This window comes from Herpailurus yagouaroundi, unplaced genomic scaffold, assembly GCF_014898765.1.
Source record: "Herpailurus yagouaroundi ecotype Mexico unplaced genomic scaffold, PumYag 77, whole genome shotgun sequence".
Lineage (NCBI taxonomy): Eukaryota > Metazoa > Chordata > Mammalia > Carnivora > Felidae > Herpailurus > Herpailurus yagouaroundi.
The window spans coordinates 96,510,325-96,582,413 of record NW_024412388.1 but is presented as its reverse complement, the minus strand read 5'-3'; the positions used below and the strand labels follow the sequence as shown (position 1 = coordinate 96,582,413).

Sequence of the window (72,089 nt, the reverse complement as noted above, 5' to 3'; positions counted from 1 at the left end):
AAGAACCATCCTACTAACTCAGAAAATTATGAGAAATAATACATTGCTATAGTTTTAAGTCGCTACTTTGGGAGTGGTTTGTTATGCAGAAATAGATATCTGATTCATGAAAATGTGGTCACCAGCTCATTCTGTGACCTTGTGTATCAATCCCATTTTTTTTTTTATTTCAAGTAAAGCAAAATCAGCTTTTGCTAATTTGATCTGTATAATAATTTATCTAAAAGATATAGGGCCATCAGGAGGGCTGAAGTACCATGATCAAAGCTACTCATCCAGAAACATACTCTTATATTTGTCTCCACTAGGATCCCTCCAATGGCTGTGCCAGGAATTCAGTTGTACTAGAATTGCCAATGATGCCAGAAAGAACATCCCTTACTACCTGCTGGTTTCTTTGCATCACTAGCTCCTGATTCGAAGTCTAGAGTGGGTGCTTCTGATTGATCAACTCGAGATCATACGTGTACATCCTGGTTTCGGGGAGTCTGGGAAACTAAGTATCTGTCATTTTAGCTGTTATAATGGGAGACAGTTTTACAAGATGGTGGATTTTTCCAAATGTAGGAAGTGGTACAAAAAGAATGACCAACGTCCTTTATAGTTCACCCCTTTTCCAGATCAACATCAATGTATACTCTTTCCATATTTGCACTTCTAAAAGAAAAAGTCCCTAATGTAATTCAGCTATTTATTAATCCCAAACAACTTATTTCCTTCCCAGATTCTCATCAGACATTATATCCAGCTTCAAGCTAAGGATCTGTGGTTGGTATCTATTGTTCCTCTAGCTCTAGCTCGTGAATTTGCATTAATATTATCTAATTTACAAAATAAATTGTGAACCTGATCACAACAAATATACTCTATATGAAACAGTGAGGGACAGGGAGAAGAATGGAAAGTCACATTTGTTAAAATATATAAATATGTGCATAATACAACATGGAAGATGATTCACATAGGTACTTCTATCCTTGTTTGCACTATAGTTGACATTTAGTTTCTTTATGGATGGTATTAAATTTTCCTCCTCCATTAACTTGCCTGTGTTTCTTTTTGTTTTCATTCAGTACTCAGTCCAGGTTTTAAAACATTGGTGACAGATCCTAACATTCATTTTTGAGGGATTTTATCCTTAAGTAGTTTTTAAAAATTTTTTTAATGTTTATTTACTTTGGACAGAGAGAGAGACAGAGCATGAGCAGGGGAAGGGCAGAGAGAGAGGGAGACACAGAATCTGAAGCAGGCTCCAGGCTCTGAGCTTTCAGCACAGAGCCCGATGTGGGGCTCAAACCCACGGACCACGAGATCATGACCTGAGCCGAAGTCAGACGCTCGACTGACTGAGCCACCCAGGCGCCCCTATCCTTAAGTAGTTTTATCTGCATAGACTTGCAATGGTTTCCCCTCAATCTATATTACTATTGGAAATAGAAATACCATAAATCGCCTTATGGTATCCCTTGTGCTCAATTCATACTCCTTCCAGAATCAGTGTGTTGAAGCAGTATTATTTCTCTCTGATGATCTAGAGCAAGTGCTGTAAGCAACGTAGTAATCCCATTTTTTAGCCTGTTCATTCAGAGGAATAGGAACCACAGATGGCTAAGTTAGAGCCTCAACTTTCAATTCAACAAGCTAATTGTAGTGTTTTCTGGTAGGCACATTCTTCCTGGGATGTTAAAATTTCTAAGTCTGCAATGCCCAGAGTCATAAAGATTGGAAGCACAAATTTTGCTAACATATTTAGTCAACAGTGACAAATGCCATCCCCATGTCTACTCCTTGTCTTCTAGACTCATGATTTCTAGCTATGTAAAAAGTATGTATACTTGGGGCGCCTGGGTGGCTCAGTCGGTTAAGCATCAGCCTTCGGCTCAGGTCATCATCTCACGGTTTGTGAGTTCAAGCCCCATGTCGGACTCTGTGCTGACAGCTTGGAGCCTGGAGCCTGCTTTGGATTCTGTGTCTCATTCTCTCTCCACCCCTCTCCGTCTTGTGCTCTGTCTCTCAAAAATAAATAAATGTAAATAAATAAATTTAAAAAAAGTATGTATACTTCATCCTGATACTTCATGACACCTCAGCTGTGCAATGAGCTGAACTAGGAGTAGCTACACCTTAGGAATGAGCATACTGGGAATATAACTTCATGCAACTCACTTGTACCATTAAGACTTTCTTGAGCTTGGTCCTGCTTGTATCACTTCCATAGATAATGGTGCGTTGCTGGGTCTGCCTGATTTATATAGTTAGATGGATTAGATAACATCTAGTTCAGGGTAGGTAGCCCAGGTTGCATGATTATCTGGTATCCAATGGCCATGCATTCAACAAAGTCCTAGTAGCAAGCTAAGAGCTGTTTCTTAAAAGGGTGACAGTAACTTCCTGAAGAGAACCTGGCTTTCTCCAAAACCTTAAGGACCTGTTCTACAATTCTATCCAACCTTGCTTCAAACTCCATACAACGTCCTGATCTGCCAAAGACACCTCAAGTAGCATTAAATCTTGTGGATCATTAGGACCAACTGAGGACATGCGTACATTACAGCCTAAACTAGTTAGAAGGCTAGTTCATTTTCTTCCTCTGAACTCTACTAGAAGTTGGCAGTCTTCTTGGTCTCCTGGAAAATGGACTGGAACAGTAACCAAAATGTAGTATATGTTGCTTCTAAAATCCACAAAAAACCCTTGAAATGTTATGTCAGTTTTCTCCATTATAAGGGGTACAAGGGAGAGAAAATTGTCTTTTATTTTAGAGGAAATGACTAGACATAGTCCACCTTTGGCTTGCTCCCACTGTACTGCACCTGTATTTTCATGTTTTTCCCCCCTCACATTTCTAGTGTATATATGTATTGCATTAAGGTGTATAGTGAACAACTACTTCTTGCTGTTCACATCTTATCATGTCAGCATCCCTGTAAACCAGCATATTCTTAGTGAAGGTAAGATGATGAAGGTCTTAGAAAACTAATTTGTGGTACATAGCTGAGGGTAGACATACCCCCACACCCAGACAGTGTTAAGGTACTCTTGTCCCCACCAGGTGAAATCTTCAGGTGTTCCCTATTTAGGAAGAGAGGAAAAGTATTTGCAGGAGAACTACATTCCAGGTGCTAGGGAATATGTTGATTTGTTCCAGTAGAAAGGCCACACCTGAGGCTATGATTATCACTGGAATTACCATTTGATTATATTTATAATTATTCATGGCCAGTGCCTTCAGAAGTGGTCAAACTGGCCTGTTAAATTGGAATATAAGAGAGATCAATATCTCTGCATCTTTCAGGTATTTAGGGGTGATACTAAATCTCTGAATTTTTATGGAGACAAGTTTGCATTTTATTTGCCATTTTGGTAATGAGAGGGAACTCCAGGTGATTCTGCTTGACTCTTCTTACCTAGGAGCCTTTATTCCCTTGCTCTCTAGTAAAGATCCCGTGTGAGGATGCTGCTGATTACTAAATATGTCTATTCCAGCCATATGCTCAGGAACTGGGTAAATGACCAAAAGTTTGGGCCCTACTGAGCCTACCATGAGGTAGACTTAGGTAAAACTCCATTAATTGCCTACCACCCATTAGTACCTTCTCTGACACCACAATAGTGTTCTGGATCTTCAGATTTTCCTATTATCTTAGAGCCAAGCCAGTGTCTAGTAATCTTGAGAGGGACTCTAGGGATTTCCTTTTCCCTAATACACAGATCCTCTGGTAAATTGTTGCAGGGCAGTTTGGGGACTTCCGGAGAAAAGATTCAGGGTTACCATGTAACTACAGGTTTCTTATGCAAGGGTACTCATCTTCCCTTTCATACAAGTCAAACTCAGTCTGTGAACTGACTTAGGTAGGAGGATTGAGTGAGGGACCATGTAGCATTAGGATATTTTAGGCTTCAGTTTCAGAAAATCTTGGCTGGCTTAAACAATAGGAAAATGTGTCTCAAGTAACGAGACGTCTGAAGGCAGGGTTGGTTAATTCAACAGCCCAAAATGTCATTAAGGACCTGGACTTTTTACCTTGCTTTGCTCTGCCCTTCTCAGCATGCTCCAACCTCTCCATGGTTGCAAGTTGGCTGCCATAACCACATACATCAGGTAATAGCTAACAGAAGAGGGACTCTTCCTTCCTTAGAGTTGTCTTTTGAGTAGGGAATCTGCTCCCAGAAATATCATTGGACTTCTGTTAGAAAGAAGAAAGCCGGCAGGTGGGGAGGTAGGGAACGGAGATGATTCATGAATGATTGTTAGGTGGGAAATGAACAAGGTCTGCTATGGACTTAAACTCTCAATCATGATGGCATAAGTCACTAAGTCTGTCAAATCAACAGAGACCTTATTGGTGTGTCCATCTCTGTTTCTTTTGGGCTACCATGAGCTGACATATCATTGAGCTCTATGGGTCAGATCATCCTCATTATTGGGCTGGCCAGCTGCCCAATTGTGATAGCCAAGCTCGCTATGCCCAGCAATTAGTGCCCTTCCAAAGCCTGTATTGCTTATGACATCCAATCCAAATGAAACTGGGCATCTCATTTCCAACGACAGCTTTTCTCCACCAGCATTCTTAGCTGACAGATAACAACCACTCTGGCTTTTCATAAAGATGTTGGCCCTCCCTTAACAATGTATTTACCATTGTCTGGGACAAAGAAGTGTATTTTTGGTCCTCTTGGGAGACATAGTTAGGAGATGCGTAAGCAGTCCTGATAAATCCACTCCAACATTCTTATCTCCCTTGGTCTTCGAATTTATTTCCTCTAAATTATACCTTGTAGCTTCTGGCATCTCAGCTACATTTAGTATGGAACACAAATGAGTCCAGTTTTCTGTCAACCTACCCAGAAAACAATTAAAATGACTCCTAGATGCTCAAGCTAGTAAATCAAATGCAGAGTCACTGGCTAATGCCACCATATCAGTATACTCCGCGGACCTAAAATTATGGTTGTCTCTTGTTGGCCTAGCACTTTTAGAATCTACTCCCCAGGTCTCTGCTCATATCATTGATCACAGTCACACACTTTTGTCTATGTTTTTCTTTCAGATATTGGATATGGACTTCGCCCCCTCCCCATGCCTTCTCCCCTACCCTCTCACAGGGACATGTTGAGATATAACTCTAGTTGTAGGTGGGGAGACAATAAGGGGAAGAGGAGGTTGATGATAAAGAGAACTGGTTTTCCCTTGCAAAGTAACACCCTCAGCTTAGATCACTGGGATTTTTAAGTAAGGTGGGAATAGACACATGAGAAGAAAAGGAGGGGCTGCTTTGGCTGACAAGAGAGATAGGAATCAATGAAGTTCAGAAATTCAATGCTTTCTGAATTATCTGAATCTTCCCATAAATCTGTTTCAGTTCCCCGGTCTACCTGTTTCCTGATCAATGCTCTAATTTTCACCTAAGCAATAGTGCAAGGCTGAAAATTCAATTAATCTTGTAATTCAGCAACCTGCAGGCTAAAACTTTGAGCTTGACTTTTATCTATTTCAGTATTGTGGTTATAGACAAAAGAGATTCTTCTAGTGCAGTCACAGGAAATTCTTGGCTTTCATTTTTTTTCTTGAGTTGAGAACTTAGGTATTTGTGGTTTTTTTATTCTTTCTTTTAAAAAATCCACCTAACACTATTAGAAGCAAGCATTTTATCTTCAGACCTTGAATTTCTCATGTCCTTTACATTGTTCTTTTTATATCCTCAACCTTGACTTCAACAAAGATAGGTGACTACAGGTAAAAACTTAATGGTTTTCGCTGTTGTTTACCATGTTTTAGAAGAGTCACATTTCTTAATCATGGCTAAATTTTCACTGCAGTGAACCTTGATCATGCCCCAGACTGTCTTTGATTCTTGCCAATTTCTGGAAGATACGTTTCTGCCCAACTCTTGGTACCATTTTTGGCATTAGCCAAGCTTTTAATTTGCAAACAACAGAAAGAGACCATGGCTAAGTCAGGGAGGAAGAAAAAGGTTGATGAAAAGGATATGGGGTAGTTCATTGAATCAGGAGTTTTATAGGCAGGAACAATATCCCAAATCACAGCTTCCAAAGTAAAATTTCCCTCTATCCCCTTTCCAATGAATCACTACCTCCCAATCAGAGCAGGAGGCTCTGATTAGCAAAGGATGAGGTCAGGTGCCTATGTCCTGGCTACAAAAGAAGCACAGGAAGTAATTAACTGGCATTTTAAGCTTCTATAGTGGGAGGTGGGTTCCAATTCCGTGCCTGGACTCTGAAGGTCAGAGATTCTCCCAAGAAAAGAAGGCGCTGAATTGCTAAACAGCCAAAGCAAAGGGCAGATGTCCATTAGCTCCCAGAGAAGTCACTCCTTTCTGTGTTTCTCAGTTTCCTCATCTGTAGAAAGAAGAGTTTGGAGTAGATGGTCACAAAGGTTACTCCCAGATCTATCACTCTGAGGCTTTGTCACTCCCCTTTGTCCTCTGCAGAGGAGGTAATCCCAGCTCACATTGTTCTGGCCAAAGGCACTGAGTCCTTGCACTGGTCCTAGCCACAGGTGGGGGCGAGGGGGGGCGGACATAGGGGAGTTAGTTACAGACTGGCTATCCGAGGGGATGAAGGCCACCCCCCTGGCTCCTGGCTGCTATTAGGCTGAGCCCTGTGCAGCTGTTTTTGCAGCAGGCTTACACTGATGCAGAAAATAGAAGCAGTGTCAGGCCAGCGCCATGAGTGATCCAGAGAACAAAGTCATTTTTCAAGACACTGCCCTGTTTGAACACCGGGTGTCGAGGTGACAGATTTTGTAGACACGTTATGGGAAAAAATCTACCACCTTGAGTGATTTTGAAGCCTTTAGAAATATTTGGCAAGTGTGAACAGTTGGTTCCCCGCATTTTCTCTTTAATCAATTGCTTCTTTAAGAAGTGGCTGTGTGAAGGGAGAGAGTTGGGTATCTCTTCCCCCCCTCCCTCCAGCTCCCTTTCCAGTGCACTGGTTTTTCAATACGAAGAGGCAAAACTTTCTCCACAATCCCCGAAATGGTGCCTGCATATTAAAAATACACCAGCTTTCTTTGCTGTTTGCCTGCGGATTTGTTTCATTTCATACCTCACTGAAGCCTCCTCTCTGTTCAGAACGCATTGTACCCAGTTGTGAGGAGAGACGGGGCGGGGGGGGGGGCGGGAACTTGAGAGAGCATCACTTGTTTTCTTAGCAAACTCTGGGAAATATTGAAATAGAAGTTTGAGCTTTAAATGAATAGAAACCTGAGGACTTTAGGAGGAATTTTATTATTTTTTCAAATATTTTTTTAAATATAATTTATTCTCAAGTTAGCTAACATACAGTGTATACAGTGTGCTCTTGGCTTTGGGAGTAGATTCCCATGATTCATTGCTTACATACAACACCCAGTGCTCCTCCCAACAAGTGCCTCCTCAATGCCCATCACTCATTTTCCCCTCACCCCCAACCCCCATCAACCCTCAGTTTGTTCTCTGTATTTAAGAGTCTCTTATGGTTTGCCTCCCTCTCTGTTGGTAACTATTTTTTCACCTTCCCTTCCCCCATGGTCTTCTGTTAAGTTTCTCAACGTCCACATATGAGTGAAAACATATGATATCTGTCTTTCTCTGACTTATTTCACTTAGCAAAATACCCTTCAGTTCCATCCACATCATTGCAAATGGCAAGATTTCATTCTTTCTCATTGCTGATTAGTATTGCATTGTATATATAAACCATATCTTCTTTATCCATTTGTCAGTTGATGGATACTTGGGTTCTTTCCATAACTTGGCTCTTGTTGAAAGCGCTGCTATAAACATTGGGGTACAAGTGCTCCTATGCATCAGCACTCCTGTATCCTTTGGATAAATTCTCAGTAGTGCTATTGCTGAGTCGTAGGGTAGTTCTATCTTTAATTTTTTGAGGAAACTCCACACTGTTTTCCAGAGCAGCTACACCAGCTTGCATTCCCACCAGCAGTGCAAGAGGGTTCCTGTATCTTCACATCCTCGCCAACATCTGTTGTTTCCTGAGCTGTTAATTTTAGCCATTCTGACTGGTGAGGTGGTATCTCAGTGTGTGTGTGTGTGTGTGTGTGTGTGTGTGTGTGTGTGGTTTTTTTTTTCAATGTGGTTTTGATTTATATTTCCTTGATGATGAGTGATGTTGAGCATCTTTTAATGTGTGTGTTTGCCATCTGGATATAGTCTTTGGAAAAGTGTCTATTCATGTCTTCTGCCCATTTCTTCACTGGATTATTTGGGTTTTTTTGGTGTTGAGTTTGGATACTAACCCTTTATCCAATATGTCATTAGCAAATATCTTCTAGGAGGAATTTTAATTCCCTGGCTTGCCTGGAGCTTGGATCCTGGCCTTGTCCACATCTGAGGGTGGGATCCACAAGTCACTTCCCAAAAGGTGGGCACTGGGATACAGGGTCTGAAACAGCACCACCTTTTTGCCACGGCCAGCTGGGATGCAGAATCACCTCTGTGTCCCTAAATGGGTGGGGCAAAGATTGGCATAATGGAATATGAGACTCCATGTCAGAAACCAAACCATTTTCCCTTACATCTGTTTACCACCTATATAGTAAGTTAAATTGTGTCCACCCCCCCACCCCACAACTCATATTTGCCCAGAACCTCATAATGTGAACTTATTTGGAAGTGGATTCTTTGCAGATGTAATTAAGGATTAAGGATTTAATGATCATTTCAGATGAAATCATGCTGGAGTTAGGGTGGGCACGAAATCCAGTGACTGGTGTCCTTACAAGAAGAGGGGGGACACAGAGAGACAGAAAAAAGCTATGTGAAGACAGAAGCAGAGATTGTAGTGATGAGTCTGTAAGTAAGTAAAGGGATGTCAGGGATTGCTAGCAGCTATTGGTATCTCAGAGGCAGGCATGGGACCATTCTCCTAGAGCCTCCAGAAGGAACCAACCTTGTCAGCATCTTGATTTTGGACTTCAGGCTTCCCGAACTATGAGTAAAGACATTTCTGTTGTTTTCAGCCCCCAGGTTGGAGATGATTTGTTATGGTAGCCTAGGAAGCTAATATATCACCTACTGAATGTCCCTTTGCCATCTTGCCCTCGGCCCATAATGTCCTGCAAAACTTTCTCCTCCCTCAGTTTCAGCTCAAATGTCACATCCTTAGTGAACTTCCCTGAGTCTTCATTAAAAATTAACCATCTCCTTCTGTGCTCCCACAGCTTCGGCACTGACTTAGTTCCCTCTGTGTTCAGTGAGTTATACTAGTGTGTTCATTCCTCCTAGACTGTGGGCCTCCGAGAGCAGGGCAGATCTCCTCATCTGTATCTTTACTTTCTGATAAAGTGCCTGACGCATTGTAGACACTAGTCACCGGGTGTGGAGAATGGATGGAACGGGACAATGGTGTCCTCCAGGTGCCGCTGAACATTCTGGAGAGGGGCAGGTTGGCCCTGTGATCTTTCTCTGTCTCAACCTGCATGCTTTTCTGCCCTTCTGATGTCATTTCTGTTCTCTGCACTTAGCTGCCTACTGTGAACACATCTCTACCTACGTGTTAATGGTTAATCTTGCTGTCGGCTGTTCCCAGTTTAAGGCAAGGCTCTTTCTGGGGCCATCCATATTCATAAGGTAGAAAAGCCTCACACTTAAGGACATCTGGTGTGTGTGTGTGTGTGTGTGTGTGTGTGTGTGTGTGTGTGGTGGGGGCAGGAGGATGACCCACTGGCTCAGCTGAGGATAGAGAGATGGAAGGTAGGAAGAAGCAATGGCTGCTCCGGAAACACTGGCCACCCTTGGGGGAGATGGTCTATGCTGGCTCTCTCTCTCTCTGAACTGTGTCCACTGCTGTTCCCCCCACCTGCCTCCCCCATTCCCGCCAACCACCAAATGATCCGGATCATTGAGTGTAAGGAAAACTCTTTGTCCTCATTGAGCTAGCTTGTATTTTGTTGTTGTTGTCACTGCAAGACAAAACCCCAGGAACCTGACAGAATTAAACTATTTTATCTTCTTTAAATTTTTAAACAAAAGAAAGAGGAGAGATTGTGTTCAGACAATGTCTTGGGCACAGGCACACAACAAAGTGAGGTGGTGAGAGCGGCGGGGCCTGCGTGAGCTGAGCTGATGCCGTGTGCCCTCCCTTCAGTGTGGACCCGAGGCCTCCGGTGGGCCCACGAGGGGTTTGGCCAGTGTGGCTGGGCACGTGATGGGGCCTGGGAGAAGGCAGCTAGGGAGAGTCGGTATCCCTCTCCAGTGCTAGAGACTGTGTCCCCACAGAGCCTCCCACAGGCTGTGCACTGCTCCCCACCAGCACGCCCCAGGGTACCCTCACCCCCCTCAGATGCTTGGGGAAGTGGCTGAGTGTGGCAGGGATCTGGGGGGACCACAGTGGATTCCAGTTCAGAGGCCACATAGTCTGAGGCTGAGGATGATTTATGAGGAAGGCTTGGTTTCCCTGACTTCAGCTCCCTCTGGACTCTCTGGAAGGTTCTGGTCATTTTATTTCATTTCTAAATCACCAGACTGTCCTTCACCCTGAGCAAATGGTCCTGGGACTTAAAGGGAGCCACTTTGGTGGAGCCATTAATCACAGAAGCCTGGCAGGGTCCTGAGGGGAACTCTCCTCACCTTTTCTGCTCCACTTCTGTGGCAGGTTCTGTGTCCTTGAACCGTCCTCTTCCCATGACTCGGGTTTCCCTCTGACAGGGGACTAGGCCTTGTGCGGAGGAGAGAGAGAATGAGAGAAAGACTGGCCCAATCACTCCTTCACTCATTTATTCATTCATTCTGTATCGAGTGCTTACCTCATGCCAGGCTCTAACTGTCTGGGAATATAGACATGAAACAAACACACAAAAATCTACCCTCAAGGAGCCTACGTTCTCGTTCCAGCCAGACTTAAATGGTGCTTGTGCTGTTTCTCACTGCTGAACAGATGCAGAGAGTGAGACAGAGGGATGCAAGCCAGGGATCCACATGTAGGAGTCTTTCATCGGACACCCCTATTTCTCAAAGGGGTGGCCTGGGGCTTGGGGGATGTTGCTAAACATCCATCACTTTATCGAAGAGGTTACTTTGTCCTCTACTCAAAGTCGGCTGGGAGAGGGTGAGGCCGGAAGGCAGCATGACCAGCGACACCCGCCTCTGCAGGCGGGTCACAGGGGAAGCCACATATCCTGGAAGGGGACCCGGGGCCAGAGGGAAGTGTGTGTTTATGTGTGTTTTGTTTATGTAACAGGGACAGATCGCTCAGAGCAACATCTAGCTTTTTATTTTAGCACTTGTTTCCTCTGGTCTGAGCCTCCCACTAGATGTGGAAGGTTCTGGAGGGGTGGTATCCTCTACCCAGTGAGTTCTGAGACTAAGTTTCTAGATAAGGATGCCTGTGTTTGCCTTATCTGTTAGAGAGTCAACGACCGGTATCACACCAGCCTCTAGGGGGCGGTCCAGGAGAGCTGCCGGAAACAGGGAGAAGAAAGGAGGTCAGGAGGGCGGACCTGGCTGCAGTGGGTCCTCCCATCCCAGGGCCTGAGGAGTCCGATGGAGCCACAGAGAGTCAGGGCTCAGACCAGTTAGAAAGGAGATACTCCTGAGTGAGCTTACAGAGCATGGCTCTCCCTTCTCTACTTTTGCAAGGGAGCCAGTGTGCCCAGATTCCCACAATCAAGCAGCAGCCTGATGGAGGCGTCGTCGGGGCTTCAGAGGAGTCTCGGGCAGAGTGGGCAAAGCTGAGAGCCTGTAGGCTGCAGGCCGGAGGGGCTGCCCCAGAGTGCCCACCAGAGGGAGAAGGCTGCAGGTAGTGGGTCCTCAGGGAGAGAACATTCCTGGCCTGTGCCCCAGGGACCTCTCTGCCTGACAGTCTGGCAGCCGCCTCAGCTCTGGGCAGGAGCGTGACTTGGAACAGGCTCCTGGGTCTCCTTGTCTCCAAAAATAGGGCTGGGATTTGATCTGTGATTTGCAGCAACCCCCCCGCCCCCCCCCCTTTTTTTTTTTTTTTTTTTTTTTTTTTAATAGGAGACCTTTTTAAACAAAATTTCACAAGGAATCTGTCTTAAAAAACAACTTTAAGAAGCAGAACTGTTTTGGTTGAAGCAGAGCAGGGACTGGAGTCTGACCCGCTCGGCCTCTCTCCTCCCCTTGCCTGTGGCCCCTGAAGGACTCACGGCTGCCGGGTTCCTCAGTGCCGAGTTCGAGAACCTCTGGACACACTCTGTGTAAGCCCTCTTTCACCTGTGACATTTCAGACAGGCAAACAAAGGCCCCACGGAGCTGAGGGCATGCATTTCTGGCACCTTCCAGTGGGGTCTGGTCATAACGTGACCCTTCCTTCACACCTTCTGTTTCGTTTTAGTTGATTTCTCCTGTTTCTTTTTTTTTTTTATTTTTTTTTTTAACGTTTATTTATTTTTGGGACAGAGAGAGACAGAGCATGAACGGGGGAGGGGCAGAGAGAGAGGGAGACACAGAATCGGAAGCAGGCTCCAGGCTCCGAGCCATCAGCCCAGAGCCCGACGCGGGGCTCGAACTCACGGACCGCGAGATCGTGACCTGGCTGAAGTCGGACGCTTAACCGACTGCGCCATCCAGGCGCCCCTCTCCTGTTTCTTTTAATCTCTATTTTTCACTTCAGAGGCTGTTGTCAGATGCCTGGAAATGTTGGGGAAGCAGGTATCCGGTCTCCTTCTTTGGGGAAGAAGAACGGCCCTCACTGGCACCTGGAAGCCCTGGGTCCCGTGATGCAGCATGGGGGTGGGGGCTGCCCAGATGCCCCAAAGGGGAGGGGCTCCAGAAGCTTCTACTTCTTAACAGTGTTCTTCCTCTTCTTATTTTAGCCACCCCTAAACCGCCACCACCTCCACCTCCAGAAATCCCTGGTGCTGCCGATTCTGGGGCATTTTGAGGGTTCTGTGTTGTAAATCAGGTTGATTTCCAGCTTTCCTCACTACCAGCAGTGACTTCGATGTCTTGAGTCTGTCAAGTTCATTATCCTTTGCCCATCCACTTTGCAGCTTCCAAAATTGTATTGCTGTTTTCTCCTTTCCCATTCTGCCTTGTCCTTGTGGGTTTATGCCTTTGTAAACAATCCCTTTGCTGTACTTTTAGTGAGGTTTGGGGAGAGAGCAAAATTAGATGTGTGTGTTCAGTTCACCACTTTTACCAGGAAGTCCGGCCATTTACTTTTATTATTTAAAGAAAGACCTTTCCAGTTTCCTGCTGTGGCAAGGCCCCGGATACCTGGTCAGCGGGCTGTGTGCGTTAGCAGAGAAAGGCTGCCATTTTTCCTGTCTTGATGGTCCATTGGTCACTGTTCCAGGCTCAACATCTCCCTGTCCTGAATCTACCCCTGTCAATCATGCTCCTTCCACTTGTCGTACTTCATCATCTTCCCTATTCCTGTGCCCCTGTCCCTCTTTCCACTTAGATGCCCTTGGGTCCTTGTCAAGATATCCAATCCATCAAGAAAAAAGAAAAAAAAAAATCAATGTATTTTTTTTGTTTTTAATTGAGCACCTAGGTAGGCTCTATGGGTATGGGAATCAGATTTTCTGAGTCCAAATTGGAACTTTTGTTATTAAAGAAAACAAAAACCACCACGTTAAAAAGGTTGTTGGGCAGATGCACTTTAAACACGAAAATTTTCACAATTCAGGGAGCACCAGGAACAAATATCTGAGATCTGACCTGTCCCAGACAATCTGGGATGTTGTCATTGTGTAGGGGAGAAGTGAGAAAAACCTTTTTTCCTCCAGGATCATATGGTCCAGTTGGGTTGGGAAAATGGAAACCCTTCCAAAGATAATACCAGGTATTCTGACCACTGCCAAGTAAGTAACAGGAAGTGCCCCAGGGACTTTGAGAAAGGGCGATCCTGGATGTGAGGGGGCTGGTCAAAAAAGGGAAGACTTCCTGAAGACAGGTTTTAAGGATGGGCCTGGAAAACTGCCCATAGATGTCCAGGGCCAGTTCTATGGTGAAGAAGTTGCGAGCTGGCTTGAGGAAAGTACTGCTCTTGTTGTCCTATTGTCAACTCTTTATCACCTTTCACCTCCACCAGTCACCTCTGCCATCTGACCGTATGGACATAATGGGAATTCCTCCTCAACTTTAAAACTTTGTCTCTTTTGGGATTAGGTTCAGCTATAAGTAGCAGACGTTCAAAATAACTGTGACTTAAACATGAGGGTTATTTCTCTCTCAGCAAAAGGCCATAAGGATATAGTTTGGGACTGGTAGGGAGATTCTATTCTGTGAAGTCCTCAGCGATGCAGCTTCTTTCCAGCTCACTGTGATTCTCATCCTGGTGGACCAAGATGGAGATTAGAGCTTCAGCCATCACATCCCCATTCCAGGCAGCAGTAAGGATAGAAGAAAGAAGAAAGAGGAACAAAGGAGGATGGATCTTGTAAGGACCTCCCTTACAAGATGGGAGATTCCCAGAAGCTGCTATACGTCACTTTTGTTTCTGTCTGATAGGCCAGAACTTAGTCAAGTACAAAGTACATTGGGATCTATAGCTTTTATTCTGTGTGGTCAGTTGTTACTATGGAAGAGGGGATACTGTGACAACTAGAGATCGTGGCTACACTGTCACCATGCATTGCTCTCAGTCCACATTTGGTCACTTGATCTATCTGTCCTTCTGTCATTGGTACATTCTCCGTCTATTCATCTTTTTCTACGTGGCCATCGTCACTCAGAATTGATGAAGGCAAGAAAACTAAAAGTCTGGTCTTCTTCTTGTGCAGTTGAAGAAGTGAAGGTATGAGAAGGGACAGGACGGGACTTGTCTAAGGTCAGTCACACTGTGGAATAACTACAGAATCGTTATCAGATCACCAGGTCAAACATTTGTCCAAATTGAGTACCTAAGTGCTGATGGAGCAAGACAGAAACCAAGTGCCCCAAGCCAGTTAGCTAGGGATGTCTTCCAGGTGAGGTGAGGACCAGAATGAGTTTGGGGAAAGGGAAAGTCATCTAGAAGGGAGGAGAACGTTTAGGACAGCAAATGGCTTATTTAGAGCCACAGAGTCGAGTTAGAGCATTTTGTTAGAGCCTGTGAGTTTGAACAAAATGGACGACATGTCAGCTACCACGAAAAATTAAACAGTGACTTGAGGTACAGGATGGCTGAGCATTGGCTGACTGGGGTTTGAACTGTACTCAGAGCCTGGAATCAATAAAGAAATATGGCCATTTCAGGCATTTTAGGTTTAGCAGAACCTGGAATCTCTATCTGTGTCTGCCTCTCTACCCTTTATTTTTGTCTCTGACTCTGTCTCAGTTTCCATCTCCCTGTTTCTGTGTCTTGTTTGTTTCCTCTCTAGCCTCTGGCAACAGCTTTAATGCCTAGAAAATATTTCCTGTAATCCCCTTAATAACCATTGATGGGTTTCTCTGAACCCGAACAGATCTCCAATCTCCACACTTCTGAGGTTGGTGCTCCCTTAGCCTCTCTCCTATACTTTATGAAAAGAGTCCAGGCTGGTTTTTCCCTGGCCTGGGCGCCCAGAATGGTGGCAGACATGGAAAAAACTGGATTGTTGTCCCCCTCCTCCACAATGGGGCTTGGGAGACATGCTCATTCCATAGCTCCTATAGACTAAGAGCCTCTACTGCTCCCTTGAAATGTACCAGCTCCGAAATTTATGGTGAATTCCCTGTCCCTACTCCCAGAGGTAGCTGCCAAGGAGACAGGTTAAAAGCCTGTATTTATGGCAAGTGACACTTTCTGAACAAGATGTTGATTAAGGAGCATGTTGGGTTCTTCCTGTTCCGCAAGCTCCAGAGGCTGAGCAGTGAGTGTGAAGATTGCTCGTGGGTTGGGGCACTACCACCTGCCTAAGCCTGGAGGCCCTCAGGGGCAGCTGGGATGAGGGGAACCTTTACAGTGCTGTGCTGGAGTTCACTCACACTGGCTGACTGTTAAGTGTTCAGGAATGTTACAAGCCAGTGGTTACATGGTTGGTGTCTTGAAACTGGCCATGGTGGGAATATTTACACCACAGAAATGGGCAAATGCCATGAGTCAGGGTTGGTTTTTCTCCCCTGCTGGAAAACTGGTTTACCAACACTCCGCTGGGTTACCCTCACGTCGGGCACTTTGTGGGGACGATGGCAGCTGGGTGAGATCCTGGAGACTTTGCCAGGGTTCTGGCCAGACTGGAGGGATTTCTGATCTGGTTGGGGAGAACTGCTCCATCTGGGGGCGGGAGGCTGGTATTGGAAGAGGAGCCGAAAAGTAAATGAAAATAAACCTCAATGTGCCCAAGTGAGGCAGAGCTGTGGCCACGTGTTCTGATCTGCTCCAGAACCCAGGACAGTGGGCAAATGCATCACGATGACTCTGTTTCTTTACAGTGAAAAAAGTTACCTTGGACATACTTTGTAGTCAGCATATCCTTCTCTTGTTATCTCATCTACTACGTCTTTGCTTCCTTAATGCTCATTTTCTTTGCAAAGGGGAAAAGTAGCTTTGTAATCACAAACCCCAATATATGGACGCCCAAACATGTGTTGACTAACATTTAATAGCAGGCTGACAGCCGTATAGCTACTGCCAACGTGCACAGTACCGCAAAGGGCGGACTCGTGTCCAGTTGTCAGCGTGAACCGGAATAAGAAAATACCTCACTTGTGAAGCAAATACTCACATTGCGTCTGGTTAACTAGGGCCTTTTGCAGGCTGAGGCCCCTGCCTGTGAGCATGAAGTGAAAGTCACTTCTGCACCCTCAACTGAATGTCTTGGCTTTAATTGAACATTAAGTCATAGGGGGCCTCTTGAGTTAACACTGGGCATTAAGATCAAGCACTGCAGACTATTTTCGATGTATAGCTATTACAGTGCACACTCAAACACACACAGAGAACATAGATCCTCACGGACGCATAGAGGGAAGCCTTGGAGAGTCAGTATAGGAGAGAGCCACCCAGAGCTACGAGTCTAACTACTGAAAACAGACCCAAGGAAAGTAATGTAATTGCCATTAACCAGAGCGAATGGCCTGGCTGATGGATGCCAGCAACGTGTGAAGGCTTGATAATCGTCTGTTCATCCCAGGATGGATGTGATGCTCTCTTTCCTCTGCAAAGTATTTATTTGTACGAGATTAGATTTGACTGGGGAATGCTTCTCCCTTTTCTAAATTATTAACATCTAATAAAAGGTTATAGCCAAATTCCCTGACAACCTCACATGTGGAAATAAAACCATCATTTTTATGCAGCTGCCATGTATTTTCCCTTCACGATCGAGGGAGACAAGAAAAAAGGAAAAAGAATTGGAGATGTTTTCAGTTCACAGGGGGTGTTTCTTTGTCCATTGACATTGCCCCTTGTTTTTTTTTTTTTTTTTTTGCGGGGGGGGGGGGGGGTGGGTTTGGTGGGAGGCTTTTAGTTTCCAGCCTTTGTCCACTTAGTAATGCAGGGTTATGGCTCTTTCCCATCATTTATCCTCAGAGCTTGTCCCCACTTTCGGGCAGAGCTGCCGTTGTGGTTCATTCTGAAGGAGGGGCCTTTGGGTGGAGATGGGTTTGTGGTTTGGAGGCATTGTGTCAATCAGCCAGTCTGTCAGTCAGTCAACAAGTCTTTATTTATCTCAGTGGGTGCAGAACTGCCTATTGGGATGGTGAGGACACGTGGTCTTCCTGCCTGCAGTTTCTCCTCCTCACACCAGCCTACACACAACTGTCTCATTAACTCTTTCTCAGACACCGTTCTGATCCTGTTGAACTCTCGCTCAAACACTCTTGGTGGCTCCCCATTTCCTTGAGGGAAAAAATAAATCCAGCCTAGCCTACCATTCTGGGGAACCTGCCCTTTAACCCACTGTCAAAGCTTTAACTTGCCTCCCGTAAGCCTCTTTGTGACCCTACATGGAACTATGCACTGTTCCCATCTCTGTGCTTTTGCTTACCCTGGCCTTTTTCACCTGTTGTCTGTGTGTCCACTTTCTTCTCATTCTTCCTGGACCGGCTCAACGTTTGCCCCAGCCATGAGGAGTCTCCCCCACCTCTGCACTCTGACAGTACTTTATTCATACCTCTTTTCTGGTACATCAATTTTTACTTTGTCATCCAGCAATTCATGAGGAAGGAGGGAAGTGAGGAGCACAGAGTCTGGAACCAGACCCAGAATTCAAATCCCAGCTTTGTTCCTTGCCACCTATGTGAACTCTCTGAGTCTCAGTTTCTTCATATCCAAAATAAGAAGAATTATAACACCTATTTTGTGGATAACGGCAAATATTAAATGGCTTCAGTTAGATAAAGTGCATAGACTATGGCCTGGTACATAGTAAGTACCACAGAAGTATTAGCTGCCATTATTTGCAAAAAAAAAAAAAAAAAAAAATATATATATATATATATATATATATATATATTATTTTACAATGGCTTGGAGTTCAGTAAGATTTATCTACAAGTGATGCAAGACTTTTTCTAACTCTAAAACCCTATAATAACAATGCAGACATATAGAATTTAACATTTACCCAGCATTCCCTCATCCATGATTCGATTCCACCAGTATTCATGGAGAGAGCCTTATATGCCAGGCAGAGTGTCTCACTTTAAATCTTGACATGACTATTATGTTCTCTATCTTCAAGCATGAAATACTGAAATTCAGTAAGGTTCAAGGACATCTTCAGGGAAACTCAGCTTGGATGGACCGGAGCCAGAGTCTTCTGACTTTCAACCATATCTAGTCTTTACTTCTGCCCTCTGTCTCTGATTCATTAAGAAGACCCACATTACTACTTCTGAGACATTCGGATCCCCAAGGGAAGGATTATAGAGCCACTGTGGTCAGCAAGGGCCTGCTGTGTCCTGAGAACCTGAGTCACATTCCATAAGCACAGACCCATGATCTCAGTTCTTACAGAGTGAAAATGTCAGACCCAGACAAAAGCAGGTAGGGAACTATGGTGGGCCATGTATGGGCAATCTGCTCTCCTTCAGATCACTGCCAGGAACATTGGAGGCCAGATTTTTCTGTTTCTTCCTCCCAGGTGGCAAAGGAATTCATAAACTCTAGGAGCAATAGCAGTCTTCACTAAGAGTCTAATGAAAATTAATTAGGAAGGCATATCTACCACAGAAATCCCCAAACAAAACAATGATGTATTGTCTAATCATGCATGTCAAAGCCAAATAGAAATGTTTTGGAATCGTTAGCAATTTTGGATGATCTGACCCATTCCTCTCCTCCACCTAGTTTAGAAATAGAACATGTGCTTTTCTAGATGTTTAGCCCTCAACTCCCAAATGCATTTACTTTCACCCCATAGGATGCCCCTCCCCAACCATTGTCCATCCAGGTGTTGGTTTGGGATGTCTCTATCTGGTACATGTACTCTACAGAGTGGCTTGTGTCAGTGGGCTTGATGCAGCATGGAAGTTCCTGGAAGACAGAGCCTGTATTCCTGTAATTCTTTTGGTAAGTGGCCCAGCACAGTGCCAAGTAAAGTGTGGGACTTAAAGCTTTGATGGTGATGACAATTAGCATGTCTGTGTCTATAGGAAATTAAATTTTCTAAATTATTCAGGCCTGGACTCCTAAGGTTTTGATGATCTGGGTTTTTGTTCAGATCCCAGACTCATTAGTTGTGTGTCTCAGTCAGGGCCCTGGCAAGAAAACAGTGGGCACATTCAAAAATCAATGAACAGGGTTGAAAGAAGGGGTATGTGCAGGTTTAAGGGGGAAACCACCCAGGAAGGGTGAAGCACCCTGAAGCTAGCAACAGCAGGGAAACTTCCATGCCCCCGGACCTGCAGGGACAAAGGAAAGGACTGATTATCAGAACCTGGAGAGGCCCCTAACTATCACTGAGAAGGGGGCCACCTGGCAGCACCTGTGCCTGGGGGCAGAGAAACATAGTCACTGCCACACCATGACCAGAGAGCGAGGGAGCCAGGGGAATAAAAATCCTAGTTTCTCTCTTCCCCCACACTTTGTTTTCTGTCCATTTCTTCCCCTTGGCCCAACCTAATAGAAAGCTAGAGGGTAAGGGAGCCTACTCCTCCAGTCTCCAGAAGAAGGGTGAGGTGTGGATCTGGAGTGAGTGGGGGAAACAAACTGACACTGTGCAGTCTACCATGCAACCTTAGACAAGTCTCTTAAAAAAATTCTTTGACTCGTAGTTTTTAATTTGTAGAATTTGGATAATTACTTCACCTAGCTGTAGGGTTGTTGAATGTAAGAATTATAAGACATCATGCAAGTGGATGGGGTTGTGATAATTTTTTTGAACTTGCTCAGCTGGCTTTTATTTCATTTGTATGGGTCCATTTGACCAGAGACAAGCCATGGGGTATGCATGTCCATAACAAAGAGAAGGCTCTAGCAAGGTATACCCAGTGGGCCAGGGGTTATGAAAGGACCCAGGCCTTTTGGTGCTGCTGTCTCCAAAGAGTAGGACAGAAATTTAGAATTTGTTCTTGATTCATATTGAAGTAATCTTTTTTCTGCTGCAATTTATTCAGGTTTATGGAGCACATAAAGACCTACAAAGGCAGCCTTTTGATGTAGTTATGCAGCTATAAACTTATACAGCTGTAATAATTGCATTTTAATGATTTCTTTATATTGCCATAATTGGTAGAGTTAATGATCACGTCAACTGGATGAGGAAAAGAATGCTCTTTGCAGCCAATCCCCTTCTTATCCTCTCAGGCTCTCTAGAGCGTAGAGAAAGATAGATATTTCCTGATTCCCCTCTATCCACAGCTAATGGACCCCCGACTGGTAATCACTGAACCTCCCAAGTTCTCCTTGGAAAGGCGTCCATTTGATACACATATTTAGTTTGTCCTTGTTTCATGAGCAAACTTCCTCACCTCTCTCTCCAATAGAAGCCAGGCTGTCACATTGTCTATTGCTCTTCCTCTTGCTGCCACAGTTTCTCTGCACAGTAGTTTTCCACTTCAGGCTTCATTACTGGAGAAAGATCTGGGAAATAAAAGGGTTTGGGGCTGGTGTGTGCACGTGTGCCTGTTATTTAATCATGCCCCAAGTGCTAAGAAAAAAGTCCCTCTGAGATCAGAGCTGGATGAAAGATCTTGATTTTAGCTGGAGGGGAGAGGGGGAGCTAAAAATCAGCTTGACTGAAAATTCTCATAAAATTTGCAAAATCCTGAAACTGAAAAGTTCTGCAATGCAGAGGCACTCCCATGCAATGTAAACAGGGTCAGGTTGGGCCTCTTGGAGCTGGGCTGAGGTGGGGGCCACTGTCAGTCAAGCTAATGTTGGGCTTGGGATGGGGGCGGAGGGAACTGACCCTCAAAATAGAGATCGCTTTGGGCAAGACTAGAAAATAAATAATCCCCTTCCTCCCACCTTTCCCATCTGCTTCTGGCAAAGAGAGGAAAAGGAAGCCAGTTAACCGCCTCCCTGGTTTGACGTGCAGTGCTGAAATTCTGGACAGCTCCCCCGGGGCGGGTTGTGGGGGGGGGGTGGCTGTCAACTTGATTATTGGTGAAAGTGATGATGGTGGTGGTGGGGTCAGTAAGCGGGGTCACAAAAGAGGCTGTGAGTAGGAAGTGAGGGGTGGGTATTTTGAGCAGAGCATAACCAAAGCTAGTTGATGGTCAATAAATAACTATTGATTGACTTGATCATTTAAATTGGTTTTGCAATGAGTCAGTGCCAGCAGACTTCCTCATTTCCTTATGTTTTGTTGAGGCTAATCTGGAAAGGAGATTTCATGCTCTGAGCACTCACCAACCAATGGTGCAGAGTGGAATCAAGGGAACAGTCAGTGTGGCTGGGAGGCCAGCCTGGTATGAAACATTTGCCGTATCAGTTTTATAAAATGGTTAGTCCTCATGAGAATGCCTGAGAGGTGGCTGCAAACTGGCTCTGGATAGGGAGAGCATCTCTCCCATTCCAGGAACTATCCATACAAAGAACTTATTTCTGTATCCCCCCAGAGATATGAAAGTAAAAAATTCCTCCAGGTGGATTTGCCTCTGGCCTCCAACTTTGAATTGCGCTAGAGGAAAGAAGAATAGAATAAAGAAAAGACTCTTGTGATGAGCATCTTGGCCTCAGTTTGAGTTTGAATAATTTGTTCCTAGAAGTATAACTTAGGAAGGCTCCTCTCTTCCACTTTTCACTCTGGAACTATCTCCTCCTTTACTCCACCTGAAATAACATCTGAAGACATTAGGGCCAATGTGCAACCTTTAGAAAGTTAGCACTTCATGACTACAGGATTATCAGGAAATACTATACCTTGGTGTGAATTGATGCAATCGGTATTTTAAAATTTTGACAGTGAGGTGACATCAGCGGTGTTGGAAGAGGAAGAAGATGATGTAGGCAAATGGGAAGGATGGACAAAATTTTGTAGCCTTAGAGCACTGGTCTTGGGAGGAAATCTTAGATGAGGATTTTTTTTCTCTTGAGGATAAGGAGAAGAGTGCCAGGGGTTGAGGGAACTAAAGAGATGCTTCATCGACTTTGGCAATTTTCGTCATTCCAGATCTGGTCAGTGGTAGACTCTTTTCCTTAAGGGAACTCTGGTCTCTTTCTCACTCTTCATATGACCCATATTTCATTCTGATTTGTCAGTAGGAAGACCCATCCTATATGATATGGCAATATAACCTAGAGTTAGAGTGCAGTTAGAGGGTTTTAGGTTACATATGTGGACAACTGATTGACCATAAAACAAATGACACTGTGGTGTTGAGATTTATGGGTTTCACAAAAATCTGTGAAGAAGACAGGAGATGAGAAATCTTAGACTCATGGAAAGGTGCTGACTATCTTGTGGACACTCAGTGCCTAAGTGGTAGAGCCAGGAACTTGGATACTCAGTGCTTTCCTACATCACAGTGCCAATAGTTGAGATGGAAATATCTCTCTTATTGAACATCTTTCAGTATAATCTTGCTTATCAGGGTGATGAACAAAGTGGCTTTGGAAGGGTTTGGTCTTTATGTTGTTAATTATTCAAGGCAATATACTCAGAAGGGTTCAGGATTCTGAGAATGTAATTGTTGAACATCCCCAAGAACCCCACAGATTACAGTTGTTTTGACACTCAGGTTCTTTCCAGTCCAGAACTGTAGCCATTTGGCAACTTCTTCAAGTGTGCATGACTGAGAATCAATGGTGATGAAGTTCCTTCCATTATATCTCTTTCACTTTGTAGAGACTCAGGCATAATAAATGTGGTGGAAATGCCTGCCAGATGAAAATTAGGACTACTTGCCACTAATACACCTTCTTCCCTTAATCTCTGCAAATATAGGAAGAGATCCAAAAAGAAAGTGAAATAGTGGGTGACTCAATTCAAATTCAAACTTGACAAAGTCTCCCTCTGTTTGTGTGCTTTTCAAGCTGCTGGTTCTCTTTTGACTTGTGATTGTACAGCTATTTTAAACCTCTGGTCATTCTTACAGGTCTCTTGGAATAATCTTTTTTAGTAGTTCTCTTGAAATGTACTCCTTGATTTTCACAAAATCAAAATATCCTCATTAGATCATGAAGATCCATCCATCCTTTCATCGACCCAATCACACCACCATTCATCTATCTAATCAAGTATCTATCCATCTGCCCATCCAACAAATACTCAGTACTCACTCAGAAAACCACTGTATCAGGTGCTGTGGGAGATCCAAAGATAAATAAAATACAGTCTCTGTATTATTTAGGGTTCAAGCTTAAAAGTAGAAAGAGCATCTTAAATATTTATAATTCAGAGAGTTTAGTGTAAAATTGATGATAGTAGAATTAGAAAGCCAAACAAGAGATGGTATGACAACACATTAGTTAGCAACACTTAGGATATACTACTATCCCTAGGCTGGGGAAAAGGAGTGTGAGATGTTACCAGAGCCCAGGGATTGGGTCACCAGTAGGAAGCTAGAACCATGGTGGATATATTCAGTGGGAGCTGGAACCAGGGTGGATGCGTCTAGCAGGAGCTAGAGTTGTGGAAGAGTCACAGTTGTGGCAGAGATACTACCTGAGGCAAAGAAGAAGATGTAGAATTGCCCTGGCTTTTCTGTTTCTCTTGTCCTCTACTCTCCATTGGCTGAACCCAGCCAGAAGCCTGGGGGGTGCAGCCTGCCGGGGCCAATTTCCCTGTCCTTACCACAATACAGAACAGAGCAAAGGAAGGGCAAGGAATGGATCTGAGGGTAAATGGGTGCAGTACCAGCACAGCCCCAGTACTGGGGGTGGGAAAGGAGAGTCCAAGATCTAGTTCACTCAGACCCTAGTGAAATCTCTGATTTTGGAATGGCTTTAGAAAGGAAACTGGAACTTTGGTAAAATATCCTAATGATCGTTTTAGGAATCTAGTAAAAGACTGGATACTTTTCCAACATGACTGCCCTCTGGAAGGTCTGTTCTTAGGGACAGTTGGGTTAAATGTAAATACATTATCATGGCGCCTCTTTGACCAGTAAATGGTTGTTTATGATGCTTGATCATCAGTTCCTGCTCCAGGCTTCATTCATTCCCCATTCCAATCCAATCAAATCAGTCATGCTCTTTCACATCATCTTGCCTTGGCTGGAGCTGTTTCCTCTGCCTGAAGAGTTCTCTTTCCTACTTGGAGAATTTATACTCCTCCTCTGATAATCAGCTCAAATGTCACATCTTCTGTGAAGACACCTTGTGTCCTGTCTATCTGCCTCCTCAGCACTTTCTTCATATATCCCTTATTGCACTCAGAATAATGTGTATTGGTGGTTAGTTGTTTGTATGTCTATCTCTTCCGTTAGTCAATAATTCATGGGGTACAGGGGCCACATCTTCATTACTGTCTGTTCCCACACAAGTATAGCACAACCTTTGGCACAAAGTAACCAATAAATATTAGTTGAGAGATTGAATGTGTTATTGCACATTACAAAAGCATATAGATAGATAAATAAAACACCTGTTCTCTGAAAGCCTCAACCTCCTGCACGTCCCCCAGGGATGATAGTTATCAGTTATTGAAGTGGCTGGGGTGGTTGACCAACTGAATTTCCAGTCCTGACTCTTCTAGGCCTGAGGCCATAGATATCCCTTTAGAAAGAAGTCCCTAGAGGAGTTGAGTCTGAGGGCTGTGAACAGCTACTAGAACTTTTATTTTTTGATGTTTTATAAATGTGTCTTCTCAGCCCAACCCAACCCAACACGACTAGGCAGAGCTCTTGTCTGTTTTGAACAACTCAGACAGCTTTTACAGCTTGATCATTTGAGTGAATTTCTAGGATCTTTTCTCCCTTTCTCCTTCATTTCTCATCCTTCTGCCAAGTGAAAGACCTCTGCCCTGCACCTAGCCATGTGTAGGTCTTTGAGGTCTTGGCCTGGTCTAGGGATGGAGCACTATCAGTTTGTTTCTTTCAGGGCACCTGACCCTCTTTCTTAGCTCACTTCCCATCTTTCTGAGCTTATTGACCAACTCAGGCTACTCCATGGCTCCCATGACCAAGGGGGCAATGGGTCTGGATAGGAACTTCCTGTTGTTCAGGTAAAATGATAGTATCAACAAGAGCTAATCTCCTTCTCCTAAGTGTGCCAATCTTTTTATTTTCTTTTTCAACTTTAATATTTTCCAAGGTAGTTCTGTAGGCTAGGAGGTAACCATCAACTCCTCTGTGGTGGAGGATAGAGGCCAGGATAGATAAAGGCCAGAAAATGAGGCCAGGATAGATAAAAGTCACCATTGGAGGTAGTGGGCAGAATCAGAAGTTGAGGTGAGGATTCTGAGTCCCAGACCTGGATACCACCTGAGTCTGTGGAGGAGGTAAAAAAAGTAGCCAGGATGGTCTCAGGCTCCATCAGGTAAGAAGCTGAGGCCTACACATGAGACTGGTGAGGACATCTAATGTCAGCTGGTGACAGTGGGGGGCTATGGTCCCCTCTGGGGTTTCTGCTCAACTCCCTCCCCACTTCCTCTTGTCTGCTGGTGAGAGATGGAGATGAGCAGTGAAGGAAACATTTTCCTTGGGACCAACAGCAGGATTTCTCTGAATCTTGGTCTCATTTGCTTTTGTGGCCTTGAGCAAATTACTTAATCTATCTGAAAGTTGGATTTCTCACCTGTAAACAGAGAAAATTTCTGCCTAAAGGCTGTCTTGAGGATTAAATGAGATGGGGAGATTAGCCATGTGCTTGGCACATAGCAGATACCCAATTGAGTGTATTTATGACTATAAAGATTCTTATTACACAGGCTCACTCCCTCTTACTTATCCCTCGCCTGGCTCTCAGCTTTGGGGCTGGGCTGTTCTCTTGGTCATCCCAGACCTCTCAGAGGAAGGACTGGCTCCAGCTGTAGAAAAGCCTGCAGCCTCTGAGCTCAAAACCATAGGTTTCTTCCTGTATGTTCTATCTCAGCTCCTTTCTTGTGTGTTCCCACTTCCCATGTGCAGGGAGATCACTTGGAAAGAGGTTAGAAGGAGGAGGTCTCAGGGGTGAAGGGGGGACAGATGGGCTCTGTGAACAGTGGCAAGTGAAGGAAAAGGGCTGGTCCTATTAAAAGCAATGAGAATCCCAGGATCACTCTTTGAAAATCACTGTGTGTATGGGGTAGGGAGTAAGAGGGGATCAGCGGTGCTGAAGGTACTACACAGTATTTCCCAGTTAACTTGGATCCAGCAGTTGCACTACTAGGTATTTAGTAAAAGAATAAAAAAATACTAATTCAAAGGGATACATGCACACTGATGTTTTTAGCAGCATTATCTATAATAGTCAAAATATGGAAACAGTCCAAGGGTCCATTTACTGATGAATGGATAAATAAGATGTGATGTGTGTACACACACACATACACACACACACACACACACATGCACGCGCGTACACACACACACACACACACACACACACACACACACACTGGAATATTACTCAGCCATAAAAAATGAAATCTTGCCATTTGCAACGTGGATGGAGCTAGAGAGTATTATGCTAGGTGAAGTCAGTCCGAGAAAGACAAATATCATATGATTTTACTTATATGTGGAATGTAAGAAACAAAACAGATGAACATATGGGAAGAAAAAAAAGAGAGAGAGAGGCAAACCAAGAAATAGACTCTTAACTATAGAGAACAGACTGATGGTAACCGGAGGGGAGGTGGGTGGGGGGAATGGGTTACATAGGTGATAAGGATTAAGGAGGGCACTTGTCATGATGAGCACAGGGTGATGTATGGAAGTGTTGACTCACTATACTGTACAGCCGAGACTAATACTACCCTGTCTGTTAACTATACTGGAATTTAAATAAAAACTTGTCCATATCCAATCTTTCTGCCCAGCATGAAGCACTGGACTTAATATTAGAACCTCTTCTCACACCGTCCTAGGTCCAGGGCTGGCCAATCAGTTCTGCTCCTAATGTCATGAATTCCTCTCCCTTAGTTTTGATAGGAATCTACCTCGTACTCTAATATTTTCCAAGAGTACTTGCCCTGCCAAGTGTCTGGTTCCTGGTAGGATCCCAGGCACTGGCCCATGGTCACTATCTCACACTGGGGTCTTCAAGGTGGCCCTAGTTGTTTTTCCTTCATGCAATTTCCTGGATTGAGCTGGAGGCTCACTTCTCTCTGTCACACCCTTTGTACCAATACCCCTCTTTGCTTTTGTTCCTGGGGTGGCTGGAGCTGAGCTTTGCTACCAAGCAGGGCTGGCCTTCACCGCTGTCTGAGAAGATTGGATCTGGCTGCTTACAGACATTTCCAGGCCACTGGATGAATGGGTCCATGTAAATGGGGGTGGCAAATGGCTGGCAGGGAGGGTGGGAAGGAGACAGAGGCCAACTCCTTGCCCTCACTGAAAGGTTTGGAAATTTCTGCAGACATGGATTCTCCTCCTATTTCTATTCTGATCCTCAACTTCCCTTTCTCACTATCATTTCCTCTTCCCTCCTCCACTTTCAGCAATGACTTGGTGGCTCTCAAAACAAGTATCTTCAGGGATGCCTGCAGCTAGAGAAGACCTGCTTCTTATGAGCTCTGGAGTATGCCCTGGCAGGTGACTGCAGATTCTGGTGAGCCAGGATACCCCTAACCTGAGGCTTGGACTTGGATGCCAGCCAGGGTCAGGGGAAATGGCAGGGTTGCCTTGGAAAGGGCTGGGGAGCTGCACGTTTGCAAGCTGAGGGATCATGTTCCAGGGAGCTGGCACACTGGTCCGCTGGGAATGTCTGAAGACAGAGGTTTCAGGTTTGGGGCTGTATTTATACTGGCAATGGATATGGGTGGGTGAAGTCACAGGCCGGCCCGTTACATGACAGTGTCCACAGTCCCCCAACATCATACTGCTCAGATAGGCTAATATCCTCTGTCTTTTCTAATGCAGCATATTTCACTGACATGGGTATTCAGCAGGTGATTGGAACTCACCTGTTGGTCTATATCACTCTAGAAAGATCCAGGTTTATTAAGCTATTTCTGAAAACATTGGACCCCTTTCTTCATTGTGCCCTCCAAATTTGTGTTACTTTAACCAGAACGACAGCCCATAGGAAGTTTCCATTAAATTAGATTTGAAATTTGAAATTCCATCCAGGATTATAAATTTGAGTCTGGGAGCAAGAGCCTCCAATGAACTTGCATCTCTCCCAGTAGTCTAGAAGGTCTAGGCCCACGAAGGAAGGCAGAGTGCAATAGGGCAAGAATGTGGATCCTCCTGGGCTCAGACTTTCTTTGGTCTGGGCTGCTCTTAATAGTCCAGGGCTTGAGCCGCGTTTTAGAACACAGTGTGGGCCTGCAGACTTGGGCAGACCCTGGGCTATACCCATCCACGGGATAGGGCAGGTCTGGGGGAAAGAGAGCCATGGCCCAGGCATAAGCAGTCAGCATGGGCAATGGCATGAGGCCAGGGAGGAGGCAGGTATGGTGAGAGGCATCCTGACAGGTGGGCTTGGCAGACAAACAAGGAGTCCAGCTCATGTGATTCTTGAAGACCAGGTGAACATGCTATTGTCATGAAGTACATTTGCTCCATGCTGGGTTTTTTTTTTTTTAATGACATTTATTTATTTATAATAATCTTATCTCATAGGCGATCTCATATGACTTTATTGAGCAGATATTGCTAAAATTATTCTTGAGCTTTCAATCATCAATGTAAAATATGTAAAATGAACAATATAGAGTAGGGTCGCAAAACTCCTATAAATTAGATACGCTGAACCAGAACTCTACTTGTCTAAGCTTTTAATTTTGATATAATTTCACACTTACAGAAAAGTTGTTACCTTTTTGCCTCATTTGCTTTATTATGCAATCAGGTCCTTGTGAAAGCAGGGAGTAACACTGCAGCCGTCAAGCTTCAGGAAGGGGTCCAGTCTCAAGGGGATACCCAATCAGAGGCAAGGTGGCCCTGGAGAGATGGGGGACAGGGTCGGTTAACCGAGCCTCAGAGAACATGCTGAACTGGCCACTGAGGTGATTTTCCAGAGGGACTGGGCTACTTAAAGCCCAGTTTGGCCACTTTTGTTGTGTCATCTTGGGTCAACTGCTGAGTCCCTATGAGCCACTCTTTCTTCCTTGGCAAATGGGGAGGTTCACATCTACTTTCGTAGGTTTCTTGTGAGGCTGGGAAGAGGTTTTGTGTGAAAAGTATTTCATAGGGCCTGGCACATAGTGCCCAATAAGTGGCAATTATTAGTAATCATGCTGCTGATGATTAGAGTAATAAAAAGAGTATCTCCTGAGGTGGAGGTTTGGAGCCAGAGGCCTGGCCCAGCTCGACTCCCCAGGTGAGGCTGGCTGGCTGGGCCTGTAGGGGCAGGGAGGGAGTGTGCGGGCCTGCATCCCAGGCGGGACTTGGGCATCATCGGGGTACTGCTGGCATGGAGAGGACCGAGTGAGGGGTTCTTCTGCATGAGAACGCGAGTTCCTCTGGCAAAACTCCAGGGGTTGGGCATCTTGGGTAAGGAAAGATTAAAACCGACAGCCGTAGGATGCCCCTCCCTTGGCCCGAGGAAGTATGAATGGAATATTTGAGATGCTGGAAGCCCTCCTACAGGGTAAGTTCAAAGAACGGAAAGTGTCTCACTTCTCTGAGGATTCCAAACAGACTTTGCAAAAATGTAATTAAGTTCCAAGTCCCTGGAAATCAATCATGCTCCCAGGAACTAATACCTTGGCTTGTTGATTAGAAATGAGGGGAGCCAGGGGCAATTACTCTCTGACGAGGGAATTTCTTCACTCAGAGATCCAAGGGCTCAGAGAGCCAAGGCCAGGGAGCTGGGGGCTGGGGAGGGGTAGGGGTGAGAGGTAGCTTCTGGTAGCTGCTGCTAATTACACATGACCTGTTTCCTTGGGCTGAAGTTCTCCATTGGCTATAAAGTCCACCTCCTGATCTGCCCTTGACTCTTCAGGAGCTGCTCTTCATACTGGGGGAAACTGAGCAGAAAAGATGACTGGAACCCAGGGCTCAATGAAGCCATCAGTCATGTTTTAGTTCATTTTCCTATTGTCAGGCAGAGTGAGAGCAAGTGGGAAGATGGGACACCTGGTTAGCCACCCCTGCACAGAGACTCCATCCTACCCAGCCCTGCCCTGGGCACTGCACAGGGTGCTGGCTCCTGGGTCTTAACGAACCTCTGGAAGGAGGCAACACTGAACAGGAAGTCAGGAGCCCTCGGGCCCAGCCAGAGTTCTGCCTGTCACCAGTCCCGTGACTAGAGCAGTGGGCCCTCTGGCCTCAGTTTAGCACCTGCAGAATTGGACTTCACTCTGTGAGGACCCTTCCATCTTGGATGCTTCCAGCTGCGTGGGAAGGGAGGGAGGGCAGCCTGGTGGGTGAGAGGCAGGGTGAATGCAGGGAGAAAAGGAGGAGATGGAGCACAAGGAGGTGGTTTAAATGCAGAAGGGATGATGGATGGCGGTTGAGGATGACGCACAGGCTCAGAAAACAGCCTGCTGACAAAGCAATGCTGGCTCTGCCCCTGAGAATCATGGAACGCTTCGAGGACTGTGGGGGAGGGGGTGATTCAGACCCGCCTGGCTTTGCCCAAGCTAGACAATGAGGCCCAATGGCCAGTCCCAGCCCCAGTTCTCACTCCACACCCAGCTGATCCCACGGACCCTGGCATGCTGAGGGGGCGAGGGTGGAGGAAAGTGGGAGGAGTCAGAAGCTCTTTGAGAAACACGTCTCTCAGTGTCCTTCCCTTCATGTGGGCTCCAGACCCAGAGCCCCCTGAGTGCCAGTGAGTGGCCAGCTGCAGGGCCACCCAAGGCAGGGAGGGGCTGGTGGTCAGAGGTGATGCTGGGTCCCCAGCATCAGTGAAGCCTCTGCCTGTGAGCTGGAGGCCTTCTGCTTTCCAGAGCCTGGGAACAGGGAGGCAAGTCAGGAGCTCTGAACACATGTGAGAAGGCACCTGGAGACACGTCAAAGCTCTTGCTGTAAAAATGTAGAAAGAAAATCATTACTTCTACTTTCATGGCTGTCATTTCCAGCCCAGACTTCTGAGCCCTTGTCTCTCAGTTGAGCTGGTTGGCCCCGGCCCACCAGGCAGGATGCAGAGGAGAGCAGCCCCCACCTCTGATAGTTCTCTTTCAGGGGGTTCCCACAAAACTCTTGGCTAGAAGTGCTTCCTTTCACACGTCAAGCAGCTGTGTGTGTCTTGCCAGAACAGCTGGCCCAGAGGAGCGACTTTGGAATCATGAGGACTTTGGTTCGAATCCCAGATCACCTGCTTATTAGGTGAGTGACTTCAAGCTGGAGACTCATTTCCTCATCTGTAAAATGGGGGCGGAAGTAAAGATCCTCATAAAGCCTGTGAGGATAAAAGGGATCGTCCATGTAAAGAGCTTTGCACAGCACCTAGTAGCTGTTACTCCTGTATTATTATTATTAATTATTAAGTTCCTGGCAGAACCAGGCCTAGAATCCAGGTCACCTTACTGTAGGACAAGTGTCATCCTGAAACTTCACCTTGACCACATTGAATTGCTTTGGGTTCCTTGACCTGTTTGGGGTTCTTCTGAGACTAACACGAACTCTGCAAATTTGGGCTCCGGAACAGCTTTCCTGCTGTCTGTTCTCATCTGTCTGCTTTGGCGGGCCTGTACTCCCTGCTTCCGTTTCCTTCTTCTCGGACCCAAACCTGAATGGGCGGAAGGTCTCCCTATGTCCCTTGTCTCAAAGAGCAGCTCCAGGAGGAAGCCTGTGCTTCCCTCCCGACATACCGGGCCTCTCCCCTGACCTGGGGTTTGGACTGCGCCATCGAGGGCTGTTTGCTTTCCCAAGCCCAGCTGCTAATGGCTAATTTTCCATGAATCATAATCGCTTTACCCCATTAAGCAGGATAATTAAGATTGGATGGTGGGCCTGTTTACTCAGCACACAGAGGAGCTGACAGCTGTCCGGGGCTCTCCCCCAGTGCCCGTCCACGGCTTCAGCTGCCTCCTCCCCTGACCTGGGTCATCCTCACTCGGGGGCTCAGAAGGGTCGCACACTGTCCACAGCCCCTGGGTGGGGTCCTTCAGAGAATCCCACAGGGTGTTATGGAACACCAGTTGCAGATTTGCCACCCAGCTTGCCGAGAGCTGGTCGTAGCTAACATCTTACTAGTATTCATGGGCGTCCATCGAATGCTTCCTGTGTGCCAGGCTCTGTACTAAACACCCTGCATGGAATCCTCACAACAGCCTCACCACGTGGCTGCCATTATTAACCCCAATTTACAGATGAGAAAACAGAGGCCGTGAGAGGTTAACAAAGTGCTCAAAGTCACAACGAGTAGGAGACAGAGCCAGGGTTTGAATTCCGCAGTCTGACTCCAGAGCCTGTGCTCTTTACCACCTGTCCCTCGTCTGTGTGTGGAAAGGACGCAAACTCCAGCCGTCTTCCTTCTTTCCCACTTCCTTCTCCACTCTCCTGCATTGTGTTTTTATTTAGAAATACCCAGGCAGCTCCCGCATTGCAGGGCACGGCGCTGAAACCTTGGTAGTTCCGCAATTAACAGAAGGTTATAGATCCCCCAGCTCTCTGGCAATACCCTGAAGACGATTAAATGCACAAAACCAAAAATGTTGAGGGAAAATAATCCTGCATTATGAAACCAAATAGAAATCATTGGAGGTATCTGTTGTTTTTGGATTATCCAGGAGTGTGGATAATCAAGAGTTGGCTGTATTTTTATGCACAATTTAATCTGCAGTTTCCAAACAACTACTGCAGTACAATTTTGGACAACAAATTAGTCTCAGATGAAGGACTGTTGCTCCTCCTTGAAAAACATTCTTCATTTCAAATTATCCTGGCTGCCAGCTATCAGGGCTGACAAGAAAGTAGAGAATTAAGCTGTTGATACAGATCCTGGCTCTCTGCTGTCCCCCATTTGCTCATCACAGATTCTCTTTATATCTTCCCCTTCAGGGGACGTCCTGAGCAGGGAGGAGGAGCCAGCCCCGCATTATGGCGGGCTCAAAGCTTGCGCGAGCTTTCCTTCCACCCTCCTGGAGGCCTTTGCTCCTTTGACAAGCCCTCAGAGAATTCTAGAAAAGGGGTGAGCTCAGAGGGGCCTGTGAGCAGCTGGTATGGGGCCGGCAGCTCGTCCTCTGGGCAGAGCTCCCTGGCATGAGGGGACCCCAGGAAGGGCCGGCTACCTGCTGCAGCTTCCCTGTTCCCCGGGGAAGCCAGCAGGGATAAGGAACAAATGGAAGGTGTTCAGCTGAGCTTTTGAACACAGCATAACCTACAGAGCTGAGTCACTAAGTTGCACACCTGGAAATAACGTAACGTTGTTAACTACAATAAAAAAGAGGCTAGGTGCCTGGGTGGCTCAGTTACTTAGGCGTCCCACTCTTGACCTCAGCTTAGGTCACGATCTCACAGTTCGTGAGTTCGAGCCCTGTGTAGGCTCTGAGTTGACACTGCGGAGCCTGCTTGGGATTCTCTCCCTCTCTCTCTGCCCCTACCTGACTTGTGTGTGCTCTCTCTCTCTCAAAATAATAAATAAACTTAAAATTAAAAATCCCTGGATTCTACTGCTGAAATCATTATTGCACTATATGCTAACTTGGATGTAAATTAAAAAATAAAAAATTAAAAAAAATAGAAGATAAAGGGGAAAAAAACCCACATAAAAAAACAAAATTGGGGCACCTGGGTGGGCTCAGCTGGTTGAACGTCCATCTTCGGCTCAGGTTATGATCTCATGATTCGTGAGTTTGAGCCCCGCATTGGGCTCTCTGGTGTCAGCACAGAGTCTGCATCGGATCCTCTGTCCTCCTCTCTCTCTGCCTCTCCCTAACTCTCTCTCTCTCTTTCTTTCTTTCTTTCTCTCTCTCTCTCACACACACAAATAAATAAGATCTTTTTTTTTTTTTTTTTCAACGTTTATTTATTTTTGGGACAGAGAGAGACAGAGCATGAACGGGGGAGGGGCAGAGAGAGAGGGAGACACAGAATCGGAAACAGGCTCCAGGCTCCGAGCCATCAGCCCAGAGCCCGACGCAGGGCTCGAACTCACGGACCGTGAGATCGTGACCTGGCTGAAGTCGGACGCCCAACCGACTGCGCCACCCAGGCGCCCCAATAAGATCTTTTTTAAAAACCCCAAATTAAAACAATTTTTAAAAAAGCGGCAAGTGCAATGGCACATGCAACAAAGCCGGTGTTAGTGCTTTGTGGACCTGGTCTTATTTGATCATCTTTGTTAAAATTCCCGGAAGAAGATACACCTGTCTTACAAGTGAGAAAACCCGAAGTGTGGGGAGGCTGTCACTTTCCCATGGGCACCCAGCTCATGAGTGGTCTTCTGGGGATTTGAACTCTGACCCTGTGCCTGACTCTTTGTTCTTTCACTTATTCTGGGCTACCACTTGTCACCTGCCATTTGGTCTCCATTTGGAAGGGGAAGGCTCCCTTTAGATCTCGCTCCAGCAAAATTATAATTCCTCCTTTCCTGGCTTGGACTCCCACATGAAGTCCCACATCACAGGTGCCCCTTAACTTCCTAGAAGGGAAGAAAATCGTATCAGAAATGTTATAGAACCATCTTCAAAAGAAGATGAAATAGGCTGTGTAACTTTGAAGCCCTGAGTTATGGTTCTATTGTTTCGCAATAGTACAAACAAGTCACGAAACTTCCATCAAATTAGAAAATACAAAGAAGAAAGAGGCTTTGGTGTCAGTTGGCTGATAACCTTCAATAGCATATCTACCCAGTTGGCATTCTGCGCTTCTGCCCATGTGAACTTGGTTCTTTCATGATAGCAAATCATAATAATAGCAAACATGTATAGCATTGTGCATTAGGAACTGTTCTAAGGGCCATTGCTTCATAGCTTGTTTAGTCTCTACAATAAGCATATGAAGTAGCTGTTATTATCCCCAATTTACAGATGAGGAATGTGAAGCACAGAGTGGCTAGGTAACTTGTTCAAGGTCACAGAGCAAGGAAAAGGCAGAAGTGGGATTTGGACTTGGGCAGTCTGGTTCCAGAAACCGTGCTCTTAATCATGCCCATATAAACTCTTCCACAGCCTTGTATCACCCAGTGCACACATTTCTTGCTCTCCTTTGGTTGTATACTCTGTTGGGTATGATACCTCAGCTGTGATTTCGTGCTTGGTTCCCTGGGCCTCTGGGACTCCTGCTACACCTGCACTTAGCGTTTCTGTCTGGGAACAGCTCTTGGACTGATAATGGATCCAGGTAGCACCAAGGGCCTTGGCTTTTCTTCTCGCGTAGAGCCCAGGGCTGCACCTTGCAAGAACCTTGCACGCTTGCTCCTCCTGAGTGTAGGATAGGAGCAATTGCTTATTTGATAAATTCATGTTGGCTGTACATTCTGTGCTGGCACTGGCCTTAGTGCTGAGAAGTGTGGGAGCAACACAAAAACCACCAGGGAACCCTCCACCCAACTCCATCTTTACCCAGAGGCAAGGACAACTTAAGATCCAGGGCAGACTTGAATGGAAAAGCCATCACGCCAGGGCAGCCTAGGAGGGGTGTCAGAAGGGCGGAGCAGCAGGGGATTCCAGATAATGACCCTCAGCCTCTTCAGCCCCAGCTCTGCCTAGATATTGTGCTCCTAGGGAGTGGGCTCCAGATCTGAATCATTTCCGGGTCCCCCATTGCGTCTTGCACAAAGTAGACCTTGAGTAACCGCATTTCGGTGTTGGTGGTGGCGGTTTTTAATTTTCATTGAGGAGTAATTGACATATAATATTTTATTAGTTTCAGGTGTATACCATAGTGAGTCAACAATTCTATACATTGTGAAATGCTCACCAAGATAAGTGTAGCTGGTAACTGTCACCATTCAAAGTAGTAACTTCGTTTTGATGTGTGAAGCTGTGCTTTGGTCATCGTTTGGTGCTGGGTACAAGGAGGAGTGTTTAGGATTTCTCAGGGAGGGTTGGGGCTTGGGTCAGCCAGAGTCCCCCAAAGAAAATGAATTTATCCCAGGTGGTTCCAAAGAAGAGGACTAAACGAGGGGCTGGCTTACAGAGGTGTGGGCAGGATTAAGGGAAGAAACACAGAATGATGAGGCCCCCAGGGACTAGCCACGTTGGCCCTCAGGCTGGAGAGACCAGGTGGAGGGATCCACGACCCCAGAGGAACTGTGTAAAGAGGCTCACCCTGCTGGGACTATGGTCAGGGAGGGTTACATCTCCACATGAGGTCCCGAAGCGGGCATGGCATGGGGAGAAAGCACCCCACCACTCTCTCCTCCCTCCTTCCAGTACCTCCCGTTGGCACACCCTGCTGGGAGCAGTGAGGGAACCTGGGTGATGGGGTCTGCTGGGGTCAGCCTTCTGGGGCACAGAAGGGTGGAGAACAGTGAGGAACCTACATAGTTGTAACATAAGCAAGCATAGTCCTTCCTGTCCTTCCTGCCCACTCCCACTGGCAAGGGTCTTTATCTTTTCCTCTGCAGGAGCCTGATCCTGGGGCAGGACGAGCATCCAGAGCTGGGGGCTCAGCCTGATACAGGGGGAATTGTGCTTTCCTTCTCGCTTGCTCTCCCCCCTTTCTTCCTCCTCCCTTCTCTCTCTCCTTTTCTCTCTTTCTCCATTTAGACTCCACATTTTAGAGGCCCCGTTTGTCCTTGCCTGGCTCTAGGCATCTGGCGATGCTTCTCTTCTCCTTCCCAGGCTTCCCCTTCCTCCTTCCAACCCACTGGAAGAACCTCAGCTGCTGGGCCAGCCCAGAGCCAGTGCCTGCTCGCGAGCCCATGTGCGAAGCTGCTGTAAGCCAGGCTGCATGGCCTGGGAGGTCAGGCTGTACCACCTAGCTTCCTGTTCCCCCACACCAAGTCCACAGACCTTCTTTGGAAAGCAGGCAGCCACTGGTACTGCCTGGCACCATGGCTCCTGGTCCTGACCCTCCCCTGTGAGGAAGAGGAAAACGGGTAGTCTTGTATGTCTGCACCTCAAAGAGATGTTCTTTGAGGATGGGGTCAGAGTAGGACTGTGGCCTTAGGGCTCGTGTGGCTGGTGCCGGTTCTAATTGCTGGCTGGAAAGAAGGTGAGCAAAAGACCCCTGTTTTCCAGTGGCCGGCTCACTGGGGTTCAGTTGCTTTGTTTGCTCATTCAGTAAATGTCTTGGGGGCATCTACTAAGTGCCTGGCACTGTGCTAGGATTCAGAGATGGCCACTGCTTATGACCATCAGTGCTGCTGTCCAGTGCTTGTGTTGCGTTTTGCCAACCTGGCTTCACTCCGATGTGTTCCAGGCAGGCTCCTCTTCTGCTTCTGCTTCTTCTCCTTCTAAGTTTATTTATTTACGAGAGAGAGAGAGAGGAGAGAGAGAGAGAGAGAATGGGGGCGGGGGGAGAGAGACAGAGGGAGCAAGAGAATCCCAAGCAGGCTCCGCCCTGTCAGCACAGAGCCTGATGCTGAGCCCGATCCCACAAAGCATGAGACAAACCATGAGATCATGACTTGAGCAGAAATCAAGAGTGGGACACTTGACTGACTGAGCCACCCAGCCCCCTCCCCTCACAGCCGCCCCCCTTCTATTATCAGGTGAGGGAATTGGGTTTGCAGTCAGCCAGATTTTGTGTATGTGGATAAATACGGGGAAGGGCCTATTTCCTGGAAATGGTGTGACTTTGGACAGGCCACCTACCTTCTCTCCCTAGGTTTTCTATCTGGGTGGAAGATACACCCAGCAACCCTTCCTTTGAGGAGTTACAGCTTTTCCATTCCATGGGGTCCTAATGGGGCTATCAATCATGATGCCCCGCCTCCTACCATTGGCACATGACCTAGGCTGGCCAATCAGTGCAGCGATTCACCTGGATGTGGGCGTGGAACTCTACAATTATCTGTGGATTTTCCCTGCTTGGTCCCCCTTTCCCCCCGACCTGCCTTTCTTAGCTTTCTCCATCTCAGTGACAAGTCCTGTTGCTCAGAGAAGAAATCAGAGAAGAAATCTTGACACTTCTCTGTCAATCCACATATGACCCATCGGGAAGTCACAATGTCTCCACTTCAAAATATGTCCCGAATCTTATCACTGCTTCCAGTGTAGTTGAAGCCACCACGCCCCTCCCCTGTATTACTGCAATAGTCTCCTAATTGGTCTCTTTGTTTCAATTCATGCCTGCCGCAGTCGGCCCTCAACACAGCAGCCAGAACGAGGCTTTTAAAATGTGAGTCAGACCATGTCATGTCTCTGCCACAAGCCTCTCGGTGACGACCCATTTCCTTCTCTGTAAAGCCATGCATGAAATGTCCCTCCAACCCTTCTGTGACAACCGATTTCTCTCTCTCTCCAAGGCCATACATGAAATGTCCCTTCCCCCTGCTATTTCTCAGACCCTGTCATTTCTACTGTTCCCTTGCTCCCTCTGCTGTAGTGACGCTGGTCCTTCCCTATTCCTCCACCATGCGGGGCACACACCAAAGCCTCAGGGCCTTAGCCGACATGCTCTTCCTTCAGGTACTTGCTCTGCTCACTGTCATGCCTCCTTCAGATCAAGCGCCACTTTGTCAGCGACACCTTGTCTGCCCCTCCTTCCAATTTAATGACATACAACCGGGCACTCCTATCCCCCCCCCCCCCCACTTTCTCTCCAGTTACCGCCATTTAACATACTATATACTTTGCCTGCTTATCTTGTCATTCTTTATCCCTCCCCCCCGACCCTGCCTCCAATAGAGTGTCTCTTCCTTCTGTAAGGACATGAGATTTACCTTTGTTTTGTTTATGGCTGTGCCCCTGAGCCTGGCCATAGTAGGTACAGCCTAAACTCTTGTTGAAATAGCTTTGACCGCGGTGTCTGAAACTCTAGGCCAGAGTATTGGGCTCAGCCGTTTACATTGGGCAAGTCGCCATGTCTCCCCGTGGCCTTGGTTTCCACCTGTAAAATGAGGAGGTTGAAATAAATTACTCCTAAAGTTCCTTTCAGCTTGACGTTCAATGGGGATGGTAGAGTATTATGGTTAAGTGTGCAGGTTCTGGGGCCAGATTGTCTGAGGTCACCTCTACTTACTATGTGCCTAACCTCTGACCCTCATATTAAAATGGGAATCATCACAGTACCTACCTCATGGGGTGGCTGTAAGAATTAAATGAATAGTGGGGCACCTGGGTGGCTCAGTCAGTTGAGTATCTGACTTTAGCTCAGGGCATGACCTCACGGTTCGTGAGTTCAAGGCCTGCATTGGGTTCCTTGCTGTTAGCCTAGAGCCTGCTTCGGGTCCTCTATCGCTCTCTCTCTGACCCTCCCCTGCTTGTTCTCTCTCTCTCTCTCTCTCAAAAATAAAGAAAAACATTGAAAAAAAGAATTAAATGAGTAGAACATATAGTTCTAGGCATACACTAAATATTAGCTATTATATTATTATATATTATTATTAATAAATTAATAATAATATATTAATATATATTGTATTATATATTATATTATTATAATGTATAATATTATTATTTACTATTTTACTATTCTTGAAAATATTCTTTCTGGATCCTGGAGTGATTTCTGCTCTCATCTTTAAGGCTGACCTCTTCCAAAGGCAGGCCCACCCCCAGAGGCTGTAGCGGCCTCACTTATACATGAGCAGTGACCATTCTCTCCCTCTTTCTGCAGTGATTGGAGGCAGCAGAGTGCCCCAAGGGCCAGCAGTCAGCTTCCCCTCCTGGCTGAAGGTTGGGGATGGCATCACTCACTTAATTTGGAGAGTTTCCACAGCACTTTTAGCATATTTTGCTTGGGTTAGCTTATTTACGCAAGCCATACATCTTATCACTGTCATAAATTTTTATTCCTATGGACGTGTCCAAACTTATGGGTTGAAATAACATAATTTACATGCTGTTTAGCATGCAGATTGGGTTAATCTGCTTCTGTAAATTCACCACCAGGCCTGTGCTGCACCCTTTCCCTCCAGGACTTCAACCTGATTTGAATATTGCACTCAGTTGTGAGGGGGGCGGTGTGACATGCCTGGGTCACAAGCCACCCCTAGACAGCTGAGCACCTCACCCCCTGTGCCCGCAGCCCACATGGCATATGGGTTCCCCTGGCAGAGGCCTTCTTCCCCATGTATTGCTCCCACAGACCCTCCATCTGAAGGTTTAGAAGCCACCGCAAACCAGGTGAGCTCTTTTCTGTCTTAGGCTGTGTCCTGAGATGAGAATTTCAGTGCCAGTGAGACTAGGGAGGCTGTGAACCTGGGAAGCACTGGCAGGTCCAGAGGAAAGAAACTGATGCCAGTGTTATTGGGCAGGTTACCACTGTAGGCAAGCGGGCTCAGTCCACTGGGGCCTCTGGAGATGGTTTTGAACGTGCCTCAGACTTGTCCCAGCAAAGGGGGAGGGAGCAGAGGTGCTGATGCCCTAACTCCCTGCTGGCCTTGGCTGAGACCTGTTCCCAGAGGCAACAACTCCGGTGCAGCTGGCCCGCCACAGTGCAGCCCAAAAGAAGCCTGGAGCTGAGAGCCGTGGGCATGCTCAGAAGGAAGGACACTCTTGGCTTTTCCCTGAATGAAGAATGATGAGGGCCAGGGAGGGGTACAGTTTTGTTCAGGTTGGTGCTCAATAAATACTTGTTGCATGGATGACTGTATTACTGCTCAAGTTTCTCCAGTGAGCCTCTAACAGCCTTCTGGATCTCACTAATTTCTGTGGTCTAGAGAGACCACCACCCCCAGCAGGAGTCTCTGCTCTAGAACAAGGACCCATCAAGCTGTTTGCTGTGATGCTGTGCTACTTCTCTGACTTAGTAGAATCAGTGTTATTTAGCTATCTCCTAGAGACCTTTTAAAACACTCTATTACTCTACTCCAAGATTCTGATTCAGTTGGTATGGGGTATGCCTGTAACATTGATAGTTTTATTCTTTTAAGTTTATTTATTTTGAGAAAGAGAGAGAGCAGGAGAGAGGTAGAGAGAGAGAGAGGGAAAGAGAGAGAGAGAGAATCCCAAGCAGGCTCTGCAGCAGCAGCACTGAGCCTGAAGCAGGGCTTGAACTCATGAGCTGTGAGCCAAAATCAAGAGTCGGAAGCCCAACCGACTGAGCCACCCAGGCGCCCCAACAATGATAGTTTTAAAAGATCCTTGGAGGATTCCAAAGCACATCCAGATGGTCAGAGCTATTATTCTATGCTCCTGCCTTAACTGACCCCCCTGGACGTAACTCTTTGTTTGCTGGGACTTAAAAAAAAAAAAGTCAGCTTAAGAAAATTCTTAAGTCATAGGAAGAAATGTTTGAAAAATACCACCAATTAGAAGAAGATATTTAGTATAGTATTATATTTAATAGTTGTAATTTATAAGCAACCGAATGGAATATTATGCAGCCAGAACAGATGATTTTGTAGATACCATAGTAACTTGGAAAGATGCTTATGAGAGACAGTTAAGTAAAATTTTGTATTTTTAAAAAATAAAATTAAAAAAAAATTTTTTTTCAACGTTTTTTATTTATTTTTGGGACAGAGAGAGACAGAGCATGAACGGGGGAGGGGCAGAGAGAGAGGGAGACACAGAATCGGAAACAGGCTCCAGGCTCCGAGCCATCAGCCCAGAGCCTGACGCGGGGCTTGAACTCACGGACCGCGAGATCGTGACCTGGCTGAAGTCGGACGCTTAACCGACTGCGCCACCCAGGCGCCCCTAAAAAATAAAATTTTAAATATAAATTTATTTTTAAAAATAAAAAAAAATCTTTTTTTTAAAAATTTAATTTTAAGAGAGAAAAACAGAGTGGGGGGGGGGGGCGGGCGGGCAGCGAGAGAGGGAGACACAGAATCCGAAGCAGGCTCCAGGCTCTGAGCCGTCAGCACAGAGCCTGACGTGAACCGCGGGATCACGACCTGAGCCGAAGTCGGATGTGCAACCAACTGAGCAGCCCAGGCGCCCCTTGAATTATTTCTTTGTTGTTGCAGTAAGTAACAGAAATAAAGAAATGGCAGTGTTGCTCCGAGCACACAGCCAGCTTCCCTGCCTCTCTGGGAGCATTCCTTAGACTTTTTTTTTTTTTTTTTTTCCTTTTATGATCTCTTGACACTGGGATCAACCTCTGGACTTGTTAGGGGACCTCTTCTTTACCCATTAAGTGTCTGACATAGGCCAGCATGATGCTACTACTGGGCCTGGGGTATGCATAAATCAGTCACTGCTCTGCAGGAGCTCCCTGTAAAGAGTGAGAGATTGACATATGAACAAACATTCCAATAATTGTAAGACAACGTCATGAGCATAATAAATAGAGATATGAACAGAGTTCTGTGTAAGCTCAGATAAATTTGCTTCAAGGGAATCTGGGAAGGTAGAAAAGAGGAAATGGCATTCAATCTTGGTTTTGAAGTACAAGTAGGAGTTTGCCAGGTAGAAAACAGATGGGTGTAGGATGGGGTGGGGAGGAACAGGCATTCCAAACAGAATGTATAAGGGTAGAGACGTATAAAATTGTGGTATGTTTAAGAAATGCAAATAGTTAGGTTTAGACGGAACATATGCATTTACCGATATAAATGTATTCAACAAGTAACTATTGAGTATTTTTTGTGTCTCAGACACTGGACTAGATATTGGGGAGAGCAAGATTATCAACTTTGGGTCTGCCTTGACTACTGATTGTAATGACAGTAGATACTTTTTTAGTGCTTAATGTGCATTAACTTATGTCTTCCTCCTAGCAGTTGTATGAGCAGGCACCACTCTTACTTCCTTTACGAGTGATGACATGGAAGCTGAGAGACTTTCACGGGCTTGTCCATGGCAGCACATTTATCATGCAGTGGAGCTTCTGGAGTTTATAGTCTGGCAGAAGAAACAAAGAGGCGTGATTACAAAGCAGGGAGATAAGTCTAGCATGGAAGGAGGGGAGCTCAGAGAAGGGGCCTAGAAGCAGTCAAGGTAGACTTTTTGGAGAAGGGAGTTGAGCCCTGGAGGATGCATAGGCAGTAGGCATGGAATGTGGAGGTGTCAGGAAGAAAGAGAGGGTCTTTATGATGACAGATGATAGATAGCTGGTGAGGTTGGTTGGGGTCAGTTTACGAAAGGTCCTTGAACTCCCTGCTGGAGAGCTGAGACTATTCTATAAGCAATGGTGAACTAACAAGGCTTTTTGTTCTCTTTTTAATCAGGAGACTGAGTCACTTTGGGAATGATTCAGCCACACCAACCATGAACTCTCAATGGCTGGGGCTAATGAGGAGAAGAATGGCATGGATAATCTAAAAATAATGGACACTGGGAATAAACCTCAGCCTGCTCAGGGAGTGCACCAGGTCATGAATGCTGCCATGGGGGGAAGCAGCTGATTTGGTTCACTCCTTAAAGCCCTAGTCTGGCTGATGTTGAATCGGCTTGTTCTGGAAAGTACCTGTGGTCATTCATGCCAGTCTCAGTGTCACAGGGGACCAGGAGAAGAAACCCCCTCTGGCTAAAAGTAGCAGGATAAAATGTAATGGAGTCCCAGATATGCTGGTGTTTTTCACCACTGCATCGCCGAGACATCAATAGGACCTGTGAAAGTGGAAGTGAGTTCACTGTCCCCCCCTCCTCCTCCCCAGGGGCTGAGGTTGCTGGGATGGCTGAAGAAACTTGGAGGTTTTAGAAAACTCTGGCTTTGGAAGGAAGGGTGCCGAGTGATTAATGCTACAAGCTGCCTGGAACAGCCAATTGAAAAGGCTATAAAAATCAGAGCGGCACAGGAAGCGTTGACCCTGAGACCACATGCCTGGAGGAGGGATTTTTTCCCACACTTTTTATTGTGATAATGCGGAGGTATTCTGTGAGTAGAATCCAGGGGGCCATCAAGTCTATGTTCAGGTGGTTGTAAAGGAAAGGGTTTTGATCCTGCTCTGAGAAAGCTGTCTTGGGGCCCAGGCAGAGAGCACATTACTGCATTAGAGCCCTCAGTAGTTAAGAGAAAGTTCTTGCTTGAATTGAGAAAGGGACCTATCAATAACTGTAAAACCCTGATGAGCTGTGCCTCCTTCTGTGCTAGACACAGCCCTGGGTGCAGAGGCCCAGACCGCATGAGGTCGGGACCCAGCTCTGCCGCTAACTTACACGACTCATGTCATCTCTCTAGGTCTCTGTCTGTTTCCTCCCCCGTGAGATGGGAGGGCCAGACTAAATCCCATCTCAGCCTTCCCCAGTCTCAATTGTCTCGCACTTGGGGATGCCACTTTATGGATAGAGAAGTCAAAGACTATTGATAAAGGCTGCAAAAGCGCAAATTTGCTCACAACACAGAAAGACAGACCTGGGGTGCCAAGGAAGGTTGGGCTTGTCTGCCCTGGGTGCAAGGAATAAGGAGGTGCACTGTACAAAGGATTTTATTTGGTTTTTTTTTTTAGTTAATATTATTTTTTAATGTATTTTATATTTTTTCTATACAGAGAGTGTGAGAGGGGGAGAGGACCCGAGGGGGCGGGGAGAGAGAGAGAGAGAGAGAGAGTCTTAAGCAGGTCCAAGCTCAGCGCAGAGCCCAATGCAGGGCTCGATCCCACAACCCTGGGATCATGACCCGAACTGAAATCAAGAGTCGGACACACTCAACTGACTGAGCCACCCAGACTCCCCTCTAGGGAGGATTTTAAAGCAATGATGAAACCAAGGAAAAGTCCGTTTGTTTTTTGCGATGGCTGTGCACTGACGATCCCAAGCAACACCGATGATAAAATACTCCTCCTCCCCTGGGCGGACCGCTCCCGCCACGTGCCCCTCCTTGGTATGCCGCTGGCTAGCTGGACAACTCTCTCTTTATTCAGGGTTCTCTCAATTTCTCTGACTACAGAGAGAGAGAATCTCTTTAAGGTGTTGACTCTTTCATTACCACCTCATAACATTGATTTGCGTCCAGTACAGAAGGGTTATGAGTTACTTTGGGTCACGCTTTTAGCAAAGGGAGTGCCCTATATAGCAGCGGACTGCAGTGGCACCAAGGAAGCAGGGGCAATAAAAATGGAGAGACCAGAGCATGGCATGAGGTGTGGAATGGGCTGGGTGGCTGGCTTAGGAAGGCAAGTCCTGAACACATGGCCTGTGGACAGGGTGGGGATGGCTCCCCCAAAAGCACAGGTCAGACTGGACGTGTGGTGCCCGAGAACAGAGCCCAGGTGCATCTCACTTTTGATTTCTCAGATCCCTTTGCACTTGGGCCCTTTCCTGGATGGATTCTTAGAAATGACTAGCTCTGGCATTCCTCAAGTCCTGCTACCCACCATCCTTCTTTGGACTGGATTTCCTCCTCACCCTGTACTGATGTCTAGAATATGCGGGGACTTCGCTACCCTTCTGGGGACTTGATATCCTGCATGATGCCTCCCTTCTGCCGGCTTGGTCCCCTCGGTGCCCATCCTTCTGCACGATGGTGTTGCTTCAGGGTGTGTTCACAGTCTCCAAGCAAACAGTGTTGACAACAGTAGAATAATCTGTGCGTGTTTTCTGGGAGCTGGCTGGGCTGCTCTGGAGAGGACCAGAGGGGGGAACACATCTTCGCTCTTGCACCTGTCATTCCTAACTGCTATCCCCAGGTGGTTTCTTTATTCTCGCAGGAAGTCTTAAAGATTTAAATGCTACTGATTACCTCGCAACATAACTAGTTCGAATCTCTATTGTTATTTGTAACCTCTGCTTCCCCAGGCCACATAAGTGGAGGAGAGGGGAAGGGGTATGCCGGGAATGAAAGTAGAATTGAAACAGTGTTCCCCTGGCTCCACCCTCAGCTGCAATAGTAGGCAACTCCAGTCATTCCTTCCAAGAAGGTCTACAATGTAGCTGGGCTTCTAGCTGCCTGGCATTCAGCCCTGCATCTCCCCCCTCCCAATCCCAGAGGTTTCGGGGGCCTCTCCCCATCTGTCTGTGAGCTGCCTGACTTTCTCAAGTCATAGTCACTAACCAACTATTCAGACTGGTTGTTTGACGAAACTTAGCTATTTCAGCTCTTGTCCTGGGCTGTAATCTGGGCCTCAAGGAACGGCCATGCACTCAGGGGTGACCTCATGGGCAAATGCCATAAGCCCCTTTCTGGAGCCTAGATCTTTTATTCTCTGTCGCTCCACGTCTGCCCATCCCCAGGGAAGTTATTTCCAAGTCTCACAATCTTCTCTCAGTTCACACCCCATACACTCTAGTAAAGTGCAGTGGAGAGAGATGGCTGAGAGGTGTGCGATCAGGAATCATGTCTGTCTGCTAAGTTGGGGCAGGGGCTAAACAGAAAGACCCACATTAGTGCTGGTAGGAAAGCCAGTACACGTTGAAGATGATGGGCCCAGAAAGATCCTGCCTGGGGCCAGAGTGGGAGCAAGAATGTATCGTTGTCAAAGCTTGTGGGTCTTACAAGATCTCTAGGAACCCAGGAGCCAGCAAAGAGCAGGAGTTCAGCAGAGCAGACAGAGAAGGGGGTGTCTTCAACACTCAGCAAAGGTTTGCAGCCAAGAGTGTAGAAGTGAATGGCTCTGGGTTGAGAGTGGGACGTGTGGCATGGAACTAGGACAGACAATTTTTTTTTTTCTCAAACCATATCCGTATTCCTGTATTCCGAGTCCAAATAGTCCCCAGTTAAGAAAGTTTGGGAATTAGGGAATTCTAAATCCAGCTTTTGGAGATTTATGATTCATATTACTATATTAAAGGTTCTGAGTCCTGTAATTACAGGCAAAACAAAATCTGTTTAGCAGGAGAATAAATAAGATAATATAGGCAGAAGACATTTTTTTTTAATTACCTTTTTCAACTTCATGAGTATTTAAAGTGGCTGCCAGCTAAGTCATAAAATTGGTTTTTTAAAAATTCTGACTATCTTGTAATTATAAAACAGTCTATATAATGCGTGCAAGTGGGTTTAAACTAGTAGTAAAACATGTTACAAAATAGAATATTACCAATCCTTCTGAAGCCAGGCTGTGGGTCCCTCCTGGTTCATATTCCTCTCATTTATCCAGAAGTAACTTCAACTAGAATTTGACCACTTTTGCATGGACTGCCAAATAATTATCCTTTGATTTCACCTGCTTTAAATATTGCACCAATTTAGAATCATTCTTTTAGCAATATTCTGTAATGTTTGTTCATGCATTCTCTGCTTAATTCATTTTCATAGTCATGCAGTATTTCATAGTCAGTCATGCAATATTTCACAAGCTGTGCATCCTTTTCCTATTGAACATTTGGGGGCACTTCATTTTTTTTTTCTTGTTTTGTTATTAGAAACAATGCTCTTGTGACCATTATCATACTTTCCCTGTGGGAGTGAACAAGTTTCTCTATGATGTATTCATCAGTGTGGGTATTACTGGGTCAAAGGATGGATGCATGCCCTTGACTTTCCTTAAACTCTTCTCCATAGTGGTTGTGCCAGTTCACACTCCTACTGCTATTCACATACTAACCAGCATTTGTATTTTCAGAAGTTTTATTACTTTACAACCTGGTGGGTGTTTTAGTTTAGTTTTATTTGTATTTCCCCTCTTTGCTGGGGAAAGGGGCAAATAAAGGGGCTCACCCCTACTTTTCCAGTCTCCTCCACAGGCATGGCCTGGGAAACAGGTTACCATTACAATTAAAGCCAATATGACACGAGTTATTAAACAACCTTTGTAATTGAAAGATAAAGATACAAATGATATAATTTGTAGTTCTTGGTTACAGTCAACTGTGGCTAACTTTTTTTTTTTAATGTTTATTTATTTTTGACAGAGAGAGAGAGAAAGAGAGAGAGACAGAGTGTGAGCAGGGAAGGCGCAGAGAGAGAGGGAGACACAGAATGTGAAGGAGGCTCTAGGCTCTGAGCCGTCAGCACAAAGCCCGACGTGGGGCTTGAACTCACAAACTGTGAGATCATGATCTGAGTCGAAGTCAGATGCTTACTGGACTGAGCCACCCAGGCACCCCCTGGCTAACTTTAATGGAAAAGAAATTTGAGGGTGGATTATTAAAGTAAACACAGTGTTTACAGAAAGCTGGAGGACCAAGCTCAGGGAAGGGGCTAGAAGCCAGGAAGACCAGCAGGAAGCACAGAAAGATTCTCTCCCCACAGGACCTGTCTGGTTATGAATCACTGCTGTTTACACAGGCCACTGCTGCCCAGGGACATGCAAAGATAATACCATTGCATGCTGCCCCTGGAGTTCCGACAACTCAATTTCTTCTCTGTTTTATGTCAGCGAATTTTGGCATATCAATTTCATTTATTATAAACCATTGTGGAGTCCAGATTTCAGTCAATCAAGCAAATTGTTAGAGGCATTCCTAACTACTAAAGCAAATGCATTAACTACAGATTCTCAGCTAACTGTGGCTGCATTGATAAATTCTGCTTTATTTAAAGCTATGTAAGATCCTTAGAATCCACACTCATACCATACTTTGTTTCCTTCGTTTCTAATAAATGAGCAGAAGCATGCAAGTCTTTGGTGTGTATAAGCTATGCCTCTTGCATGAGATTTTTACCAATATCTGACCATAGTTATGAATCTGGAAACAACAGGCATGTGTGGGGTGTGTTTTAAGGAGTGCAAGAGTACTTGAAAGACAACTGTCTGAGGTGAAGTTATTGCAAAGTTGACTGGTCTCCTTGGGCAAGAAAGAAGTAAGCGTTTCTGTTAGCAAGGGAGGCTCAGGGGATATAAGTGGTTTAATTTCTTAGATTCTTCCAAGTCCCCCAACATGTTTCTGTTCAAAGACTCAGGTTTTACTCCTTTGTATAGTCAAGTCGTAATTTTCACAGAGAAGAATTGGTGAAGTTACGAATTCAACTTGTAATTCTGCAACAGGCACAATGACATTTAGAATCTTATTTTCCACCATATCTGCTCTGTGGCTACAAGGATTAAGAGATAATTTTAGTACAGCCATAGACACTCTCTAGCTCTCTGACCATGGCTTATGCTGAAAGTTTACATCTTTAAATTTACCATTTACTTTGTGTAAGTTCTCCGGTGTCATCAGAAATAGCTAGCTTTCAGGTGGTTCTTCCCTTGGCTTTGGATAGTTTCCTCACTGTGTGCACCTATCAGTACTCTTGAATGCTGGAGGGAGGTCTACAGCTCTCTGGCGCTCTCTCTTCTTTGGTCCCCCGTCCTGCTGACTCGATCCACATTGACCTGCCTGGCCTCGCAGCTTTATCTCCTGACGTTGGGGAATCCTTTGGGCTGGCCTGGATGCCTTCTCCCTGTGCTATGTCTGGGCTGGAAACTCAAGTCAGTGAGCTTGGGCAACTGTAGGCTTCATCTCCTTTGTTTTCCATCGCTCAGGGTCACTGTCCTTGGTTGGATGATGTGCAATGTCTTGGCAACATTGTTTTCCATGTAGTTTGTCAGTTTGGGGCCGTTTATGGTAGGAGGGTAACTGTAATTTCTGGTACTCCACCTTGATTGGAAGCAGAAATCTTCCAGCTTTATTTTGGTTGACATTTTACCAGTTTCCATCTTTCTGTATTCTTATATTAAGTTAGATTTTATTTCTTCATCTAGTCCAACAGTTTTTTTATTTCTCTTTTTACTGGACAATGTAGTTTATTTACACTTAATGTTATTGCTGACATGTTAGTTCAAACTTAACCATTTATTTTGTGCTTCCTATTTTCCCCCAGTATTGTTTTTCTCTCTGCTTTTACTTTCTTTTGGATTGGGTTTTTAAAAACTTTGTGTTTTCAACCTCCATGAATTTGGCCATTATCCATTCTACTTCTATTTTTTGGGTGGTCACTCTTAAGATTATAGCATGTGTACTTACTTTGCCAAGATGCCAGTCTTAATAAGTAACTTTATCCTTTCTTATTTTTATTTTTCGCTTTTGATAGACACATATTCTTTCCAATGTCTAAAGTCTTTGTGGGTCTAATTTATGAATTTAGATTGTGAGATCATGCTCATTGGAGCTTAACTGTGAAAGTTCTCTGAGCTTAGGTTTAATGTGTATTACTCTGGAGAGAATTTGCATTTGATATACTCAATCTGGGATTATGATCGACCTTTTAACTTAATGGATTAAAAAAAAAAACTTTTCAGGAGTGCCTGGGTGGCTCAGTCGGTTAAGCATCTGACTTCGGCTCAGGTCATGATCTCATGTTTCGTGAGTTTGAGCCCCATGTCAGGCTCTGTGCTGACAGCTCAGAGCCTGGAGCCTGCTTCGGATTCTGTGTCTCCCTCTTTTTCTGCCCCTCCCCCACTTTGTGCTCTGTGTCTCTAAAAAAAATAAACATTAAAAAAATTTCAGATTGTGTGAATTACAGGTAGTCTCCACGAGTTGTTGTGTCCAGGGAGACTTTTTCTGTTTCTCTCTTTGGTCAGTTTCAAGACTCTGACAAGGCAAACTTCCTTTTGTCTCCCTTTGTGGGTATTTTTTTTTAACAAGCTCACCCTTTCTTGGAGGGGATCAGCTTGTCAGGGTCTCAGATTCATGCAAGGGTTTTAGATTTACCTTCATTCCTATGGACAGGCCTTTCTTCAGGGAAAGTCCATAAAAGGGAGCCCCAGGTTGCCAGTGATAAGCAGTCATCCTCAGCACCTACCTTTCTGGGTTGGTGTGTTTTTTTTAATTTTTTTTAATGTTTATTATTATTTTTTTTATTTTTGAGAGGAGAGAGAGACAGAATATGAGCGAGGGAAGAGCAGAGAGAGAGACACACACACACAGAATCCGAAGCAGGCTCCAGGCTCTGAACTGTCAGCCCAGAGCCCGATGCAGGGCTCGAACCCATGAACCATGAGATCATGACCTGAGCTGAAGTCAGACGCTCAACCGACGGAGCCACCCAGGTGCCCCTGGGTTGGTGTTTTTGTTTCCTTTGTGACTTATGAGGATTTTTTTTTTGTATTGCCATGCCCCTTCTGCTATGCATTTTACATTTAAAATGATATTTAGAAATATTTCCTGCAGTCTTTTTGGTTTCTTTGTAGCTGATGGTTTCTCAAGATGTCTCATCTGAAATATTGTCATAAATGGAAACTAGAGCTTTCATTTTATTTTCTACTCAGCTGCTAATATTCCCCCAGAATATTTTTCTGTTGACAGAAGCTGTGCCTTGACAAGCTAGATTTTAGTTCAGTTTAAGGAAGAACTTTTCGTTAGAGTTTCCAGTAGATGGAGTATGCCAAGGAGGTGGTGAGTTCTCTGGAGGTTTTTTTTTTTTTTTTAAAATTTTTTTTTCAACGTTTTTTATTTTTATTTTTGGGACAGAGAGAGACAGAGCATGAACAGGGGAGGGGCAGAGAGAGAGGGAGACACAGAATCGGAAACAGGCTCCAGGCTCTGAGCCATCAGCCCAGAGCCTGACGCGGGGCTCGAACTCCCGGACCGTGAGACCGTGACCTGGCTGAAGTCGGACGCTCAACCGACTGCGCCACCCAGGCGCCCTTCTGGAGGTTTTTAAGTACAGACATGATCCTTGGTAATTTTGGAGAGCAAGTTATGCACCATGGACAGAAGAATGGAGAGATAAAAGTTTTTAAAACTCACAATTCTTTAGTACTGGTGGTTGTCCTAATGGTGGTAGAAATGCGGTAAAATGCACTAACTAGTGAGTGCCTATTGTATACATGGCATAGAAACTAATGTGAATTTTCTCCTTTTTTCTTTATAACAATCTTATCGTGGTAGGTATTATTATCCCTAATGTACAGATGGGAAAAGTGAGGTTGTAAGAAACTTAATTTCCTAAGGTCACATGTTTAATTTTTTTAAGTATTTATTTATTTTTGAGAAAGGTCACATGTTTAATTTTTAAAAATATTTATTTATTTTTGAGAAAGAGAGACAGAGAGACAGAGACAGAGACAGAGACAGAGACAGAGGGAGGCACAGACTCCTAAGCAGGCTCCAGGCTCTAGGCTCTGGGCTGTCAGCACAGAGACCAATGTGGGGCTCGAACTCATGAACCATGAGATCATGACTGAGCCAAAGTTGGATACCCAACTGACTGAGCCACCCAGGCGCCCCCTAAGGTCACATATTAAGTGGCTCAGCCAGAGTTAAATTTTGAGTCAGTTGGCTTCAAAGCCAAGGTGTTTTCTTCGGTACCATGCTGCTGATGGTCCCTGCAATGGGACAGTAGAGAGGGATAAGGCTGTCATCGTCACCTCCCAGAGGTAGTGAGCAAATTCTTTTCTGCTTGTGCTTTAAGCTTGTCCATATTTTTTCTGCTTAATTCCCCACCATTCAGACTTTCAATTGCTGTTTGAAAGAGAGAATTATATACAACCCCCAAATCAATTTTGGCTAAAAAAGGAGAGCTTCCAAGTACATGCCACTGGGGGATCACATAATGGCATCACTTTGATTTTTACTGCAAATGCTTAGGGATAAACACGGTAGTAAATATGCTATCCTGTTTAGCAATTTAAATATTCTCTGCGAGCTCATTAGGTCCTGTCACATCCACGCATATGGCTGCTCCTTGTGTGGGAGCGAGACTCCCAGCCCAACAACCTGTTCTTCCCAAAGACAGATGTTGTCGGGTAGGGGCCTGGTGGATGCTCCTCACATTGAGGACAGAGAGTTGAAAGGCAGCTCTTTGAAGGAATTACTGATAGTGTCGTTGCAGTGAAGCGTCTGACTTCATTTCTGATACTCGACTGCTGACGGCTTCTTAAAGCCCACTTTCCTTTGTTTTTCTGCCCCATATCTGGGCAAGCTTATAAGAAAACCAAGGTACTTCTTGCTTTGGCATCAGCGGGAAGTTGAAACCACTCAAGCACAGGCCCTCACCCCAGCCCCATTCTATAATCCCCATAAGACCCCAACCTACTTGTCCTTCATTGCTCTCTTTCAAGCCATTTTTTGGCCCCTGGGGAGCCTATCCTGTTCTCCCCAGAGACTCTTATTATGCAAGTGATAAAGCTTTTCATATTCGCTTTGCAGGTGTGTGCATAGCATCATCAATCTTGGCACCCAGAGGTGAAGTTTGAGTAGGGGTAGTTTATTCTCTGTGAGGTGATCACAGCAGTCAGGGAGGGGAAGATTGAGCAAAAAATGACAAGGACCTAGGTTTCTGGGTGCTTGGCTGTCTATGCCAGCCACTGATAACTTGTAGTATTCCTGAAAGCAGGGTATGCAGAAGTCAGAGTCCAACAAATGCCCCAGTTTTATCACCACGAGGCTCTGGCACCAAAGCCCTGTATGGTCCTCTGGTCGCATGTCCATGCCACCATGGACAACTCATTTTGCCTGGGATGGAGACAGCTTATTACCAAGAATCAAGATGGGTTGAGCTGCGGAGTCTCTTCCTCCCTAAATCCATACTCAAATATCATCTATGTCCACCAGGATATTGAGAGCATATTAGCCAGCAAAAAGTAGCTTGAAGTGATATTTAGCTCATGCCTACAACTTTTTCTCTCCTCTGCCCTTTCAAGATGTGGGAACTCTTAGATGCAAGCGTACTCTGAGACTATTTTATCTATCTAGACTATTGGAAATGAGAAAGATTGTGGGAAAGGGGGAGAAATGGATGAGCATTGTCAGGCAGGAGCTTAGCACTGACCTCCTTAACTGTCTGGTCTCCTGGGAAGAGATAGTGGCAGTGATGGAGGAAGGGATGGAGGAGGGGGGAAGAGAGAGAGAGAGAGAGAAAAGAAGAAGAAGAAGAAGAAGAAGAAGAAGAAGAAGAAGAAGAAGAAGAGGAGGAGGAGGAAGAGAAGGAGAAGGAGGAGAAAGAGAAGAAGGAGGAAGAGGAGGAGGAGAAGGAGGAGGAGGGGGAGAAGGAAAAGGCAAACAAGACGAAGATGAAGAGGAAGAGGAAGGGGAGGAGGAGCAAGAGGAGGAGGAGTAAGGAAGAAAAGAGAACAGAAAAGAGAGGAGAGGAAAGAGAAGGTTGACCACAACCCTAGCACATTGACATCAGAATGGAAGTCCCTGACTGTGTGCAGTCCCAAGCAATACTCCTTCCAGTGTTAAAAGAGCGATGGAAGACATAGGGACAGGATGCATTTCCTGGTACCCAGTAGATGAATGGGAGAGTTTTCCAGATTCCATCATGCCAGAATGATGAGCTTCTGAACTTAAAGAAAGTAAATTTTAGGATAAAGAATTTCATTTCTTCCTTTCTAGTCTGGATGCCTTTCCCCCCCTCCCCTGAATGCCTTTTTTGTTTGTTTTTCCTAATTGCACCTGGATAGTAGCGCCAGTACAATGTTAAATGGGAGTGGGGAGTGAGGAGTGTCTTGTTCCTGATCTTAGGAGAAAAACATTCAGTTTTTCCACTGTTTGGTATTGTGTTAGCTATAGGTTTCCCATATATTCCCACATTCTGTGTTCTTTGAAGCTGAGAAAGTTGCCTTCTATTCTAAATTTGCTCAGATGTTTTTTATCATGAAGGGGTATTTAAAAATTTGGCAAATGATTTTTCCATAACTATTGAGATAATTATGATTTTTCTCTTTTAGACTGTTAATGTGATTATACTGATTGGTCTTAAAAATATGTATGTATGTATGTATGTATGTATGTATGTATGTATGTATGTATTTAGTGAGAGTGTGCATATGTGTGCATGCATGCAAGTTGGGGAGGGGCAGAGGGAGAGGGAGAGAGAGGATCCCAAGCAGGCTCTGTGCTATCAGCACAGAGCTCCACAGATAGCTGATCCCATGAACTGTGAGATCATGACCTGAGCTGAAATCAAGAGTCTGATGCTTAACTAGGGGAGCCACCCAGGTGCCTCTGATTGATTTTTTAATGTTAAGCTGATCTTGCATTCTGAGGATAAACTCCACTTGGTTATGCTGTATTATTGGCCTTTTTATATATTGCTGGATTCAGTTTGTTTACATTTTGTTAAGGATTTTTATATCTATGTTCAATGTTGGAAATTAGTTTGTAGTTTCATTTTCTTAGAATAACCAATTGGCTTTGGGATCAGGGTAATGCTAGAGTCAGAATGAATTGGAGTGTCCCTCCAACTTTTATGTTGTAGAATAATTTATGTGAGATAGGCATTATAACTTTCTTAAAATTTTTGGCAGAATCTACCAGTAAAATTGTTCAAGCCCAGAGTTTTCTTTATGGAGAGGCATATATATATATATATATGGCTATTCAAGCTATTTCTTCCTGAGAGAGTTTTGGTAGCTTGTATCTTCAAAGGAATGTGTCCATTTCATCTAAGTATTAGATGAATTTGTATTTATCTTGTATTTATTGTCATAAATTTTTCTTAATATTTGATGATTTTCCTTTTAATGTCTGTGAGATCTGTAGTTATGCCCCTTCTCTCATTCCTGATGTTGGTAATTTGTTCTCTCTCTTTCCCCTGCCCCCCATCAATCTGCTTAGGAGGTTATCACTTTTATTGATATTTTATTTTATTTATTTATTTTTTTAAAATTTTTTTTTTCAATGTTTATTCATTTTTGGGACAGAGAGAGACAGAGCATGAACGGGGGAGGGGCAGAGAGAGAGGGAGACACAGAATCGGAAGCAGGCTCCAGGCTCTGAGCCATCAGCCCAGAGCCCGACGCGGGGCTCGAACTCACGGACCGCGAGATCGTGACCTGGCTGAGGTCGGACGCTTAACTGACTGCGCCACCCAGGCGCCCCTATTGATATTTTAAAGGAAACATTTAATTTTGTTGTTTTTCTCCATTATTTTCCTGTTTTGCCTTTCATTGACTTCTGTTCTTGTCTTTATTATTTACTTCCTAATGCTTACTTTAGGTTTTATTTTTATTTTTCTAGTTTCTTAAGGTGGAAGCTTCAGTCATTGATTTGAAGTCTTTCTATTTTTTTTTTAATACAAGGTTTACAGTGCTAAGAATTATCCTTTATGCCCTGCTTTGGCTTCAAAAAAGAAGACATTTTAATATGTTGTGTTACAATATTTTTTGATTTCCCTTGTGATTTATTCTTTGGCTAATGGGTTATTTAGAAGTGAGTTGTTTAGTTTCCAAATATTTGGTCATTTTCCATATATCTTTCTGTAGTTGATGTCTACTTTAATTCCACTGTGTTCAGAGAACATCTTCTGGATGCTTTTAATCCATTTTAGTTCTTCACCCTGCGCAAGAAGTGAACTAGCCAACAATCTCAGTGCCTGGGCAGGAGCCACTAAGGAATTCATCATCGTATTCAGAGAAGCAAAACCCCGTAGGGAAAAGGTGTTGGCTTCAGCCTGTCTTGAGGCGAGGGCATCAAGCAACCAGGAGATGCTATAATTTAACAGACAAATCTCTGGGCATTTTTCTGCCCTTGCTCCAAATTGAGCAAAAAGTTTTCCTTAAAGGAGGTGAGCGACTAAGTCAACTTTTCCCATAGCACCTGATAAATCAAGTTTAGCCCAGAGTGTGACATTCAGCTAGAATCTCTGAACTAAATATGCCAGTCATTTTCTCTCCATGCCACCTCCTTGTTAGCAAACCTGCCCATCTACAGCCTGGAAGGCATGTCTCCACTTATCATGTGTCTCTATCTCTGTAATAATCTGGTTGTGCTGATGTAGACACCCGGCCCTAACTGAGCTAATAAATGGCTCTTTGCAGGGAGTACAGAATGGGATGACAGAGATACAGTCATTAGTCTGGGGGGAGCTGAGCTGCCAGATTCCATTAGTGGTGGTGGTAGTGGTGTGGCCACGATTTCAGGGCATTCATGATGGGCCATGCAAAAGTGGGTGAATGAGCACAGAAATGACTCCAGGAGAGAGAAAGATGGAGAAAATAACATGGAAGATTTTTAAAAACCTTTTTAAAATGTTTATTTACTTTTGAGAGAGGGACAGACAGAGCGTGAGCAGGGGAGGAGCAGAGAGAGAGGGAGACACAGAATCTGAAGCAGGCTCCAGGCTCTGAGCTGTTAGCATAGAACCCTACACAGGGCTCGAACTCACAAGCCTCATGAACTGTGAGATCATGACCTGAGCCAAAGTCGGACACTCAACCAACTGAGCCACCCAGGTGCCTCTGGAAGATTTGAAAGACATGCACTGTGGGGTGCAAAAATGGTAGAGAGAAAAAGAACATCTCAACTTCCCATTTCCTATAAAGCCCATTGTAAGTTTTTCTTTTTTTTTTTTTTTTTATAATTCTGTTCCGTGGTATTTCCCTGGCTCCTTAAAATAAATTCCATTTTATTCAAGTTAGCTTAAGTGAACATCTGTTCCTTGCAACCAAAATGCCCCTAAAACATCTCATTTACTCAGTTTACCTCGTTAATTCCAGTATGATGGCTAGAATAATTAGCTTGAACTACTGGCCTCTTCTCCAGAACCCCTATTGTCCTGGCCAGGTATCCCAAGAGTCCCCTCTAAGAGAAAGACCAGCTTCTGTTGGGACTGGTGTTTGGCTGATAATGATTCATGACGTCAATTAGAAAATGTGAGTGTAGCTGGTGTTGCTTAGTTTCTGGTCTTCTCACATCTGTTTGGTCTCACAACACGCAGGAACCACAGGCAGCTGGGCATGAGGGACTGGCCATGGCTTCCAGAACTGCAGCAATGTCTCCCTGCTCCCTGGTTGTAGCCCTGGAAGGCCGTTGATTTCCTCCAGGGTGATGCCTGAATCGTGCTTGAGGAGTCGGAGAGTAGTCACCTAACATGAGGACAGAAATGTAGAAAATGTGCTCAGTGTCCCCTGAGCCAGATTTAACTTTAATGTTCTTCAGCCCAGATGGTTTCCATTAATTTGCACATATTTATTGAGCATCTACTGTGCATCAATTATCTTATCTCTCTTTCCCCTGTTTGCTCCTCTTCTGACTGCTATTTCTTAATTTACGTTCCAAGAACCTTTTCTTCTCCACTACTCCCTTGGGTTACTGACTCATTTCTCTGTTTTATTGCTGAACTTTCTCAAAGAGCGATCTAGTTGCTGTCTCTACTTCCTTAACCTTTTACTAACTCCTTACCTCTGTGCCATCTATCTTCGGCTTTCCCCATGATACAATTTGGGGCCCTTGAATTTCCCTGCATCGTTCTATCAAATGCCTTTTTTCTTAAGTTAGTTGAAGTGACTTTCAGTTCCTCGTAACTAAACAATTTCTAAGACATTCTCGTTTCCTCAGTTCACCTCTCTGACCTCTACACAATAATCAGTATAGTCTGACTCAGGGTGTTTTCTCTTCAGGCATCCAAGGGGCTGGAGATTTCTCTGCCCAAGACCAAAAGGACCCAGGAAAACACAAATCTTGCCTTGCCTTAGCCACATCTCCCTTGATGTTCTTGAGGTGGCTGTGCACATACAGCAAATGGAAAACCATGAGCCCTTGTGTTATTGGTTGGGCTAGAGCTTGATACCTTACTGTGGGGATTTTTGGTAAAATCAATTGGAATATGCAGCTTAGGTTCAAGCCCACGGAGAATCTCTCTGCAGCCTATCTATCTTCAAGCTTGAGCAGGCAGTGGCTCAGTTACTGCTCCTGAAACAGGAAGCAGAAGAGAAGGTTAGTCAGAGGCCTGAAATATGACAATGAGGTCAGCATTTAACTCATTCTGCATTGGGGCCTTGCAGGAGATAGGGAAAGGGGTAGGAATGGTAGTGGAGACCTCACTTCCCATAGAGTGATCAGAGTGAATTACCTATAAATATTGTTTTTTCCAAGGTGTAGAGACATAGATAGGTAATGTGGAGCAACATAATCCCTTAGCAAAATTTGATACTCGACATCTGTTAACCTTAGCCCATTTTTAGTATGCACACTGATATGTCTGACCCTTTATTTGCACTTCATCTAGTCTTGCCCGAGTCAAAATAATTTTTCTCAAAGTAATTTGGTGTATAATTATTATGCTATTCATTCACAAAACTGTTACATTGTCCATTCATTCAGCAAACATTTATTGAGCCAGGCAGTAGAGATAAAAAGTGAGTCTGTAAAGCAAGGTCCCTAGTCTAAGGAGCTCACAGTTTATGAGATGGAGGAGAGGATGGGGGAACAATAGATTTAGAGGCAGGTAAGTGCCATGGTGTGTTGTGAGTGAACTTTGAACAGTGTATAAGGAGAGAACATAGGAATGAGGCTCAGAGAAACTGGGTCCACTTCCTGGTCCCCCCTTTTCTGTGCACCTCTAGCCCAGATAAGACTCTTTTGGTTTTGTCAGTCAATCAGAGAAAGTAAGGCCCTTTTGGCTGGGCTTTCCAGGCTTGTTTGTTTGTGTGTTATGGTTAACAAACAGCCCCTGGTAACAGGTCATTAGAGCTGGAAGAGTCCAAGAAGATAGTTGGTCAATCTCTGAATTTTAGGAGTTGGAGGCCCAGAGAGAGAAAGGTTTTTGTCCAGTATGACCAGCCACACAGTATTACAGCAGTCTCAGAACAGAGCATTGATCAAATCCTGTATTGTCTGTATTGGAGGGACTCTTAAAAATGTTCTAGGTCAACCCCCTCAGCTTTAGGATGAGGAAATAGACCCACCCAAGGAACGACTGAATCAAAGTCACAGAGCCGGTCAAGGGCAGGGCTTAGATCTCCTTAGGTCTCCCAGCCCAGCCAGCCCTTCACTGATGCACCTGCCCAAGGCAGCCTTACACCCAGTTCAGGAGTCCCTAGCCGCTCTCTGGAAGACGTGCCCCAGGGTCTCCAGCTAAAGATAGGCTGTTCACAGGCCAAGTAGTGTCCCCTGCCATTTTGTTTTCAGACTTCTCTCTTGAGTCTTCTCTGTGTGTTGAGTCCCCTTGTCAAGAGCTCTAGAGTTCTTGTTCTTCTCTGTTCTCCAACTTGTAAGCTTTCCATAACTTCCTGATTCTTTAGTCAGCTTCCTTCACCCCATGGCTATTTCCCTTCCACCCCACCCCACCATTTCTTGGACAGTCAGTCCCTGCCTTCCTGGTAGTTCCCTCTTCCCCAGACACGGCTCCTCCCAGGGACACTGAATTTGTCCTGTGATATGAAACCTCTGGCTATTTGGTCAAGCCGGTTCCTTTCTTACAATAACACTACTTTTTATTTTATTTTATTTTATTTTATTTTATTTTATTTTATTATTTTATTTATTTTTTAATTTTATTTTTGGCCATGATTCATATTTAATGGCTGTGCTTGTCCTGGTCCCTCATTTCTGCCACTCATAGGCCCACTGCTCTGGGGTCAGGGTTTTTTGCTCAAAGGCACGGACGTACAGGAGCTCTTCTGCTAGGCACCTGTTTACCAGCCCATGTCTCTGAAGCGGCAGCTTCCCCTTGAACTTGGCTGACACCACTAGAACTTGGAAGCTGGACGTGCAATGGTTGGGAGTAGTATCTTCCGCTTCCACAGACACTGCCTCCAGGTCCTGCTGCTGTTTTCTCTCAGAGGTACTTGATGCTATCACATTGTGATAGCCCAGCCAGGATGGAGCCCAGCTCTGACCCCATTGCTTTTAAACCCGTTGACTAAAATATATGGAACAAGAAAGGAAGTCCATTATTTTGAAAACCATTTATCAAAACGTAGAAAAACAAAAATCATGAAATTTGTGATATAAGGATATATGTGCCTTTTTTTTTTTTTGTCAATTATAAGATCTGGTGGTGAGTCCAATGACTTCCATGAGGTTGAAATGGTGATGAGCACAAATGATATGGCAAGTTGTAATATCATATTACAACATCTGTGTTCTTTGTTATGGACAAATTCACAGGTATCACATATACTGCTGTAGTTTGTTGCTACGTTCATAATTGAATGCTAAATTTCAGTTAGAATTTAGTAAAAGTGAAGATATAATATTTTTCTCATACAGGTTCATGGATCTCCTGAGTATCATTCATAAACCCCTTGGCCATTGTAGACTTCAGGTCAAGAAATCCTGTTGTAGATGATCCCATGGTTTGAAATGCTATATATGTGTAGATATTGCCTAAATTTATATGACAATATCCCTTTGGATATCTCCTAGATACCTATAAAACTCCACATATCAAAAAATGAATTTCTGATCTTATCCCCCAAACAGCTTCTCCTTGCTTTTTCTCATCTTAATAAATATCACCCCCATCCTCCTGGAATTCATTCTCTACACCTTTTCACTTTTATGTCTAATTTATAATTCATTCCATCATAAATTTATTCACCAGATATTTAGTTAGCACTTACTATATGCCACGCACTGTTATAGGCATTGGGATTCAGCAATGTATAAGACAAGTCCTTGCTCTCATGGACTTACAAGATATTGTTGCGAGGCATTGACAATAAATAAGAGAATATAGCACATGGCATATGACAAATTAGTTATCAACTAGATACTCTAAGGTATTATACCTCAATGCTTCTTTAGTCCTGCTACTTCTTTCCATACCCACTGACATCCCTTCAATCTGAACCACTTTAGACTCTTGTTTGCAATAGTCTTCTATGTGTAGTCTGCAGCCAGACTTGTTCTGGTTCAGTCTTTTCTCTGTGCAGCAGCCAAAGTGAGGAGAGGGTCATATCCTTCCACTGCTGACACCCTTCAGTGACTTTCCACCACACTTGGAATAAACCAGGACTCCTCACTGGAGGGTCCTGTGTGATCAGGTCCTCAGCTACCCACTGTCTTCCTTTCCTACCAATTCCTCACCAGTTCTCTTTGATCCTCTTGGCCTTGCAGTTCATTGCAGGCATCAGTTTCCTACCTCAGGATCTTTGTCTCTCTTTAAGCCTGGCTGGTTCCTGATCCCCTTCGGATCTTAACTTAGTTCATCTTTATCCAAAATGCTACCTCCTTGGAGAGCCCTTTCCTAATCCCTGAATCTAAATTATATCCGTCTCTCATTCTACCTTAGAGCAACTTCTTTTCCTTTATATAGCAAGCTACTAGTTACTATTTTATACAATATTCAAGCATCTATTTAATATGTTTCTCCCACTACACTGCAAGTTCCAAGATGGTAAGAATCTTGTCTATTTTTCTCACCAGCTGTGTAACAGTTCCCAGCATATTGTTAGTGCTTAACAAATGTGTAGCTGTTGAATGAGTTATGAGTTACTATACCTTCATCTCTGACATCTGCCCCCAAACTCATCACATATTCCAGGTTCGTACTTCCTCTTTTATGCACAGGCATATTAAAAGCTCTATCTATACTTAAATTATTCCCGACCTAATCAGATACAGTTATTCTCAAATTCATCTATCCATCCATCCATTCATTCACTTAACCATTATTTATTGAGCACCTTCTAATTGCAAGGCCCCATGCCAGGCAGTATATAAGATTGAAAGACGAATAAGACACGGTTTTTGTCCTCAAGACATTTGCAACCTAGAAGAGGATTTAAGAAGTTTCTCAGTAGTCATAGTGGGAAAATGGGTGTTCTGTGCCATGTCAGCATAGTGAGTGGTGACAGAAGTGCAAAAAAGGTAAATAATACTTCCAAGTAGAGAATTCAGGATAACTTTCATGGAGAAGGTGGCAAATGAGCTGGATCTTGAAGGATGGGCAGCGTTAGATGGCCAGAGGTAGTAGAGGAGGCATCCTAGATGAAGTCAACCTACTGCACATAGAGTAAAAAATGTGCAGAAATAGAAAAATACAGGCGTGTTTTGGGATCCATGAATGGCATACCTGTAGGGGAGCTATGGAAGGCAAGGATAGAGTGTCTGGCATTTTGTTCTTTATTTCATATGTCCCGGCGAGTCAGCAAAGATTGTTGGACAGAGGAATACAATAAGAGTTAGGAGGGAGCACTGGAAAGACCTAATTGCCTGTGTGATTTTAAGTGAGGTTGATTTTCCTTATTCAACTAAGAGATAAACAAAACATGGGGTCAGGATGTTTATCAGGGAAATAAGGTATCTGTGTGGTTGGAGTGGATGGGGAAGTCCTTGTGAAATAAGGAGGACAACCCTTTGCCTTCTAGCTGGGACCCTGACTCATGGATGTTAAGGAGTCAAACTCAAAGTTACAAGGGCCACTCTTATCCTTAGACTGAGAGCCACTGGTGCCATAGCTGGGCTGTATTAGTGCACCTGAGCTGCCATAACAAAATACTACCAACTGGGTGGCTTCAACAACAGAAACTTACTTTCTCCCAGTTTTGGAGGCTGGGAAGTTCGAGATCAAGGTGCTGGCTGATTGCTTCCTGATGATCATCCTATGTCCTCACATAATCTTTCCTTGATGCATGGACATTGAGGGAGGGATCTCTCTCTCTCTCTTCCTCCTCTTATAATCCTATCAGATTAGGACCCCAATCTTTTGACCTCATCTAAGTTTAAATACCTCCTAAAAGCTCAATCTCCAAATATAGTCATAAGGGGGAATGGGGCTTTAAAATATGACTTTTGAGAGCACATAATCCAGCCCATAGTTTGGAGCAAATCAGCCTCCAGAGCCTTAAGAATCACAGACAATGCAGGCTTCTAATAACATCTTCTGGGGACCCCTCTCAAGGGACAAAATACAAATAGACCCTACCTGTTTTATATATCAGGCCTCCACATAGGCTTTCCTCTAAAGGGCAGGTTATGCTGCTAAAAATATTTTAGGAAACACTTGACCTAGTTTGATGACTTTATTTTACCAGAGGAAGAGAAGATCCTGAGATTCAGAAAGATAAAGAGACTTGCTCACAGTCATACAACAAGATAGAGACAAAGTCTAGTAGCCAATGAACATGACTAGAATCATGTGCAAGGACTCCTTGTCCAGTATTTTGTCGATTGTTCCTCATAGATTTCTCCAGGCTTGAGAGAGGAGGCCATGGAGGTCCCCATCGTGGGCGTGACTAATGGGGACTCTCCTGGCATAGAGGGTTGCTTACTGAAGATCTTGTCCAGAGGAGGAACTAGTGCCCTCCTACTCCAGATGGCACTGGTCTTTTATCTGTTCTTCCTTCCCTACTTGGTCTGCGTGCCCAGACTTCTATAATGAGTTGACAGGAATTATGGGCTACTAAATAATTTGGATGTTTTTCCTAAACAAGTGTACCCAGAAAATTTTTGTCGTAGATGCTTAAGTGTTGATCTAATTTGCCGTCTGTCAGCCACCCAAAAGAATCAGAGGAGGTAAGTGGTTTCCTCTCTGGAGATGGGAGAGACGGATCCTTGCCACATAGGGAGAGATTGATGTGCCGAGGATTGTCAGATCAGCTCTGATCTTTTACGAATCCCAAGACACATAATGAAGACAAAGAACAAAGCTTTTGGGGCAAAGGAAGAACCTGTCTGGGGCTCCTTCTGAGTTCAGAATGCCCAGACTTGGGTTGCAAAAGTTATTTCTATAGAAAAAAAGAATTGATTAAAAAAATCTATTTATCTTGTAGCTAACAGGGTGTGTGAGAGGGTGGCAGAGAGCTCCATACATGGTCTCTCCTGGTTGCTGGAAGGCCCCTTTACTTTCCCTTATCCATGAAGATATATCAACCAAAGCTGCTTGCTGCTACGTTAAGATACAGGGCATCCAGATGGCCAAATGTTTTCCTTAGACCATCTCCCTTTTATCATTTACTCATCTCCTTCAGGTCATAGCTTAAATGTTTTTTATCTTCTCCTCAGAAAGTCATTTCCTGACCACCCTACCTTCCCCATTATTATTCTCAACGTGAAGCTTTTCCTCTCCTTCAGAGCACTTAACCCAGGGTATAATCATATATTTATGTTTGACGTTTGCCTTTCCCAGACTCTAAGCTCCACTTGGGCTGTGATAAACACCAGTGTATTACGGGTGTTTGATCAGTATCTGGCACATCATAGGCACTCACTGAATATATATTGAAGAAACAATTGGTTTATTTCCGCTAATGTGGAAGTTTTCTTGTTTTCTCTTGTTTTATTGGGGACCAACTACTTGTGTCTTTATGTTGCATTCAATAATCTTGGTAGCTGTGGATTTTCAGCCCAGAGCTAAGAAAATAAAGGGGTGTGAGAAATGAGTTTAGTCTGTAATTGTCCAATGAAAGATCAAATCTTGGAATGAGACTTTCTGTGACAAATTCATTCATTTAATCTTTCAGCAAATGTTTATTGATCAAATACTATATTACTTGCACTGTAAAAGTGCAAGGGATACAGAACGAATAATATGGATATGGTCTTTGTCCTAAAAGAGCAGATAGAAAAAAGTCAACAAAGAGAGCATAAGCAGGATGGTGTGCTGGAGTGTAAGTGGGGGGAAACTACATAGGGAGGGGGCTGAAAAAGTCTGCTCTATACCAAGGCCTGGGGATCGAGAATGCACCAGCCATATAAAACAAGCACAAGGGGCTAAGGGAACAACAAGTGCAAGAGGCCGGAGATGGGGATGAGCTTAGCATGTTGGAGGGACAAAAAGGAGACAGGGATGCAAAAGTAGAGTAAACAAGGGGGGAGCGTGGATTGAGATAAGATCAATCAATTGAGGAACAAAGTTTAGAGTTTATTATAAGAGCAACAGGAAGCCACTGGAAGATTTTAAAGAGAGAAGTGACATAATTTGGTTTATATTTTAGAAAGAGTGGAGATTGGATTAGAAAAGGGCAAGATAGATCCAAAGAGACAAGTGAGTCTATTGCAGTAGTCAAATCAGAGAGGGGGGGTTGACCTTGGGTGATGGCAGTGGGAATGAAGAGAAGTGGACACTTGAGATTTATTTAGAGGTAGAATTGACAGGTCTCAGTGATGGAGTGAATGCAGAGGATGAGGGAGAGGGAGAAATTGAGGATGACTCTACTATGACAAATGGCCTTTTCCTTGAAGTCGTGCATCTTTTCAATTTGCTACTGACTTGACCCACCCTGATTTCCATCATCGTAAACCATTAAGGCTTTCACTGTTTCCTCCTTGACATCACTTAGGCTCCATATTTAGCATCTTAATTCAATAAGGTACAATCTGTAAGGCTCATATCTTGATCTTCACAGCTCATTGAACCTCTTTAAATGGTCTACAACACACATGAATTAAACATGGTGGACAAAGTGAGAGAGACTCTAAGTGGCAGTCATCCCCTCTCTCTTAGCTAAAAGTTCTGAGCACAATCCAGGTGGGGCTTTGACTGAAAGGTAATGCTGATGGTTACTGCCTCAGCAGGTGTTCTCAGGAAAGTTGGAGAAAGTCAAGTGTCTCAAAGAGAAAAGCATATGGGGAAATGAAGGAGAGAGAGACACAAAGTCTGAAATACCAGGGACTGACAGTCAAGCACCTTTACCATCCTGAAAAACTGAGCTAGATGAGGTGACCAGTGTTTCATTAAGCCTGGCAGTATAAGTGTAGACACAGAGCCAAAGAGGAAGGGAAGGTTGGAGCTGGGTGGGAGAAATGAGGCTGGTAATGGGAATGACAGTGGCTACATTTACTGCAGTCTTACTATTTGCCATGCAGTGTGCTAAGCCCTTCAGGCAATTTGTACTATTTGATCCTCACAAAACCCCTGTAAGGATGATCTCCATTTTACAGATGAGAAAACGTAGGCTCAAAGAAGTTTAGGTAACTTGCTCACAAATAACAAAATAACTGATAGAACAAGGATTTAAACCCAGATTAGTGTGACTGCAAAGCCTGTGTATACTCCATTGCCTCCTTTAAACAGAGAGAGACTAGAGGGAAAGTGGAGGACGGGTAGATGGAGAGAGGGAGAAAGAGCCTAGGAGAACAAATGTACTTGATCTTGCAAGAAAGTAGTTGACGAAAACGAAGGAGAATCTAACCCGAAGGAAAAAAAAAAGTAGATTAGTATACGACATGAGAGTGGATCAAATCTTATGAAGTTTCTAGAGATGGATACGGTGTGTTGTTAGCAGCCGCCCACTACATTTCCCTGCTGGCTGTGGGCTCATAACTTCTGCCTTTATTGCTGTTTCTGCTCCCAGACATGAACTCTCTACCTTGAGATGAGCCAATAGTCCCTGAATCCCCTGGACCAGATCAAAGCCCACCCAGGGAATGGAGAGGCTGGGGGGGAGAGCTGTGTGAACCTTGATTCCCGAGTGAAGAAAATTCATGCTAGATGAAAGACCCCAAAGGAGAAGAGCTATCCTGTAATTAGGTGAGATTTATAACTTGGCACCGAAACTGCTCATTTAGATATTCATTTTCCCTGCTCTTGCTCCACGTTTTCAAAGAAATTCCACTAGCATCCTTGTGGCTCCTGGATCCCGGAGGACATTCCAGGAAAAGGTTGTTTTGCTATTCAGAGAAAGAGGACCGGAATAATTGAAGGCTCATATCTTCTGCCTCTGTGTTCTGGATGCACTGCACTCAGTCTGTTACCAAGTGTTTATTGAGACCCAACTAGATGACAATTTGTTGATTAGTCAATTGTACAATCATTAGTACAATTGATATTGATGCACCACATCCTGTACTAGATAGCAGAGCTACACAAGTGAAACTGACAGATACAGACCCTGTCCTCATAAAGCTTACAGAGTACTGGAGTAGATAGATACTGAATAAGAAATAAGAACTTGTAAGTGCACTTATAGTACAGGAGACACATAAGTATTCTGACATTCTGTCATCACACCTCAGTTGGTGCCTTTAAGTAGCCCTTTGACCCTGGATAAGTAATTTCTCATCATAGTGAGCCTTAGTTTCTTCATCTGCAAAATGACGACCATTCACTCTTGCAATACATGTTTATTGGAGCTGTTCTAGAATTGCTTTAGCTAGACTGACAAGAGAAGGCCTTGCTGGAGATGGTGTTTAAGCTGAGACCTGACCGATGTGAAGGCATCAGCAGTGTGGAGGTTGGCAGTGGGAGGAGGTATTTCAGAAAAAGAGAATGTGCTTGCAAAGCCCATGAGGTGGGAATGAGCACAACCCTGTCCTCCACTACTCACAGGCAGAGTACTATGAATTGCTGATACAAGAGTAATTTATTGTTTTTTTTTGTCCTCAAAGTTTTTAGGTATGGTTATTATTCTGAATCACAGTCCCCACCTCAATGAGCTTCCTTTATAACTATGGAGGAAAAAGCTAGAATCTTTAGAAAATATAAGATGATGGTTAACAAAGTGCTAAGTGGTGAGTTGGCACTCAGAATGTGCTGTGGAAGGTTGGAGGTAAGGAGGTCGGTGTAGGAAGGGATAGGTACATCCTCTTTGTCGTGGGGGTTAGATGTGTAAATGGTGACTGTGTTCTGGGCTAGACATGCACCGAATGGTGGAAAACACAGGTGCTGCACTTCAACCTGCAGTTCCACCTTCTTCTGTTGCTAAACCTACCCTTGGAGAGAAAAGGCTATGTTGTTGCAATGGTTTGATCTCTCTGTGGAGCCACTGGCCTTGGGAAGAGCCCTTGTGGGGTGTGGGAAAACAGAGACTGGATCCAGAGAGAAATATGACGGAGAAAGAGAAGAATTGAGGGGCCAAAGAAGTATCCCCAAATAAATAGCAGTTGGCTCAATTGGCTAGATCCTTGGACTTTAGAAGCCAAGCTCTTTCCTGCCTCCTGCCTTCTCCAAAGCTCTCAGGCTATAGATAACATGGTTCATGGACTTGGCTGTTTAGTTATGGCTTCATTTCAACTCCAAGATTGGATTTTTTGTTGTAACCTATGTTGGAGACCATATGGGCATTTCAAGCATCCCATGCCCATAAACCAATAAATACAAATGAAAACAAATCAACTCAAAACAATGTTCTCTCTGTCTCTTGCAGGCTGAGCCCTGGTGGCAACAGCTGCAGAGGAGATGAGGAGCCCCCATGCTGTTGCCTGGCTAGCTGTCCCCAAGCTCCTCACCCAGTGGCATACTTTAATTACACTGGTACTTTTTTTGAAGGGGTATCTGCCACCCAAGCGGCCTTCTCATTTCTGGAAGGAGGCCAGAAAGCTTCAGTCTTTGCTGCCATATCAGGACTTGAGTTTATCTCAAGAGTGTTGTGGAGAGTTGCCCTGCCAGCAGCATGTGGCTCAATTGCCCGGGGAGGAAGTAGCAGACCCTTCCTATGTTCAGTAAAACAGGTCTCTGTTTCGGGTGCAGTGGCCTTGTCGTTGGTGTTATGGTGCAGGGAAGGGGGAAGGGAAAGGTTTGGGTTTAATGAATAGACTGTTCTCAGTAGAGAAAATATCAATTCACAAATGAGCCAAGGTAGGAAGGAAACTTCCTGACATAAATTAGACATATAAGCAGACAATTCAGGAAAGAGTGGAATCAGCTTTCTGTGAAACTCTAATTGGAGAACTATTTATTTATTGATGTTATTGCCTGGATTCAAAGAGATGAAAAAAATGACTTCTAAATTAACCCACACATACTCATTGAGCACCTAGTGTTTACCAAGTATTCTTCATCCTAAGTCTCTTTTCCTTAGAGCTATGCTGTTCCTCTAGAGCATAATCAGCAAACTATGGCTGTTGGGCCGAATCCAGCCATGTGTTTGGTTAATAAAGTTTTATTGGAACACAGTCATGTCCATTCACGTACCTATTGTTTGTGCCTGTTTTCACACTGCACTGGCAGAATTCAGTAGCATGACAGAGACCGCATGGCCTGCAGAGCTGAAAATAATTATGATTTTGCCTTTTACAGAAAAATTTGCCATCTTTGCTCTTAAGTTTTGTGTTCTGGAAAAGAATTTCACAATGAGGTGATAGCTGGGAAGAGGTGGGAAGGAAAGGAGAAGGGAAGTGATATGTGCTGGATGGGACATTGGTGTAGTAGTTCAGCACATACACCCTGGAATCTAACAGACCTGGGTTCAAAGCCCAGCTCTGCCAGTTATTAGCTGTGGCTTTGGGACATGAATCTCAGATTCCACATTTGTGAAATGACTCTGACAACTGTACTTACCTCCTAGGATGGTTATGAGGACTGGAGTGATTAATGTAAGCACTGCCTAATGCAAAATAAATGCTCCACAGAGAGAAGCTGTTCTTTTTATTACTAACTAATCCTATGTTCCAGGCAGTAGGCTAAACACGTCATGTATGTTGGTTAATCCTTGCACCTTTCCTATGAGGTAGGTATTTTTATTTCTACTTTACAGGGAGGGATCTGTAGCACAGAATGTTGCTTTGGGTACAGGACTCATGGGTGGCAAAGTAGTCAGTGGGAACTTACATCCTGTGGATCCTGCAGGAAGCAAAATGGTGAAGTAGCTATGGGCACCAGCAGAGGCTAGGGAGAGCCAAACCACCCTTCAACTTTTGCCAGCACAAGTCCCAGCTCCAGGAGGAAACTGTGAACACATTTCCTGAGTTGGTGCAGAGGTGTCTCTCAGAGGGTGAGGGCAGAGTGCACCCCCCAGCCTGTGGAGGAAATAGGCCTCTGGGTAGTTTCATTTTTAGAAATGGAGCATCCATGGCCAGAGTCCTGGGAACCTTTGTGTCGGGGAGTTGACAAGGTCTGCTTTGGGACATGGGATGGAATTGCATGGTTTCCTCCATTTCCTGTTGCCCTCACCTTTAATTTCTACCCACAGTTCTTGATGTCATCCTGGGACTGGACAGAAAGTACCTGGGTTGGGAAGGGTAGGTTACAGCTGAGAAGAGGGTGGTGTCTAACAGTCACGATGGAATGACAGCCAGGGAGAGGAGGGTGGTGAAGCTACCAGGTGGTATCTTGAGGCTAAATCATACATATTTTAAGGCAAAATCCAGAAGCTTTATCCAGTTACCTGGGTCTATTGATATCACTTGGACTGGATCAATATATCTTCCTGGAGAATTCAGAGGAGAAAAATCTATGTGGGGCCTGCTCTGTAGGGAGAGCACGTTGGTGCCAGAGAGACAGCTCTGTGATGAGAATATTAAGCACTCATGAACTGATATTCATACCATCTCCCAGGCTGGAGCTTGTCCCGACCCTCCAGATGGGGCAAGTGGTATGGATGGAGAGTGAACAAGCAGGCTGTCATACATTCACACACAAAAGGATCGAGCATTTATTGAATTCCTATGGTGTGCCAGGTTGCACGCTGGGCACTAGAGTTTCAACACTAACGAGACACCACGACTGTCCTTCAGGGACAAGCTCTGGGTTTGCTTTGCCTATGGAGTGGGCTCTGAAGGAGACCCCAGGTGCCATGGACACTGCAGAGCAGAGGTGTGGAGCTCACTCCTTCACCAGCTGCCTCGGTGATGCTTTGTTGGAGGATGCTAGAGACAGGTTGCTTCTCCAAAACCAGTCCCCCACCCATTCCTGGGGTACACACAATGACCATTCCTGAAGCCTGAGTCACCTGGGTTGTTTAGCCTCACATTATTTTCTTGTCTCTTTGTTCCTCATCTCCTGTTTTGTTTTCTCATCCACAAGTGGGAGGGCTTCATTAAGCTAATTAAAAAGGCACCAGGGAGAAAGCATGACAGAAAACCACTTTGGTTTTCCTGAGTGACACAGAGGGAGCATCATCTCTGCTTTCCTTTCCCACAGTCTGAGCTGCCTCTTCTCCTGTGACTGTGAGGTAGAGGTTGGGGGTGGTAGGAGATGCAGCAGCAAAGACAGGGGGCAAGATGGAGACCCTCTCAAGTAGCTGAGCTAAAGCCCAGGCTGCCCGGCCCTCAGGCAGTCTCCACATCCCTGCTCGTCCTCCTCCTCATTCTTCCAATGACATCATATTCTACTAAACCACCAAACTTACAGTCTCAATTGCTGGTGTGTGTTGGGAGAAGCATGCTCATAGAGAGCTGTTGCTTCAGGACCTTTCTAAAAGAGAATGGCACATATTCCTTGTCAATATGGGGTACACCTGGGCATCGGGATAGGTCTTTCTTCTATCGAATTCAAATCCATTTTGCTGTTGCCCAAAGCCACAGATCTTTTGGAGGGGGAGAATGGAACAGATACTTGGCATTGTGATAATTGATCTTACTTGGAAACAACTCAGGAGGGCTTCTTCAGCATAAGAATTTGCTCCATTCCTGATATGACATAGACTTTGTCTGACAGTAGTTTGTGGTTTACTACACAACCCCATATAAA

The 72,089-nt window shown here is 44.9% G+C and overlaps 1 long non-coding RNA gene and 1 pseudogene across 4 annotated transcripts in view; one reads left to right on the top strand and one right to left on the bottom strand.

Annotated features, from left to right (window-relative positions):
• LOC121027692 (uncharacterized) overlaps positions 1-65 on the top strand; it is a 145,727-nt gene extending 145,662 nt beyond the window's left edge. For all 4 annotated transcript variants that reach the window (XR_005788874.1, XR_005788870.1, XR_005788873.1 and 1 more), the window contains exon 4: positions 1-65. This exon is cut by the window's left edge and continues 139 nt beyond it. This is a non-coding gene — a long non-coding RNA (uncharacterized LOC121027692).
• Positions 66-60,337: 60,272 nt separating this feature from the next.
• On the bottom strand, positions 60,338-71,685 carry LOC121017993 (bolA-like protein 2; annotated as a pseudogene).
• Positions 71,686-72,089: the final 404 nt, after the last annotated feature.